The 72,089-nt window shown below is 35.4% G+C and overlaps 2 protein-coding genes, 2 long non-coding RNA genes and 1 pseudogene across 8 annotated transcripts; 3 read left to right on the plus strand and 2 right to left on the minus strand.

Moving 5' to 3' along the window:
* The first annotated feature begins 27,407 nt into the window (after nucleotides 1-27,407).
* LOC109158488 (putative low molecular weight protein-tyrosine-phosphatase slr0328) lies at nucleotides 27,408-30,467 on the plus strand. 2 transcript variants are annotated; one of them, XM_019306405.1, is made up of 5 exons: nucleotides 27,443-27,978; nucleotides 28,288-28,423; nucleotides 28,945-29,012; nucleotides 29,113-29,199; nucleotides 30,168-30,467. In XM_019306405.1, exons 1-5 carry the CDS (start codon nucleotides 27,595-27,597, stop codon nucleotides 30,237-30,239), a joined length of 747 nt encoding a protein of 248 aa, XP_019161950.1. In that variant the 5' UTR covers nucleotides 27,443-27,594; the 3' UTR covers nucleotides 30,240-30,467. The 2 variants fall into 2 exon arrangements, with proteins under 2 accessions (XP_019161951.1, XP_019161950.1); XM_019306406.1 differs by lacking the exons at nucleotides 28,945-29,012; nucleotides 29,113-29,199; nucleotides 30,168-30,467 and adding an exon at nucleotides 28,828-28,935 and having other exon boundaries at nucleotides 27,408-27,978.
* Nucleotides 30,468-31,065: 598 nt separating this feature from the next.
* On the minus strand, nucleotides 31,066-33,552 carry LOC109158534. Its single transcript, XR_002050408.1, has 3 exons — nucleotides 33,412-33,552; nucleotides 31,444-31,606; nucleotides 31,066-31,351 (listed from the first exon to the last, which is right to left on the minus strand). It is a non-coding gene; the product is annotated as an uncharacterized LOC109158534 (long non-coding RNA).
* A 26,528-nt stretch (nucleotides 33,553-60,080) lies between these two features.
* On the plus strand, nucleotides 60,081-60,761 carry LOC109158499 (annotated as a pseudogene).
* An 832-nt stretch (nucleotides 60,762-61,593) lies between these two features.
* On the minus strand, nucleotides 61,594-67,581 carry LOC109158533. Of its 4 annotated transcripts, XM_019306447.1 has the most exons (9): nucleotides 67,191-67,581; nucleotides 65,994-66,113; nucleotides 65,761-65,888; nucleotides 65,547-65,661; nucleotides 62,627-64,787; nucleotides 62,373-62,546; nucleotides 62,161-62,265; nucleotides 61,854-61,952; nucleotides 61,594-61,761 (listed from the first exon to the last, which is right to left on the minus strand). In XM_019306447.1, the coding sequence occupies exon 5, from the start codon at nucleotides 63,971-63,973 to the stop codon at nucleotides 62,978-62,980; it is 996 nt and encodes a 331-aa protein (XP_019161992.1). In that variant the 5' UTR covers nucleotides 63,974-64,787; nucleotides 65,547-65,661; nucleotides 65,761-65,888; nucleotides 65,994-66,113; nucleotides 67,191-67,581; the 3' UTR covers nucleotides 61,594-61,761; nucleotides 61,854-61,952; nucleotides 62,161-62,265; nucleotides 62,373-62,546; nucleotides 62,627-62,977. The 4 variants fall into 4 exon arrangements, 3 of the variants coding, with proteins under 3 accessions (XP_019161992.1, XP_019161993.1, XP_019161994.1); XM_019306448.1 differs by lacking the exon at nucleotides 62,161-62,265; XR_002050407.1 differs by lacking the exon at nucleotides 62,627-64,787 and having other exon boundaries at nucleotides 61,595-61,761; nucleotides 67,191-67,568.
* A 1,958-nt stretch (nucleotides 67,582-69,539) lies between these two features.
* On the plus strand, nucleotides 69,540-71,326 carry LOC109158535. The gene is made up of 2 exons (XR_002050409.1): nucleotides 69,540-70,345; nucleotides 71,194-71,326. It is a non-coding gene; the product is annotated as an uncharacterized LOC109158535 (long non-coding RNA).
* Nucleotides 71,327-72,089: the final 763 nt, after the last annotated feature.

A 72,089-nucleotide genomic window follows, 5' to 3' on the forward strand; every position in this document is an offset into this window, starting at 1 on the left:
ATGTTCGAACCTCATCCCAATCAAAATTGACATAATTAGTACTCTATTTTACTCTCATTAAATTAAATAATAATTTAGTAGCTACAACAAAAAATAATACATATGGATTTCTTTAATTTAGAATTATGTGTCTACAATATCTTTATTCAAAAAAAATTATTCATTATCAATAAATTAAATAAGAGAAATAATTTCATTAGTTATATTGTATTTATTTTTCTCCAATATAAATATTCTTTACATTCAAATTCATCAATTGATTATATTTGATACATTGTCTCTACAATGTCTTTATTAAAAAAAATTATTCATTATCTACTATACTAATAAGAGCCCAAGAGAGTTAGGCCTATAATGGGTAGAAAAAATGGCGGTCAAATTTTTTAATCAAATGAACGGCTCAGATTGATCAGATTTTAATTTTTTCTTAAGATTTCCTAATTTATCCTTAATGAATATGATTATCTGTTAACTTTTTCGTTAAATATTATCTTTTCCGTTAATTTCTGTTAGTTCACCGTTAACTTACTCATTGATTTTAATAAGAAAGGTCTTATGTTCGAACCTCATCCCAATCAAAATTGACATAATTAGTACTCTATTTTACTCTCATTAAATTAAATAATAATTTAGTAGCTACAACAAAAAATAATACATATGGATTTCTTTAATTTAGAATTATGTGTCTACAATATCTTTATTCAAAAAAATTTATTCATTATCAATAAATTAAATAAGAGAAATAATTTCATTAGTTATATTGTATTTATTTTTCTCCAATATAAAAATTCTTTACATTCAAATTCATCAATTGATTATATTTGATACATTGTCTCTACAATGTCTTTATTAAAAAAAAAATTATTCATTATTAATAAATTAATTAAGAGAAATAATTTTATTAGTTATATTGTCTTTATATTTCTCCAATGTAAAAATTCTTTACATTCAAATTCATCAATTGATCATATTCACTACATTGTCTATTATCTTTTTTGTGCATTATTTTTTAATTAAATATCAAAGTTATAATACAAAATAATGCTATATATTTATTTACCAAGTATTTTATTAATACCATGAAAAAATTAAAAAATATAATTAATAAAGCCAATCATATTAACTACTTGAGGAATTTGTTGACAAAGAGAGTATTCAAATCACACAACAAATTGGAGTAAGAATTACCTCGCAATGTCCTTGTTTGACAATCAGCAGTTAGCGGATTATATTAGCAAATTTGACCAGCGAATTATATCAACGGTTGGTAAAAAGATATTTGAAAAAATTAGCTGTTTAGATTAACATGTAAAATGATTTAAGGGTATAATAATAGTAATAATAATAATAATAATAATAATAATAATAATAATAATAATAATAATAATAATAATAATAATAATAATAATAATAATTGTTTTTAAAAAAATAAAAAAATATAATTAAGCCAATCATATTAACTACTTGGGCATTAACTAATTAAGCCAAGAATATTCAAATCACACAATAAATTGAAGTGGAAAACTATCTCGCAATGTCCTTGTTTGGCAATCAGCCATTAGCTCTTCAATATTAGTATATATTTAATATTTTAAGCCTTAAGTTTTATTTGCTCTCCCTTATGTCCCGTATTTGGTTTCAACCATACCTATACAATTATTTTATTTATAATATTATAATCAATCTTGACTATATTATCTTACATTTGTAAACTTAGAATTACCTATTTAAATACGCAAATTTAACATTCAATTATCTATGCATGAACAATTCCAATATAATCTTGCCTTGATATACTTTAAAGTACTTATTTAAAAAAAAAACATTGGGCATTATCCCAATCGCACAATGCGCGTACAAAACTAGTATATATATATATATATATATATATATATATATATATATATATATATATATATATATATATATATATATATATATATATATATATATATATATATAGGCGCACTCTCATGAGAATGGCCGCCCAGAAAAGAATTGAGAACCATTCAGCGTGTGCCACGTGTCCTTTGGTGTATGTAAATGTGTTATATGTGCAAGTAGTTGGTGCACCTTTGCAAGTAAAAAGTATGTGCAGGTAAAATCACTTATAAGTGCACCTACTTTCACCTACAAGTGCATGTAATTTTGCTTTGTTAACATTCAATTATCTGAGTTCGTTCTGTTTGGCATCGCTTTTGTTCATGCAGAGGAGTTCAGCGGTAGTTAGTACTCGTGAAAACCACCCGCAAACATTCATGCACCTAGGTGCACCCTACTTATAACTATAGGTGCACCTAGATCTGGACACGTGGCGCGTGCTGGATGGTTTTCAGTTCTCTCCTGAGCGGATAGTTCGCACTTGAACGCGACCATATAGGAGGGTTCCAATGCGAACACTTGCTTAGGTGAGAACGTGAGAACAAATCGTGTGCATCCATCTAATATTATTTTTGTTCTAGATCAATCGCATTCGCACACACCTAATCGCGTTCGCACACATTTAATCGCATTCGCACGCACTTACTCTTGATCAATCTAGACCATTAAATTTATTACATTAATGCACAAGATTTGATCTCACAATGTCACCTAGACCAATCTAGATCAATCGCATTTGCACACACTTAATTGCGTTTGCACACATTTAATCCGCGTTCACACAGACATAATCTAGACCATTAAAATTAATTAGATTGATGCACAAGATTTGTTCTCATTCTCTCACCTAAGCAAGTGTTCTCATATATATGATCCTATATATATCAGGGTTGTAAAAATCGGTCTAGGCGCCCGCCTAGGTTACCGGCCGCCTAGGCGTCCGCCTAGCGTCTAACTCGGCCGATTTGGCCGCCTAGCGTCTAAGTTAGTCGAGTTAACTCGTCCATTTCGGTCGAGTTAACCCGATTGGCTCGGCCTATTTTTTTTATTATATGTGTGTGTGTGTGTGTGCGCGCGCGCGCGCATACATATATATAATATGACATATATACACTCGTAGACTAGTTTGATACTTTGAATCTTTGGATGATTGAAGTATTTGAGTATTTTTAATTTTTAATATTGTTTTAATGTTTTTTTTTTTGAAAACCATTGTTTTGATGTTATGACTTATGAATTATCATTAATTCATTTATTTGGATGTGTTATTTGATTAAATATTGAAAACAACCTCATTAAAATTGTCAAACTGCAAATCTACCACTGTTTTTTTGGCGTCCGCCTAGCACCGCCTAGATTCCGCCTAGGCGCTGTCCGGGCGCCCGCCTAGCGCCTACCGCCTACTGCAACCATGATATATATATATATATATATATATATATATATATATATATATATATATATATATATATATATATATATATGTGGAAGGGATCAGGGTGCGGGTGGTGCTTCCCGTGCGGTTGTGCGGGTGGACTCACATTAAGCATTACACTGGCGCACATTAAGTACACAACACATGCACATTAAACACACAAACAAAATACATTCAAAACACAAACTCACGCACCTTAAGCACAAAAGTCACGCATCTTAAGCACAACCCTCACGCAGCTTAAGCACAAAACTCACGCACCTTAAGCACAAAAACACACGCATCTTAAATTTTAACAACTCACATTAAGTACACACTCACGCACATTAAGTACAAAACGCACGCACCTTAAGCACAAGACTCACGCACATTAAGCACAAAACGCACGCACATTAAGCACAAAACTCATGCACTTTAAAGTTTCAACAACAACTCACACTAAGTGCACACTCACGCACATTAAGCACAAAACTCACGCATCTTAGGCACAAGACTCACGCACCTTAAGTACAAAACTCACGCACATTAAGCATTACACACTCACGCACATTAAGCACAAATCTCACGCACCTTAAGGACAAGACTCATGCACATTAAGTACAAAAGTCACGCACATTAATCATCCGCACAACCGCACGGGAGACACTTACCCGCATGCGGTGATATTTAACTTGTTGATCAAATTTAGATCAACGGCTGAAATCAATAATTTTTTTTTAAAAAAGGCGTGTCCTGTGAAGAAAGAAGCAAAGTGTAAAAATGGCGCACATTAAGTGTTACAAAGATGCACCTTAAGTGTTAGAATGACGCACAAGTGTTAAAATGACGTACTTTAACGGGGCGTTTGGTTGGAGAGAGGGAATTAGGTGGGAAAAGAATTACAAATTCCATGAGAGAGGAATAATATAGGAATAAAGTGGTAATTTAAATTCCAGTGTTTAGTTTGCAGGAATAGAATTACTGGCATGGTAATTTCAAATCTAATGTTTAGTATACATGAAAATTGAAAAGGAATATGCAATATAAAGTCCAAAATTCCTATACTTGTTAATATTAATATTATTTTTATTTATTTATTTATTTATTTATTTATTTATTTATTTATTATTATTATTATTATTATTATTATTATTATTATTATTATTATTATTATTATTATTATTATTATTATTATTATTATTATTATTATTATTATTATTATTATTATTATTATTAATCCTAAATGACCAAATTCAAATTTTTCTTTTCAAATTTTATATAACACGCTGTAAATAAACCCTAGAGTTGCATAATAAAAGCAATGAAATAGATAAGAGAGTCCTGAGAAAACATATTTGATTGAGGTTGGATTACTAATTGACGTTTTGTGTTGAGATTAGAAAAAGAAGACACGCTATAATCGAAAGAGAGTAGTCAAACATCAATTTTATTTTAAAAAAGAGGGGTAATTTTGTCTCAAAGTTATTTTTTTATTCCTAAAATTCATGGAATTGAAATACCGGGGGGATGGGGGGGGGGGGGCGTGGGATTCTAATTCCTTGAAAATGAGGGAATTTTAATTCTGCGGAATTGCAATTTTCTCCAACCAAATGAATGAATTTCTTGCCTTATGTGGGAATTAGGTGGAAATGAAATTGTAATTCCCTTCAACCAAATGCCCTGTAAGTGTTAAAACGAAGCATCTTCAGTGTTAAAAATGGCGTACCTTAAGTGTTATAAAGACGCACCTTAAGTGGTAAAATCATATACCTTAAGTGTTAAAATGACGCACCTTAAGTAGAGAACTTATGCACCTTAAGTGGTAAAATCATGCATCTTAAATGTTTAAATGACGCACCTTAAGTATTAAAAGCACGCACCTTAAGCTTTCAACAATAACACTATTAGGACTCTATGTATTCGAGTCAGTTTATAACTCCTTATCTCAATCATCATGTGACTATTCCTTGTATATATTCTCATTGTCTGTACTCTTGATCATCTCATTCAATACAATTCATTCAATTCTCATTTGGTATCAGATAGCTAGGGTTTTAATTTTAATTTTCTTCGGAAAATTCTTCATCCGAACGTCCACAAGGCAATAATATCTTTGTTCTCCATTAAAAGCAATTGTTGGGGATCCTCATTTAGAATACTGCCATCCAATAATAAACCAATATCATGTTGGAAAAAAATAGCTTAAAATGGCATAAAATGGCATGTTAAGTGGCTATTTTGTGGTACAATTATCAGTGGGGTCCACTTCCGATTTGGGTCGGGTCAAAGTGGATTCGGATTCTTCGTAGTGAGACGAAGAGATCGATATATTGTACGCTCAAAACGGATAATGGGTGAATGAGATATTGATTCTCAAAGTAGACCCATTTGAGTTGGAAAATGAAGGGAAAAAGTGTGCTTTTGTCCCACATTGCTTTGGAATGAAGATTTTCCCCCCTTATATACAAGAGCTCTTTTGAAGCTTGTAGAATTGTATAGCATAGAGGCTCTCTCGTGCGGGGGGGGGGGGGGGGGGGTGCAAATCAAATTCCAACTAGCAGAGATTGAAAAAGGCTTGATTCAAGCTCGTGTGCGCCGGCACCTGGGGGCACGAATGTCGTCCGGAAATTGGCTGGCCTTGCGGGCTAAGTTATGCCAAACTTCGGTATCATTTTCCAACTGGTACTGGTATAGCCACTTGGTTCGGGTTCGGCCACAACAGAACCGAGAGCACACCTACTCTCGTGCTACAAGAGAGCACGAGAGGTTGTGGTGTGCAAGGGCCGAAACTGGATGAGGTCGAAAGTTGAGACCGAACCCTGTACGCTAACGGTCAGGAACCCGAAAGTTCTGACTGTTGAGGGGATTGAATTCATCTGTTACAGAATTAATTGTCTATTAATTCCAATTTTGAATTCTGAATTCAATTCCCAGGTAGTGGCCTGCTGTTATAGCTGTTGGAAGGCAGCTTTAATGTCATTTTTAATTGCCATAATAAAGGCTATTGGCTCCTTCAACCCTATATAAGAGAGGGTAGAGGCAGTAGAGTTTTACACACAGAAAATATAGAACACAAAAGTTCATCTTTTAGCCTCAAAACCTCTCTGCTTCTACTCTTTCTTTAAGCCATACTGTGTTCATAGCCTTTGTCTTGCTCGCCGGATCCTTTGTTTGAATGCTCAAACATTGGATCATAGCAAGTTTTATCCTGGGAAGCCTAGGCCAAAACTTGAGTGTATTGGAGACTAGCTAAGAATATGGAGACTAAGTAAAATGCACAAGTCTCACAAAAGCCATGCACCATATGGAAAAACACACCAAGTATGGTGAACCAAGCTAGAAATTCGAAACAGAGCATCTCACCATGAACAACTGTGAAGTTTTTACAGAGGTTCCAGTATATTATTTTACAAGGATCATGAAGGAGAAAATATCTGATATATTTTCATCTGAACATCAAGTTTTTACGGTGGAACCAGAGACGCTCGAAGAAGGCTGATTCGCGGAGAAATTATTTATACTCAAGCAAGAATCAGCAGATAAATTATTTGATCAACTTGACATGTCAGAACATTTTTGAAGGACAAAGAACATCAAGCTTGCCGCGCCGAACTTATTCAAATTTTGGAGGCTACAAAATTCAAGACACGGCAACGGGCAAATTATTCAAATCATCTGACAAAAGGAGAAATGACATCTACCTAATATTTCAGATCAAGTTGACAATATCTTTTGATCAACTACAATTCAAAATGGACGATCGAGATCGGAAGTTGATCAACGGGCAAATAGCTTTTACTAGCTATAAATTGTCCAAGCAGACTTGAAGACAAAAAGAGAAGCGATTGAGCAGTTCAACAACTTGAACAACGGCTAAGACATACAAGCAAAAGATACAGTTTTTTTTAATTAGCCGAAAAGGGGGAAACAGAGCTTCATAGAATTAAATTCAAGTCTGAAGTGAGAGAGAAATTTTATTTCTTTGTAATATTCTCTACTGAGTGTAGAAAGAGGGCGGAGTAACTAGAGAGAGTGAAAAACCCTGGTTGAGTGTAGCTTTGTGCGTAGCACTCATTGTAAAGGGCAGAGTAACAAGAGGAGCTTGTGAAAACCCTGTGAGGACGTAGCTTTGTGCGTAGTTCTCGTGGTGTAGGAGTACAGCTTGGTGCGAAGTACTCGGGAAAACGGAGTAACAAGAGGAGCTTGCGAAAAACCTTGGAGGAGTGTAGCTTTGTGCGAAACACTCGGAGAAGTGTCGGTGGACACTTATTCACTATTGTATCTGGGTGATCGAAGAATAGTGAATTTCCTCCTTGAAGTGAAAGGAGAAGAGTGGACTAGGAGGATTACACCACCTCTGAACCACTATAAATCTCTCTCTCTATTTACTTACTGCTCATATATTTTGTGCATGCTTATTCTAACTGCGAACTAACCCGATTACGATTTATCGCTTATCTTTATCTGTCTGGGTTTGATAGTTCCCACGTATGCATGCTAGCCAAACTTTACGTACATCATCTTTGAATCATATCAAGTGTTTCTAACGTGTTGCATGTTTAGAATATCTCTTTGAGCACCGCACTATTAAGCATAACACTTTACCGCTACTTATTCCGCTGCACACTCTAAGTTGTTTATCTTGTTGATGCCTGTTACTTAGAGTTGAAATTACCAAAGTGTTATTTGCCTTGTGTGTTTTCGAAGAAAGTTGAAAAAGTTAGAGAAGTCTATTTACCCCCTCCCCCCCCCCCCCCCTCTAGACTTCTCGCCACCCTTTCGGGACCAACAAGTGGTATCAGAGCGGTTGTCTATTTGAGTCAATTTTGACTGCTAGATAGATCTCGAAAACTTCAAAATGAAGAGAGATATGGCTCTTGCTCAAAATTTGCTTTTCTTACTTGATAAATTTGATGATTGGAAAATACGTATGCAGGTGCACTTATCTGCTTTAAATGATGAAATGTGGGAAGTCATCACCACTGGTCCTATCCAAATCATGGAAGCTAATACTGCTACTCCACGAGATCCAAATGCTCCACGATATATTCCAAAGCCAAAAATGGAGTGGACAAAGGAAGATAGAGGGCGAAATAACTTGGACAATATTGCCAAGGATATTTTGTTCAAAACGGTTGATGACATAATATTCCCAAAGATTCGAAAGTGCACCACAGCAAAAGAAATATGGGATACTCTCATTAGTATCGGTGAAGGCGATGAACAAGAAAAAGACAACAAACTAACCATTGCCATGAAAAGGTTCGAAGATTTCAAAATGCTACCGAACGAAAGCATCACCGACATGGAAGCTCGATTGATCAAAATTCTTGGAGAAATCACGGATCTGGGAAAGACAATTACCCAGAAGGAAATATCGCTCAAAGTGTTACGCGGACTACCTACAAATTGGGATATGAAGGTGACCGCAATGCGCGATCATAGAGATCTAAGGACATTATCTACGGATAAACTCTTTAGTGATCTTAAGGCGTATGAGTTCGAAATGAAGACACGAGTCGAAGAAGAACGCGATGAACGAACATCCGCATTGATGGCCGAACAACCTTCAACATCAAGAAGATCAAGAAGGGAACCGGTCGAAGATAACACAAACGTGTGTTACAATTGTAGAAAGCCTGGACATTTTATGGCCGAATGTCCACACCCCAAGGCGGACAAAAATTCGAATACTTCTCCACAGGTTGAATACAAATCCAAAGAGAAGAAATTCAAAAAGGGCAAACGGAAGGCACTAATAAGCGATCCGTTAGAAGCAAGTGAATCCGAAGAATCATCTAGTGACGAGAGTGATTCATCAAAAGAAGATACGGCGCTACTATGTCTAATGGGCAAGACATCCGAACATGAGGAATGCTATATGGCGCGTGAAATCGACGAAGAGGTATCTTCTAGCTCTTTTAGCTCTTTTAGTTCCGTTGACACTTCTTTCCAGACTCAAGAATCATTTCAAAGTCTTATGGAAGATTGTCAAAAAGTCATGGCCACTCATACTCAAATCAAAGAGCGCAATAATACGTTAATTCTTGAAAAGGAAGAAATGTCACAAAAATTGCAAAATGCTCTAAATGAAATGAGTAATTTGAAAGCCAAAAATGTTCGACTTCAAGAAGAGTACAAAGCTAGAGAGGTTCAAGAACATAACCTTCGGGAAGTAATCGCATCATTTACAAATTCATCCAAAATAATGGATAAAATGGTAAACATGCAGAAACCCGCTGGAGATAAAGCCGGACTAGGCTACGATCCATCATGTTCTCAAACCCCTGTGAAACTGACTAATTCTACTACTACTTTAATTAATAAAGTCCCAGTGGTAAAATTTGTGAAAAGTCAGTATAGCACAATGAGACAAGGAGTTGGTAATCAAATAAATGCCAAGAAAAATGTTGCAAAGCCGAATCAAAAATTTAATATCTCGGATAGGCAACAAATTTTTAAAAGGCAAAAATTTGTATCTCCAAAGAGAACCAACGAGTCTAGTGCAACAAAACCTCATAGGAATATGGGAAGAATTCCGAGAATTGGGGCTGGGAGATTATATCCCTTAGAACAAGATTGGTCGCTTGATGACAAACCATGGACCAAGTCCAGATTTGCTCTTTTTCATAGAATCAAGCAACTATCTGCTTCCCAACCCGCACCAAAGCATTATTCGCAAGTGCGTTATGATTATAGAGTCTTTAATGGTTACAAATCACCTACTCTTGGATCAGTGGGATCTAGGTGGATTTGGATGCCAAAAATTACTAACACAAAAGGACCCAATCAAGCATGGGTACCTAAAAATAATTAATCTTTCTTGCAGGAAGTTTGGTGTTTCGATAGCGGTTGCTCTCGACATATGACCGGCAATAAAGCTAGTCTAGTTGAGTTCAAAAGTATCGAATGACCAAAAGTAGTTTTCGGTGGAAACGATCGATATGGAATGACAAAAGGAACCGGCGCAATTGTGAAAAATGTCTACGAATTGATGACGTATCTTATGTCGAAGGATTAAAATTTAACTTGTTTAGTACAAGTCAATTTTGCGACAAAGGATATCTTGTAGAATTTTACAAAGGCAAATGTCAAGTCAAGGACGAATCTACGAATGAAGTCGTACTCGTCGGATCAAGAAAGAAAAACATGTATGTTGTAGATTGGAGTACAACGAAGGAATCCGTATGCTTGATGGCCAATAATTCGAATGAAGCTTGTTGGGAATGGCACAGAAGGCTAAATCATTTGAATTTCAAAACCATCAACAAGCTTGCAAGAAATAATATAGTCGAAGGACTACCCAACATTGTGTTCAAGAAAAATCAAATTTGTGATGCATGCCAGAAAGGAAAACAAATCAAAGCATCATTCAAAGTCAAAGCTCAAGAGTCAACATCAAGACCCTTAAGTCTACTGCACATGGATTTATTTGGTCCAGTAGACCCAGTAAGTATAAGTGGTAAGAAATATACTTTGGTTGTTGTTGATGATTTTTCTAGGTACACATGGACAATATTCATCAAGAAAAAGGATGAAGTCTTATCAAAGTTGCCAGAGCTATTGAAGCTACTGCAAGTCGAAAAAGACATGAAGATTGCAACAATACGAACTGATCGAGGAACAGAGTTCGTGAACAGAGTGATTCAATCTTACTGCAATTCACAAGGAATTTTACATCAATTATCTGCCGCACGAACGCCGCAACAAAATGGTGTAGCTGAAAGAAGAAATCGAACACTCAAGGAAGCCGCACGAGTTATGATAACGGCCGCCGGACTACCAAAAAGATTTTGGGCAGAAGCAATTAACACGGCGTGCTATACTCAAAATCGCAGTCTAATCCACAAGTCTTATAACAAAACACCATATGAATTATGGAAAGGGAGAAAACCCAATCTCACCTATTTTCATACATTTGGTTGTAAATGTTTTGTACTTGTTAATGGAAAGTCTCAATTAAAGACTTTTGACGAGCGAGCGGACGAAGGAATATTCTTAGGATATTCATCCACCAGCAAGGCATATAGAATATTCAACAAATCAACAATGGTGGTAGAAGAATCGATTCACGTTGTGTTCGACGAAAATCACTACAATAATGGCAAAAATGGTGAAGGTAATCGTGATTTAATTATTTCTAATGACAATTTTGAAGATAATGTGTTGCAGGAAGTAGAAGAATCAAGTGATATGGGTGTTCACCAAATTGAGGCAATATCCAATGTGATACCCGAAATATCACGAACAACCGAAATTGCACCCAGAATTCAAGTAGAAGAAATTCCTGTAGTTGAACCCGAAGATGCACCCGTCATTAATACACAACAAGTGGAATCACATCAAGAAGGAAACTCTGAGAATCCAACAAATTTCCAACCGAATCGAAAATGGTTAAGAAGTCACACACATGACTTAGTCATTGGAAATCCAAGTGACGGAGTAAAGACGCGATCATCTACTAGGAATCAACAACAAGATGCTATGTTCTCATGTTTTCTATCACAACTAGAGCCAAAAGAAATTGATGAAGCTCTAACCGATCCAAGTTGGATAGATGCCATGCAAGAAGAATTAGATCAATTCAAGCGCAACGACGTATGGAAACTTGTTCCAAGACCAACGCACCAAAATGTAATTGGCACTAAATGGGTCTTTAGGAACAAAGCAAACGAAGACGGCGTCATTGTTAGGAATAAAGCAAGATTAGTCGCGAAGGGATATTCACAAGAAGGCATTAATTTTGATGAGACATTCGCCCCCGTCGCACGACTCGAAGCAATCCGGATATTCCTAGCATATGCAGCGCACAAAAATTTCGTTGTATATCAAATGGACGTAAAGAGCGCATTTCTTAATGGCTTACTTGAAGAAGAAGTTTACGTCGAACGACCACCCGGTTTTGAGGTAAAAGACGTTGGTGATCAAGTCTACAAATTAAAGAAGGCATTGTATGGGTTAAAACAAGCTCCGCGAGCTTGGTATGACACCTTGTCGATGTTCTTAATTAGTTGTGGATTCACCAAAGGTCTAGTCGATAAAACCCTCTTTAGAATTCAAGAAAATAATCACATTTTATTAGTACAAATTTATGTTGATGATATTATCTTTGGAAGTACTGATAAATCTTTATGTGAGAAATTTTCTAAGCTCATGCAGAACAGGTTCGAGATGAGTATGATGGGAGAATTAAATTACTTTTTGGGACTGCAAGTCAAGCAACTTGAGGAAGGAATTTTCATAAATCAAGCCAAGTACACAAGAGATCTTATCAAGAAATTTGGCGTAGATGGAAAATCCTCAGTCAAAATTCCCATGAGTACATCTCAAAAATTGGATAAAGATGATGAAGGAAAAGACGTCGATCAAACGATGTATCGATGGATGATTGGATCGTTACTATACTTAACCGCAAGCAGACCAGACATATCCTACTCGGTTGGCGTATGTGCAAGATTCCAATCAAAGCCCAAAGAAAGTCATCTGATTGCAACCAAGAAGATAATTCGATATCTCAAAGGAACAATCAATGTGGGATTATGGTATCCCAAAGAAGGAGATTTTACACTAACTGGTTATTCAGATGCAGATTTTGCAGGTTGTAAAATAGACCGAAAAAGTACCTCAGGGACATGCCAGTTCTTAGGGGGAAGATTGGTCTCTTGGTTCAGCAAAAAGCAAAACTCCATAGCTACGAGCACTACCGAAGCCGAATATATTGCAGCTGGGAGTTGTTGTGCACAAATCTTGTGGATGAAGCAACAATTATTGGACTATGGGATTAAGTGCGAAAATGTTAGCATTTTATGCGATAATACAAGTGCAATCGCCATAACCCAAAATCCGGTGCTTCATTCGCGAACCAAGCATATCGACGTTCGACACCATTTTATCCGAGACCACGTCGAAAAGAAAGATTTAAAAATCGATCATGTTCCCACGGAAAATCAAATTGCCGACATTCTCACAAAGCCGTTGTGTGAATCTCGTTTTGCAACACTAAGGCATGAAATGGGAATGATCGAAATGAGCTAAGCAATTTCTAAACTCTTAATTGTTGTTAATTTTTGATACGTACTGTGTGTATTGCATGTAATCTATGTGACCTATGTGTTTTAATTTGAATTGGTATGTACGTATGATATATGTTTAATTGTGTACATGTTTTCGTAAAATTTGTATGTACCTAAATGTGTTATAATTTTATCTTACGAAAACTGCGTACCTAAATTTGCGATTTATTTATGTGATACGTATGTCTATTTAATTTGTCACGTTTTAGCATAATTGATTTGTGTAATTTGTTTGCTAAATGTGTTTAATTAAATTAATTTGAGCTTAGTATGCAATTAAGGGGGAACAAATCCTTGTTAAGTTATTTTTATAGATGAAGCATATATTTAGGGGGAATATAGCTATTTGGGTTTGCATGTTAAGGAAGATGTATTCTGATGAATGCTTGCCCATTTTGGAGATTCAAGAGTCAAATAAGTTAGGCCCAATTTTAGAAAGTCAAAAGATTTAATTGTTTTGGGAACTTGAAATTCTTTACAGATATTAGGTATCTGTCTGATCAATTTATTTTTATCAGGTTTCTTTTCAGATAATATCAGCTTTATTGAAATATGAAATTGAAATAATAATATTTATCTGGAGTATATTTATTGGTCTAACAGATTATTTTCAAGATTTTTTTTATCTGATTTGCTCCAGGTTGGCGGTTATTTGAAGCACAATTTTTGGCGCCATGTACTCACAAATGGAGTATATAAATCTGAGCTGGCAAATTTAAATCATGTGGAAGGTCGAATTTATCCTCATGGAGATCATTACTCTCTCTCTACCCACTAGAGGGCAAAGGAGTAATTTCGCACCCCTTCTCCCTCAATCCAACAGGTAGAAAGTGGAATTAAAGAAGAACACAAAATCTTCTTCTTCCCTCTCTCTCGCCGGCCGGAAACATAGCACAAGAAGAATCCAAAAATCTCTCAATGCTCAAACACCCATTCTAATTTCTCTACACAAAAATCTTCTACACACTAAAACCCATCACCCAAACCCAAAATCCTACCCAAATAACCTCACAATCCAAAAACCCATTCCTTCTATCCTATTTCGGACCTCACTGCCGAATCACTCAATCTTGCACCAAAAAATTCCTAAATTCTATTTCTACTCAAATGGAGATTAATCAAGTGGAGATGGAGTCATTCACAACCAGAGGAACAAGGAAGTCTAGCCGTGTACTAAGCGGGATGATCCTTGATGTCACCGATTTCAACAAGCAAGTGTAGGACAAATCTATTGGGATAAAAATTATCAACTCTCTAGAATCTTGTGGGTTGTTAAATTTTTGCACTTTTAGATATGTTGGTTTCTATAAAGATGATGTGACCGAATTTTACATGAATGGTAGAATAGAAAATGGCTCAATTATTTCTATGATCAAAGGTGTTGATGTAGAAATTAATCTCGATGATTTTCGGAGGATGTTTAATCTTGTTGAATCAAGTTTGAGGGTAGAAAATCATGTGCATGATGTCAATGTCATTTGGGCCGAGGTACGCGATGCAAACGCACCGCTATCTCCGAAGGTTAATGGTAACAAAAGAGATTTGAAGAAGGATTATGGATTGTTGTTGGATATTGTTCATAAATGTGTAGAATCCTGGTATCATTGCCGTGACAAGTTGTCAAAAGAAAAATTGTTGATTATGGACATTATTTTGAACAATGTTTGTGTGGAGTGGGGTGCCTTTATGTTTGGAAGGTTGTGTGAGTCTATTAGGAAGGCCAAGCCTTTGGTGGATGGATGGTTTCAACAGGAGATCGGTTACGGGTTTGCCGTTGGTGAGATTTTGAGAACCAAAAATGTCACCCTTACCAAAGCCAAGCATATTACAAACCATAGCTACCTCTTTCGGCCACCCAACTCCAATGAACCTAAAAATCCTACCTTACCCATAAGCCTACCAAAACCCACCCGAAAAAGAAAATTGCCCAACCCTTTTCCAAAACCTTAAACAATATATCCGAGAACCAAGCCATGAAGGATCAAACACCCATGCCGTTCGATCCAACGAAGAACAATCAAGCCACCCAATCTCAAGACCCTTAACCACTCAAAACCCGAACCCAATTATCCTTGAGAGCCACGGGTTTGTTGAGGAAAATAGAGTTGAAGTGGATGTTATTGTGAATGATCAAGTAGAAGTTGGAAGTGATGATGAAATATCATCAATTGGGGCGGATAGTGCACTTTTGGAGGAGTTTAAAAGAGCACTTGAATGGAGAGCATGGAGATTAGGAGACCACAACATGTTGGCCGAATCAATAGGGCCGAATACCTTGGAAAGGGAAGAAATGGTGTTGAATTGGTTGGGAACACGTGATCTTGCTAGAGCTACCCGGCTTTCGGTGATTAATTCTTGCTTCTTGACCATGCTTGCTAAGAAGAAGAGAACCGAAAAGGGAGTGATGGTTGAAGCCACAACCGAAGAGCCTTTAGGAGAGTTTGATCCAAACGATATTCGCCGTGCCACCGCTATGTCTTTGGAAGATACCCGAAGAGGACACGGAGAAGGATCTTTGGCAAGGAATGATGATATAGGGCTCCCGGAGATTGATCCGTATCCTGCAAATGTTGGGGATGAAAATTTGAGTTATGAGTCTTGTTTTCCACATCCCGTAACGGAGGTTACGGAGTCTATTCGTGAAGAAGGAAATGCACCAAGTCAAGGGGTTTCTTTAAATTTGGATGAGACAAGGAATTTGCCTACTTTGCCACCTTCCTATGAGTTTTATGACCAAGATCATCCAAGAAATAGATCAACATTGCTTCTTTGCTACAACACCGAGGAAGCCGAACCCAACCTTGTTGACACAATGATCACCACACCAAGAGATGATTTTGCACACCCATTGCCGATTCCACATCAACCCGTTCAAAGTGAACAATTGTTCAATGCACAAGCCTTGAGAGAAGAAATTGTTGGGGATGTTAGGGGTATTGTACAAGGATCTACGGGTGAATTGAACACAAAGATGGATGCAATGGACACAAAGCTTGATGGTTATCACAAGGATATGGTGGACCGTGCTCAACAATTGTTTAATAGGCAAGGCCTATTAAAGACCGAAATTGACACGGCAAAGCAAGAATTGAAGAATGATGTGATGAAATTGTTCAATGAAATGGGAAGACATGGTTCCGATACAACCGCAAGGCTTAAACTTTTGGAACAACAAGTGCAAGGTTTACTTCAACAATCCCGTATCAACTAGGATTTACTTGAAGGAGTTCGTGACAAGCAAAATTCTTCCACCGATAGCTTTCAAAGATTCATTAATGCTGCCGAAAAGGGGGAAGGATTGGCAAGTCATTTTGTACCACAAGCTTACGCTTATGCGTCATCCCAACCGAGGGCTCCACGACCAAGAGGACCACTTGTGGAACTTGTCCGACCAACAACTACACCTAGAAGCCGAGGGAGCATGATGGAATACTTTAAAGAAACTCGTCCTAGCTCGAGCTCAACTTCTCATGATGTGTTGCCACCAAGGCCGATTGCTCCAATGCCACAAATGCCGAAGCCAATTGCAACGAGGATACAAAAATTGCAAGAGCTTCAAACAGAGTTCGGACACCGAAGTGAGCAAATGAGTGATGGCCGAACACTTGACGAATGCATCTTTTGGCATGAAGCTGGAGTGTTGAAAGGGGAGAATATAAGAGAAACTTATGGCAACTACATCACCGGACAAGTAGCCGCACCTTATCAACACAAGGGCCTCGAGAAGGATTTCAAGAAGCTAAGAGAGTTCATCAATGCCAAGTTGAAAGGGAGGTAACAAGTTTGATTGACAAATCAATTTTTGGTGTATAATTTATTTTAGCTAGCACATTTCTTTTGTCATCTTATATATGCTAAGCTAAAATGGGTCCAAATTGCATGATGAAAATATTTCGTACCATACTAAGTGAGTCTTAGTTAATCTATTTATTTTGTGTTTATATCAGTAGATTTTAAAATTGGACTTAGTAATTGCATGTGATGCGTATAATTGAGAAAATAAAATTGAAAGGGGGAAGAAAAATTAAAAGATAAAAATCAATACGCAACCCCGCTTTATAGTCTCAATATACGTTTAGGACCGTCCAAAATTAAAATCTCTAGGTCTTAAATTTGTTAAACCCGTCAATTGGCTAGTCGAAATAAAAGCGATTAAAAAGAAATTATTTTTCAAAATTGACAAAGCCAAAATGACTTGGGTATAAGTTTCGGCATCATCAAAAAGGGGGAAATTGTTAGAAATATATTATAAATTTTGATGAGCCGAATGTATTTTTGAAAAATCAAGTAGTCCCCATTTTTGTTCTATTTGAGTCAGTTAGAGTCTACGGAGTATGGTGCACCCATATCATGCAACCCATGTACAAGTCTGGAAGATCATGATTTATTTGAAGAAGTTAAGCGGGATTATAGCTTAACATAATTATGATGCGGAGAAGTTGCCAAGAACCATGCTAGAGGAGTTGGAAGAAATGCGTGTGAGCTATGCTAAATGATCCTAAGTTCGAATCTCAAGTGGAGCATTTTTAACTTGCTTGGGAGATTAGCTTCACCGTATGAGAGACTAGCTTACTGTATGAGAGACTAGCTTGGACAGTATAACCGTATGGCAGACTAGCTCAAGGTCAAGTATACTAGCCAATACTGTATGAGAGACTAGCTTGGACAGTATAACCGTATGGGAGACTAGCTCAAGGTCAAGTATATTGGACCGTATACCGTATGGGAGACTAGCTCAAAGTATACCAAACCGTATTGGAGACTAGCTAAGAATATGGAGACTAAGTAAAATGCACAAGTCTCAAAAAAGTCATGCACCATATGGAAAAAAAAACCAAGTATGGTGAACCAAGCTAGAAATTCGAAACAGAGCATCTCACCATGAACAACTGTGAAGTTTTTACAGAGGTTCCAGTATATTATTTTACAAGGATCATGAAGGAGAAAATATCTGATATATTTTCATCTGAACATCAAGTTTTTACGGTGGAACCAGAGACGCTCGAAGAAGGCTGATTCGCGGAGAAATTATTTATACTCAAGCAAGAATCAGCAGATAAATTATTTGATCAACTTGACATGTCAGAACATTTTTGAAGGACAAAGAACATCAAGCTTGCCGCGCCGAACTTATTCAAATTTTGGAGGCTACAAAATTCAAGACACGGCAACGGGCAAATTATTCAAATCATCTGACAAAAGGAGAAATGACATCTACCTAATATTTCAGATCAAGTTGACAATATCTTTTGATCAACTACAATTCAAAATGGACGATCGAGATCGGAAGTTGATCAACGGGCAAATAGCTTTTACTAGCTATAAATTGTCCAAGCAGACTTGAAGACAAAAAGAGAAGCGATTGAGCAGTTCAACAACTTGAACAACGGCTAAGACATACAAGCAAAAGATACAAATTTTTTTTAATTAGCCGAAAAGGGGGAAACAGAGCTTCATAGAATTAAATTCAAGTCTGAAGTGAGAGAGAAATTTTATTTCTTTGTAATATTCTCTACTGAGTGTAGAAAGAGGGCGGAGTAACTAGAGAGAGTGAAAAACCCTGGTTGAGTGTAGCTTTGTGCGTAGCACTCATTGTAAAGGGCAGAGTAACAAGAGGAGCTTGTGAAAACCCTGTGAGGACGTAGCTTTGTGCGTAGTTCTCGTGGTGTAGGAGTACAGCTTGGTGCGAAGTACTCGGGAAGACGGAGTAACAAGAGGAGCTTGCGAAAAACCTTGGAGGAGTGTAGCTTTGTGCGAAACACTCGGAGAAGTGTCGGTGGACACTTATTCACTATTGTATCTGGGTGATCGAAGAATAGTGAATTTCCTCCTTGAAGTGAAAGGAGAAGAGTGGACTAGGAGGATTACACCACCTCTGAACCACTATAAATCTCTCTCTCTATTTACTTACTGCTCATATATTTTGTGCATGCTTATTCTAACTGCGAACTAACCCGATTACGATTTATCGCTTATCTTTATCTGTCTGGGTTTGATAGTTCCCACGTATGCATGCTAGCCAAACTTTACGTACATCATCTTTGAATCATATCAAGTGTTTCTAACGTGTTGCATGTTTAGAATATCTCTTTGAGCACCGCACTATTAAGCATAACACTTTACCGCTACTTATTCCGCTGCACACTCTAAGTTGTTTATCTTGTTGATGCCTGTTACTTAGAGTTGAAATTACCAAAGTGTTATTTGCCTTGTGTGTTTTCGAAGAAAGTTGAAAAAGTTAGAGAAGTCTATTTACCCCCTCCCCCTCCCCCCCCCCCCCCCCCCCTCTAGACTTCTCGCCACCCTTTCGGGACCAACAGATATATTGCATGTTCCTGGTCTGTCTATCTCTTTATTATCTGTTCAACGTTTTGCTACAAATAACAATGTGTTTTTTGAGTCTCACCCTTATTTTTTCCTTGTGAAAGATATTACCACCAAAGAAATCTTCTTACGGGGGAGTAGTTCAGGTGGTCTATACATTTTTCCTGTTCCATATTCGTCTCCCTCTACGTTCTTCTCCGCTCGTGCTTCCGCTTCAATTTGGCATAATCGTCTGGGTCATCCTAATCAGCGTGTCCTGAGTCAAATTCTTCCGTCATGTTCAGTTAGTGGGTCAAGTCGTAGTATTCGTTGCAATTCTATTTTATGTTCAACATGTCAATTGGGTAAATTTGCACGTTTCTCTTTGGCACGTGTTGAGTCTAGTACTTCGGACATTTTTGATTTGATATACACCGATATTTGGGGATCAGCTCATTTGCTATCTTCTAATGGTTGTCGTTATTTTGTCATCTTTGTTGATGATTATTCTCGTTACACTTGGTACTTTTCTATGAAGCAGAAATCTGATCTTTATGTCATATTTGATCAATTTCGTGCTTTAGTTGAGCGTTCATTTAATCGTAAAATCAAGTCTATCCAATCTGATCTAGGAGCTGAATATAAGAAATTACATTCCTCGTTTGTGCAACTAGGCATTAATCATAGACAGTTATGTGCATATACTCATGAACAAAATGGGCGTGTTGAACGGAAACACGGGCACATTGTTGAAACTGGGCTCACTCTTATGGCTCATGCCCTACTCCGTATCGTTTTTGAGATTTTACTTTTGAAACTGCTGTTTATTTGATTAATAAAATGCCTTCCAGTGTCCTAAACAATTCTAGTCCTCATCATGTGTTGCACAAGTCTCCTCCTTCCTATTCTTTTCTTCGTGTCTTTGGATGTCTGTGTTATCCTCACTTAAGACCATACAATCGTCACAAAATGTTATACAGGTCTTCTCCTTGTGTCTTCCTAGGTTATCCTGAGTCCTTTAGGGGGTATAGGTGCATGGACTTACATACTAATAAGATTTACACATACAGGCATGTCAGATTTGATGAAGAAGTATTTCCTTTTGCTACTAAACCTTCCTTGCAGGCTACACCAACTACTTAGACTGCTCTATGGACATAATCTATTCTCCACCATGATGTCAGCAATGCTGCATCAAATTCCGTGCATCCAAATTCGTCGCAAGAGCCCGTCTTGCCAGACGAGCCCATGCAAGTTGATTCCGTGCAGTCTACATGTAACACCCCTAATTTTTAAAACATTTAAAAGCTTATATAAATCAAGGTAAGTCTATTATTAATCATCCAAACAGAGCATAAACTAATCATAAGAGTCGGGGTGCTATGCCACACCTAGGTTTGAGAACCTAGATGCACAGGCTACAACTAACTAATCTAAGCATAATCCACAATTAATATTCAAATACAATTCCAGGCACACAGGTCATAGAAACTATGACTAGAACTAACTAATGCTAAATCTGCGGGTCTGTCTAGCGCACTCTGTAGCTATTGGTCAGTACCTGAAAAACATGCGGTGTAACAACCGTCAGCGGATAATGCTGGTAACCCACTCCAACGCGTTAAGTACAATATAGGTAGATATAAGAAAATCATTTTGAAACTGGAATACATATATATCCTAAGCAACTCTAGCTTTAAACCAAGATCAAGACACAAGACATAACAATAGACTTGTCACTATAGAACGATCATAAAGACTAGCATGCATCCTAAGAACACAATACAAGACATAATAGACAGATAAGCTCATAAATAACAAATAGAGACAACAATGCGATTCAAAGACAATCAATTAGCAAGTAATCATTAAGGCACACAATCCATCTTCCAACCTTATACCAAGTTCCAACCATGTGGCTCCCCTCCGTCCTTATATCAGTTCCAACCTATACCTCCAGGCCACCCTTATATCGCCTCCCTTATTCCTCCGGGCAACTACATGCCCCCACCGAAAAACCACCTTTCAACCACCAACATATCGAGATAGCGCCGCAGTGTCATTCGCATGATCCGTACCTCTAGTACCAATACCAAGGGGTCAGTGCATAAAGCCCCGACATGACACCGCAGCACTTATAACCTGACCCATGCTCAACGGCAAGCTAGTCGAAGGTGGATTTGTGCCTTTAGCACAGTAACTGCTAGGCATGTACCTTTAGTACAATGATCGGGCACTCGTTGTGCCAACCGCCAACAATTCATTTCCACCAATCACAATCTCAACATCATTATCATTTGTCACACTGGCCATTGCGCAATGACCACGATACTCATCATCATTCAATCAACACATAATCAATCAATAACAATCAAGACATAAAAACAACGACACGTACTACACATAAATTCCTAGAACGGTATTCATAACATCAAATGAGACTCATACACGACAAACGAGGTACAACGGGACACAACGGGACACGGGGAAACATCAAATGGGGAAAAACATCACGATGCACCACACGATACTAGCGAGTGGGTGGTGGGTGGAGGACCACCCGCCGGCGGGCAGCCACCATTCCAGAGGGTGGCTGGCGGGTAGCCCTCTGCCCGCCGGCTGCCCGGTGGACAACGGCGAGCCGGGTAGCGGGTAAGTAGCGGGTACCCGTGCCCCCACCTACCCCCCACTGATACTCCGGTAACTTTTCGGTCCCGGGATCTCTCCTGGAACCCAAACCATGTCCAGACACATTCAAACACGTAATGACAACACCACGGATTCGATTAACGGAATTAAATCAAGAATCATACCAAATACGTTCTAACACGATTCCTAAACATGCCAAGACTCAACATTAATTCATATAACGGTTCAGGTGCATCCGGAACCTCAAGAACATCAAGAGATCTATATGTAAAGTCCTAAAGACAAATCCTAGGCTAGACTCAACACCCGATCATGCTTAAACCCACCCAAATATACCAAGAACATCATAACAACGAGATTCACGATATAAACCCTAGGGACAAGCTCTAGACATAATTAAAATACAACATCACACATATAATCAATCCACAACATCAAGATCATTAAGATTATTAAATAAACACAATATAAATACTAGGCAAGGGCTCTATCAAGACTCAATCACAGAATCATACATATGATTATCAAATGAGCCAATAAATAAGATATAGCAAGGAAAATAGGTTTTGTAAGATATGGGTTACCTCTTAGCCTTAATTAATCCTCCCTTGGCTATTAAGGTTCTTCTCTAAGATTTCCATCCGATTGATCTCCCTATGCTTGGTGGTGGGGAGTCTCTTGGGAATAATTTCGTGTAATATAACTATGGGTGGTAAGGGTTCTAATTGCTTTCTAAGCCCCTATTTATAGAGTTATGAATCCTAATCAAAGTCTAAATAGTAAAGACCTACTTTCTATTCCTAACAGGTATATAGGTCTAGGATTCCTAATTAGAATCTGAGTAGTAAAGGCCCACTTTCTTTATTCCTAATAGACTTAAAGTCCTTATTATAAACAAGGGTCCACGGTCCTTCGTGGACCACATTAATTAATTAAGGGATACTGGCCAGATTAAATCATTTTTAACTATTCTTTAACGGAATTAATTAAATAATTAATATGAGATTAAAGGGCGTAACACGGGGTGTTACACTACTTCATCCTCGGCCGAACCTGTAGAGGTTGCACACCGTCCGCGTGGTAAGTCGACGAGGCCAACCGTCCGCACCCACTCCATGGCGACTCGCAGTAAGTCTCAAGCTCCTTGTAACACCCCACTTTTCTTAAACTTAATTACAGTTCTAAATCTAAATCAAGATAAACTAAGCAGCGGATAAACAAATTAAATAATAAACTAGTGGGAATGTCACCGCCACAACCACCTCTCCACGGTGATTGCACAGGCTAAGGATGGAACTAAATCATTAAACCAAACTAACATTCAAATTGCTTAATTTAAAAGTCATAAGGGGAAAAACACCCCGGTGTCTATCACCAAACATAAACATCATAAGTCTACAATCCATCAAATAAACATCATAATAATAATAAGAGTTTAGACTACTAGATCTACTAAGCTAGTCTAACTCGATCATCTCTCAAACGCTGGGCCCACCTGAAAGGAGTTTTGCAAAACAACACATAGACAAGTAGGAAAACACCCGTTAGCACGAAGCTAAGTATAACCACACTCAACCATGTAAAGTACTACAGTATATACTTTGGAAAAATATTTGTTCACAAACTCAATCAAACAATCTCAACACTTAGACAACTTTAGATACATCAAAGATTTTCTATATGCTCGCAACCTATAATATCAACAGGCATGCTTCAAATTTAAATAACTCATCAATATGAATATTCCAACACATATTTCTCATAACAAAACTCATCATAACGAACTCATGTCATCAAGCAATTGCATGCTATCAATCAATACGAAATTATCTTCATGCTCTCAAGTTCTCATCATGCAAACTAGATATATAAGGCATCAAAATACAACTAAAGCAATCATGCTCAATATACAATCTCGGTTAATCATTCTCCTTATGCAATCTAGTGCAAGCATTCTCGTTATGCAATCTCATGCAATACTATACTCAAATGCAATATCGTGCAAAGATTATTATTATGCAATCTCGTGCAATACTATAAGTATACTCAAACACTCGTTTGTAAAATAGAATACTTTTCTGTGGAGGTTTCTTAGAGCCACCAGGACTCGCTTGCTTTCTTTTCTTAGAGTCGCAATGACTTGCTTTCTTTCTTTCTTTTCTTAGAGTCGCAATGACTCGCTTTCTTTACAAATGGATGAGGTAGGAACTTCACCGTATCGTGAACGAACCTATACAAAGTTTGAGCCACAATATCATGCTTGGTTTGTAACATATCAAACTCTGTATATTTCTACCATCAAAATAGACTTCGAAATCCATTAAACATACAACACATTCTACTCATGCTTTTCTAACAATTCTTATTCACAAAGTGTTCATGTTTCTCTATTCAATACACAATTAGCATCAGGAGGATAAAACAAAGCAGGTCCCAAAACAGTGAACTCAAATATCATTACTGTTAAGCATTTCAACACAAATTCTACCATAACATACTCATTTCTAATCCAAATTCAACGAAATCAAAGCCCAAACGTGCGTCAAGACGGCCCCGAGGTACTGAGCCACAAGGGCCAGTGACACCTGGTCCGAAACGACACGTAGCTGAGCCACAAGGGCCCGCTACTGCACAGGAGCAACTCACGGTCCATGGGGCGGGGCTCATCAAGGCCCGCCCTCTCAAGCCGCTGACTTGCCGACCCTAGGCAACGGCCCTCTCCTAAGGCCGTTCCCTAGGCCCGGCTGGCCACGGCTCTAGCCAACGGTCCCCTTGTTGTGCCGTTGGCTGGGGCCGTTGCCTTATCTGGTGCACACTGTCTGTGCACCAGATGATCTCTTTTCATCTGTAAATCAACCTCAGACAAATCCAACACCTCCAAAACATTAACAACACATCATAGTCAAGTAATAGATCACTTAATAGCTCAAACACTTCAAGAATCTAGCATTTCTACTCCATGGGTTTTACACTTTATAGATCAAAAAATTCTTAAGTTAAACCTTTCTAGGGATACATAGTATTTCCCAAAATATATGGTATTAATAGCTAAGTAATTTTAGGAAAAAGATATAATAAGTTTCAAGTATCTACATGATCAAATATATACACTTATGCCTCATACATAATTATATATGTACATATTCTCAAAATTTAGTATAACCCCATTTATCAAAACATATATGCTCATAAGTATATAATTCTAGAAATAGAGCTTTCTTTTTTGTAGTTTAAACCCTTTTCAAACATATTTATAATTTTTTATAAAAATACTTTTAAATATAGATAATCCTTCAAGCCTAAGTAATATAATATATACTCCAAGATAGTTTCTCAAAGGTTGAAGTAGCTTAAGTAGAAGAGGTTTTAAATATTAAACAAGAGATTAGGTGTTCAAATCCCACCTTAAACAATTTTCCAAATCAAAACCACCAAAACTAGAACTAATAAGGGATTAGGGATTTACAACCCTAGGAATCAATCACAGGCAAACACAATACACACTAGCCAATTCTCTAACCAGTGTGCTATAGCAGAGTTTGGTAATAGATCTCGCTCCGTTGGGATTTCTGCTATCTCTCTGCTTTCCTTCTCTTAACAACTCAGACCAGATACTCAAACCCCATCCTCAATTCGCAGCATCCGTCGCGCAATTGGAAAATAAACCCAATTCTTTTCCTTTCAGAAAATTGGCGCAATTGGCCCCACCCTCAACAATCACCAAATTCTCTTGTGCGACCTACTTGTTACTTTTTCGCCGGAAAGTCGTCGGAGTTCTGCCTATAAATTATTAACTTGCTATTGCAGGTCACTATTAGGGTTTTGGGCCTTTATGCACTAAATTCATATGTTAATGTATCTAATTGCAACTTTCAAATGTTTGAGGGTCTAATTGACTTCTTACCTAAAGTTAGAGGGTGTATTTGACCCTTTTCTAGTTTTCCCTAAACAATTAAAGGATTATATTTGCTCAAATCAATTGACAGGGGCTAAATTTCTAGAAGTAAAATAATTGAGGGGCCAAAAATGTCGTTTTCCCTTATTTAAAAGTACACGATTTTTTATATATTATCAAATAATATACAAATAATATATTTTTAGTATATTAAAAATGTATATTGCATTCATGATTCACACAACTATGTGGACCATGATCCACACAATAATTTGCCCATAAAATGTGACAGAAAAAATACATCTTTGTTAATTATGGGGCATGATAGTCCTTATACACATAATTTATTGAATCAATATTGTCACAAACCAAACCATAGAATTATTAGGCAACTTATATCGTGCACCGCGGTGCATAATCGATTATGCATCGAGCTTCAAAACGACGTCGTTTTGTTTAATGAAAAGAAACGGCACCCATTTCGCGCCGTTCCGCAAAAAATAACTCTGTTATTCAATTTCATTTTGTATATACTGCAGTTTCAGTTCAACACAACTACAGTTTCATTTCGATATAACTGCAGTTCCATTCGACATTTATACACTCAAATATGTGAAAATGTTATTTTATTTTATTTTATATACACTATAGTTTCATTAAAACGCAATTACATAATCATTTCGATATAACTACAACTTCATTGCACAATATACACTCAAATATGTAAAATGTTATTCAGTTTCATTTTATATAAACTGCAGTTTCATTTCACCACAACTATAATATCATTTTGAGACAGTGTCAGTTTAGATATACTGTAGTGTCAGTTTAGATACACTGTAGTTTCAGTTGGTAATTAATACACCAAAAAATGTGCGCTCCGTTAAGAGTAATGGCGCACTATTTCTTTACTTAAAGAAACAGCCAAACAGCGCCGTTTTGATCCCGGTGTATGTGCACCGCGGTCCACGATATAATGACTTGAATTATTATTATTAGTACTTTTTTTTTCACGAAATTTAAACTAAGTTCTTCAAAATTGAGAAATTAAAACATGCAAATTTCTGGGAGAAGTTTACAAAGATGTACTTGAGTTGGGCCTCAGACATTATACACTTTTCTGGATCGAAATTCCTATTCTCCATTTGTGCTTCTCACTCTCTGCAGGCCAATCTTCTTCTATTATATTGTTTCAATCTTGTTGAATGCTACTGGCCCAGACATCATCATTCTTATCAATCTAGGTACCATTGTACCAAGAATCCTCAACCAATCACAGTTTTTCTTTAGCATATACCCAGAAAGAAAAATAAAAAATCCCATTTTTTTTTTTGGAGTACAATATTGCTTTTTGATTGTTTGATCTTTGAAACCCAGCCATGAGGGCCTTGTATACTAAAGCCTCCATATCTGTGCCCAAATCCTTTAAACAACCAAAGTACTGCCACCACTCTCCCTCTCCTCTCAGACCACCATTTCTGAGCTCTCTCCTCACTCCAAGATTCCCATCTCTGCAAATTTCACTCCCACCACCGCAGACCCAGAGAGGATCCTTAACCAGAGCGTCAATGGCGTCTTCTCAGTCATCGGGGACAGGCCAAGGGGCCGAAGAGCCCACCAAGTCATTCTCAGTTCTCTTTGTTTGCCTGGGCAACATCTGCAGAAGCCCGGCTGCTGAGGGCGTGTTCACGGATTTGGTCAACAAAAAAGGCCTTCATTCTAACTTCATCATTGATTCTGCCGGCACTATCAATTACCACGAGGTATATATATATATATGCTTATCCTCGTACAGGCTAAATTCCCTCGTCCCGGCCTAGGCTCCATTGACGGGATAGTAGAGGGGTAAATCTTTGTCCCGGGCTCATTAGGCTGGAGATGCTCACAAGAAGCTTACCACATTTAGTGTGGCTGCTGGGCCTCGATATTGTCCACAATCTTCCAGTTAGGAACCAATTCTGCTACCCGTGCAATATATATATATATATATATATATATATATATATAGCCTGTTTATATGTGTGTGTATTTTATGATGATTGGTTATGAGTGTTGTTTGGTTCTTCTTCAAGGGTAATCAAGCAGACCCAAGAATGAGGGCTGCTGCTAAGAAACGTGGGATTGAAATAACTTCCATTTCCAGGCCGATTAGACCGTCTGATTTCAAAGACTTTGATCTCATCCTTGCAATGGATGAACAAAATAAAGGTGAGTTCTTTGAGGGTAATCCTGCTTCCCCCCTCAATTATTATGCTTGTATGATTTTCCTTAAGATCTGAAACTAGATGGTGTTAAGCATATAATGCATAGAATATAAAATTGCAATCTCACTATCAGAAAAACTTTTAGTTGAAACAATACACGGTATTCAGTTTGATATTAAAGCCATAGGAAAGGTCTTGGTTCAAAGTCTCACAATCATGTTAAGTTTGTAATTGAAATGGAACACATTCTTGCCCACAAAAGGCGAAATACCCTTGCCCTAGACTCCATCACTCTGGCCTGATAGGATAGTAGAGGGGTAAATCACGGTGACTAAACAGCTCGTTAAGTGTGAAGTTAGTGCTTGGTGCCCTAGCCCATCACATTTGGGTGTAACTCTCACCCTTCGGCTGTTAGCGCTCGCCCCTGCATCCTTGTCCACAATCTATCACCCAGGAACCAATTGAGGTTCCCGTGTGGACCAAATGGAACACATTCTTCAATTGATAGGTTGTAATGCTTAACAGATGATATACTAAGGGCTTTCGAGAAGTGGAGCAGAAGAGAGGCATTACCAGCCGATGCACATGAGAAGGTACAAAAGAACTGTTTTGTGGGATTATTGGATTAAGACTCAAGAGTGAGCTTGAAATTTTGTCTGCAATATCTTGTTGGTTTATCTGTGTGTTACGCAGGTTCGTTTAATGTGTTCATACTGTAAAAAGCATGACGAGACTGAGGTGCCCGACCCTTACTATGGTGGACCTCAAGGCTTTGAGAAGGTAATGCTTCACACTTGAGAGGTTTCTTCGCTTAATTAGACTCTAGAATCAAGTTTGATTATATACTGTGGGTGTTGGGGCAAGTACTATGAAGTAAAATAGATAACGTGAACCTTAAACTTATCTTCGAGGGTTATTGGTTATTCACAATCCATAATCATAAGCTTTGCCAAATGAGACCAGTAACTATTTCAGCGGTTATATTAATGAACAAAAAGTAGTTCAATTGGCTATGTCAAGAGAAACTCGTGAACAAAAAGTACGCAATTCTTTGCCAGTTTGAACCTAATTATTGTGTAGCAAGCTTAACTGAAAATGTAGTTCAATCTGGAAAAGTGTATTCTTTATGTAAAGTTGCGGGAGAAATTAAATCCTTCCTAACAGAAGGTAGAACATAATAAGAAGCCAAAATAATGAGAAGAGTGAGACAAGTAATGAGCAGCTTAGGATATGCGGTTTCCACTTTGGATATAACCCGTGTTGGTTTCGTTTAATGGACTTTCAACTTGTTATATGGGAATAGTGTTAGTGGAAATACTATATGTTTATCAGAATACTATACACCGGAAAGAAGAGTGAGCTCTCGAATGGCCTCAGATATGGATGCTTTAAATATCAATCATTAAAAAAACGTTAACAATCAAATTATGTGTTGATTCCATTTTCTTGTGAAATTTCCATCATGACGATTTGGACTTAAACCCTATAGTATGATCTTTTCCTTTTTGCTTGATTGTTTTTGTAGCATTCATGTGTAGAAATGCCTCGTGTTCATAAATCTGTTTGCGATTTTAGTCGGTTGGACCTCTACTAGCCAAAAATACTCTGTTTTCTTCACTTTCTTGAGCAATGAACATTGGCAAATGGCCAAGGCTTTCTTCTTATTAGACAACATTTGTTCTTGACAGTGTTTCTTCATAGGCCATGACAATGTTGTCCTACTATAATAGACTTGCTTTTGTTTACAGGTTCTAGATTTACTCGAAGACGCTTGTGATTCGCTATTGGACAACATTCAGGCACACAAGGGTCAGAAGTGAGATTCCATGGCAAAAAATCAGGAATATGATGTTATTCTTAGTTATTCATGGCAACATGTGTAACAAAGTCAGATAATAAATGGCCCTCTCCAGATTTAAGATTGCAGTTTGGTCAAAAACAGCATATACAAGATGATAGTATTTGAATCTCCATCACAGTTAGCTGTTTGCTGTTTGCAATTTGGCATTAGACAGACCTTAGAATAAAAATTATGACTTATTCTCCTTGTTCTTTGACTTACAAAAGTTGCCATATCAGCTCAACTAAGAAGACCAATGGTCAACTTTATAGTTACCAAGCCAAATGTCCGACAAACTTAATTCAATTAGTTGGTTCTTTGATTTTCTTAGTTCACATATAAAACAATCTCTGTAAATCACTCCTAATTCTTCAAGTATAACATCCATGTTGTCTTGCCCCCTTCTACGATGCACAAAAACTCAAAACTAAGCATCCTCATTAGTTGAGAATTTTATAAGGGTTTTTATCATATCTATGTAGGAGAGAGAGGGGAGGAGAGAGGAAAGCAAGGAAAAAAAAAAAAAAAAAAAAAACCTAACAATCAACATGTGTGCAAAATGTGAACCTGCAAGGTTAATTTTCCCATTTCTTCTCAAAGCCTAAAGCCCACAAAAAACTACATTTGCAAGAATAAAACCCCCCAAAAAATCATCTCCCATTAATCAAAAAATTATAGGTTGGTTTTTTCTTCCTCAAACTGAACAAAACCCCCTATTGAGGATGCTCTAATATAAACATATTGATCTTTTAACACGATAAGCTATGCCTATATTGTAAAACTATTTGTTTCTGATATAAAGGATATAAGAAAAATTAAAGTTTATTGAAAATGAATAGAAAGCAAAAGTATACAGACTGAAACTAGAAAGAAGCAAATGCATCAAAAGTGAGTTTGTCCCATACATTCGCATGCAATGTTATGTTTGTATGTCTGCAACCGGGCATTTATTTGCCAGAAAATGCTTCAATAATTCTAAAAGTAAACCAGATCAAGCATCTGTCTATTTGAAATATAGCAGAAATTTTGGCCATATTTGAGCGTTCATTCCTTCTTTCCAATACCATTTGACATATTGTAGATCCCTCTGCCCTGAAACATCATTTGGCAAGAAAAGTATATCAGTTGAGACTCATTCTAGAGGGAAAAGGTGAAGAAATAAAAAGAATTAGGTTGGAACTCACAATCATATACAACGATGAAGCAGCCAACGCAAGTGGGATGGCAACAGAGGTGACCTTATCAAGAGGACCCTTCAAATAGGTGTGCCTGTGAATGCTCTGGAAATACCTCTGCTTCTCGAGAAGCTTCTGTCTAGGCCTGAAGGGTGTTTCAGTAACCGACATGCTGCAACATTTGATGCATTGAACCCTTAGAATATCACGAGATAAAAGCACTTGTCTGATCAAAATGCATAGTCATGCTAAGTGCACTTTCATGAATCCATGTATAAGCAATAGCTCCACTGACCAGTTGAACTTGTCCATTTTAGGGGAAGGTAAGACATCAAATTCTAATTTACAGGCCAAATAAATTCAATGTGAGGATACGTATACTTTATCTCTCCTACAAGAATGAACTACTTGTTACCCTGATTGCAACATTATGTCACTTCTATTGACAAGTGCTAAAATTGAGGAATGCTCTTCCCATGCACCAAGAATGCCTGTATACATTAAAAAGAAATGTATTTTCCTCTTTACCCTAGAAAAAACTTTCTTAGAAGCTGGTGGAAGTCTAGGGATATAATGGGAAATGAAAATTTATTACAGACCAAGATGAAATCCAAACAAAAGTTCAGTGGATTCAGGTGTAATTTCCAATACAGGAGGATCAATGTGGTATAAGGCCTATTCCTTAGGTGGTCCAAGTGAAAGTATCGCTGATCTTAAAAAAAATCAACAATTTAATACTATCTTTCAGGCTAATTACCATTCATATGTTTCCAATACTATTCAAACAAATAGTCTGATGGATGATTTCAAATAAATCAAAAGAATAATTCAACTCTCTGAATCTCAAGCGAAACAAAGACAGTAATATCATCACATATTCACTAATTCTCCACATAACTGTGTATCATTCAAATATCAATGGAGTTCACCAAAACTGTATAAATCCAAAACATAAAGTCAGCCCACACTGTACTCCTAAGGCATTTCATATTCCAGAAAGTTGCACCTATGGTTAAGCTACAGACTAGTCCCAGTTAAGATTTTACTTGTAAAGTACTCCATTCACATTGAAAATTCATTTTTAAATCAACAAAGATAACGGGGTAAAAACTTTCACATCATCCATTGAAGAGTCACTATTCCTTTTCTTTGGATCAGCAAAGACAATAAACAATTTAATCTAAAATGAAGCAACAGACCTACTTTCACAATGTAAGCTTGTTGCAGACAGCACAAGGATCCCATTAGACAAAAGAATACAAGTCAAATGAGTACCTTCAAGCCATGAGCTCAGCATATATATTAGATGAAACATAACAGAACAATTATAATCTAAACCCTGACCAACTAGAAATTACACTATTCTCATCATCAGGCGTGCTTTCACTGATTTGCACCTTACACACAGTTAGAAACTCACAAAATGGAATGGTCGAGAAAACACCCTAGCTACCTTCTTCCAAACTGGAACAACTAAAAAATAATGCAAAATTTCCAGCATTATAGCACATCTAATTAAGCAGAAAGTGCTTAAATGCCCACCAAATACCCGCACACTAAACTCGTATAATGCAAATCATTATCTGATCCGCCATTTACGTCCTACACAGCTAAACCAAACACCTCTATTTAACAGTTGTATTTACTCGAAACAAGAGATTAATCCGTATAAGAATGTATCCAGACCTAGAACTAGCACTACCACTACCACTACCACATAACGCGCATGGTGACGATACCTACGCATACAAGAATATCAATCGCACAACAGAATTTAAATCCTATTAACTGATTCAATAATTAAAAAAAAGTCGGAATTTCGAGCTAAAAATACTGAGACGCAGAATCCTGATCGGTGAATCCGCATGGATAAACAAACACAAACAGCAAAAAGCATAATCGCGGAATAAAACCGAAAATCTAGATCTGGAAGGAAGGGATTAAGAATTCGAAATTGCGCTAGAGAAACGAGCTTACTTTTGAGATAGAAAGACGACGGCGACGCGACGGCTGCGGCTAGGGGTAGAGAGATGCAGAGTCAATAGGAGATTGAGATGTGTATACGCAGGCTTGATTGATAGAGAAAATGGAGTTATTGTTGAGGAAGCTCTACTAGGGCGCCAGAGAGGCGGAGATTAGCGATGACCGATTGGGGTAAGATCCAGTAAATGCGGAACACAGTTTGGTATGTACGCCACTATCCACTAATTCGTTATTGGGAAAATTGAAACATTCCATAGCTTAATTATCAACTAGTAGTTGCACCCGTGCGATGCACAGTCCTATTATTATGTTGAAATATCATCAAAATTGTTTTATTCATTATATAGGTTGAATAAGGTTATAGAAGTGAGAAATACAGAAAATATAATATTTTATTGATAAGTAAACTAAACAATTACAAATTATTAAAGATTTCTTTATAAACTACATTTTGGGTCTTGTTTATAAGACCTCTAGATTCCCCACAAATTAAGACCTTAAGACCATCCGGATTACTGACTCGAGATACTGCAACATATAATTGGCCATGATTAAAAACAGGTTTTTTCAATATCAAACCCACATGTGAAAGCGTCTGACCTTGACTTTTGTTGATTGTCATTGCATATGATAACATAAGCGGGAATTGCTTTCTTTGAAACTTGAAAGGAAGTCTTGGGTCCGAAGGAGTCAAAGATAGTTTGGGTATCAGAACCTTTGTACCTGCGTTATTGCCAGCTATGATTTTCCCCTCAATAACATGATTTCCCAATTGTGTTACTATTAACCGAGTACATATGGGTTACATTTGCCACATTAAATACACTAAATTATAGAAAAAGTAGAATTTTTTTTTTATAATTGCCCAAATTCAAATACTCCAAACATAACACTCTAATCATTTACTATAAATTAAGCATATTAAATATATTAAACAGTAAAACATATCCAATAATGAGAACAATTGACAATATTTAAAGATATATAATGATTCATACCATTGTATCCGTTGAAAGATTGTCCTGAAAGAGTTCTGTAGTGTGTACCAGTTAGACGGCTATTATTTTGAGGTGTTACATTGACACACGTAATCTGAGATGTACCACTTGACATTTCTATTGTAATTGAATTGTCTAAAATAAAAAAATCCAAAATGTTAACATTATTATAGTACACTATATATAGCACCGACATTGCAATATAGAAAGAAATTAATTACCAGAAATCGCAACTCGTTTTGGCGTGTTGAATGTTCCATATTCCGCACCATCATTTTCTAACATACAAACCAGAAAATACTTATAAACCAATAATTAAATAAGTAGTAATATGATCATCTTAGTAGATATAGTTAAAATGTACATGCTTATTTAACAAAATTGATTTAACAAACAATTGTATTTAACAATAAATTAAATGAAATACTATGTTTTATTTAAATATAATAAACACAGTAAATAAACCAAATTTAACAAATATGAATATCGTACTATAAAAAAAACATATGTACATATAAGCATACTAAAATAGTATATTTCACTACCAAATATAGAATTTAACCATAACTTAAAACTCTACCTCTCTTTCTCACTATATATATATATATATAAAGGTATATATATATATATATATATATATATATATATATATATATATATATATATATATATATATATATTTATTTATTTATATATATATATATATATACCTTTAAATACAGCAAATCATTCCCATATACGGAGTATATACCAAAAAGGAGTATATACCAATACTCCTTTTTGGTATATACTCCGTATATGGGAATGATTTGCTGTATTTAAAGGTATATATATATATATATATAAATAAATAAATATATATATATATATATATATATATATATATATATATATATATATATATATATATATATATATAAACGAATGAGTCAACTGTGGAAGGGTCCAGAAATATGCTTTCTGGACACCCTTCGTCACCACGGTCACCGTTTCCTGTCTTCTACGTCTCGCTCTGTCCATTTCTCCCAAACTCTATCTATCTATTGTATAAATCCAGATTCGATAGACGCTAATGGCGTCGAAAGCTTGAATATGATAATGTTCGCAATTTTCTTCTTGATTAGAGATCCGACGCAATTGTGTTGGGGTTCGATTGATAGCTACAGAATTGGGCGAAACCCTATATCTACGGTGAGGCTTAGTCGTTTCTACGAATTCAATCTACAGAAACCCTCAATGAGTCTGAGTGAGCTATGGATGAACGCAGTCGTTGACATTTGCAATTGCGTCCATGTTGAAATTAGGGTTTTCAAATCATGGAGGTAAATCATCGAAGGACTGTAAGTAACCTTCGTACTCACGCTGACCTAATCTCTACTATTTTTGCCCCAAAAATTTAGATGTAAATAGAATTTCAATTCGATTTATGTATGGTAAACTGCATGCGTGTATTGTTAGGGTATTGAAGTAAGAAAACTTGCATATTATTATTATCTGTTGCACTTGATTGTTTGAAATTTCAGGCTCTAAATTTTAGCTCTCCTAAAATTGATGATGAATAATTAGTACAAAATTAACCGTACTGTATGCTTAACCTTGTTCTACAGATTTTAATTCACCACTTTAAATAAACACAAATTGATAACAGGATACACAGTATGAAATTGCATGATAAGTTTTGATGAAACCGTGACAGTAATATAAGTTTTGATGAATTCTTATCAGTAACGTACCTTTATTTGAAATTGTATCCTTCCTTTTGGTGCCGATTACAGTTGATTTTGTTAACTTCTTCATTGATTTGAACTGCTCAGTGCTTTGTGAATTCTTTTTTGACAGTAGTGAGTTTATTTGAAAAGAAAGGTGTAATTGAAAAAGAATGGTGTACTTTGCATTTAAATGTGAATATCTGACTATATGTGAGTGGAAACCATTAAAGGAAAATGAAATTCCCTAGAATTTGCTATTACTTTATTAATTAATGATTACATCTATTGGGAAGCAGAAAAGACACAAATTTAAAAGATTGGATTTATTCCCAGATTTATCCTGCAATATATTATGTTGAAGTTTTGATTACAATTCCAAAACATTAATAGATGTGTATTTTGTTTTCCAATTTGGTTAGCCAACTTTTATTTTTGCTGCTCAGTATAATTTTCTCTTTATTTTCTGTTTTTGAATAGACTTCAAAACTGTTATAACTCATTTACTCAATTTCTAACACTTGTTTGCAAGCACCTGGCACATGATGATAGTAATATCTGATGCACTTAGATTTCAGAGTTCCCATGATTCTATGGCATACTATTAAGCCTTTTGGAGCATGAAACAGTAGCACATTGAATTAAAGTTACAAATGTCAGTACAATACCTTTTTTTAATCTCAGTTTATTTCTCTTATTATCTTCTGTTTTTGAATAGACTTAAATTCTGATATAAAAAATTTCCTCATGATCTAACATTTGTTTTCAAGCAAATGGCAAATGATGATATGAATTTCTGATGCCATTAGATTTCAGAGTTCAAATCTTGCCCTAGGAGGACTATTAAACCTTTTGGAGCATCAAACAGTAGCAAATTGAATTTCCTTACTGCGAAAGACTACAAATGAAGGAGTTACGTTGTGCAGACTTAATTAGCTAACCTTGTTGTCCAGATGTGTAAATGTTGATCTATTTTCTGTAATTTATTAGTTAGTGTCCTCTTTGAATGAAATGAAGGTTGCACACTTTCGAATACAATAACAGTTATAGTTGGAGATAATTAGTCATTAGAGGAAAACAATTCATGTGTACCTCCATGATTTGATTCTATTTGTTTAGTGTTATAGTTCCGATAACTATACATTTTTTGTTAAAATTTCAGTGTACTGCTTTATTCAAGGTTTTATAATAGTAGTTGACTATGAATTAAAACTTCACTACATGAAAAGAGTTTACATATTTGCTTCTATTCTGTTTAATTGGTCTATTATTCAACTATTTGATTGAGCACTAAACTCTTTTCCAATATCTGATAAGAGTTTACTTGAAGTTAAGTAAATCCAGCTTACCTTTATTTAGCAAGGACAACTTGACTTTGAAATATAATTTTAGTCCTTATTTGTGATATTAGAATGAATTGTACTTGCATTTATAGTCCTATGAATATTGTGTAATGTCCTGAAAAGCCACTAAAGCTCAAATGGATTGATTGGAGTCAAATATGTGTATAAGGTATGACATGGTTATTTACGTTTTTTTATTCATTCAAATAAAAGAAAATCAATTCAGAGATACAGTATTGGAACTGATATAAGTACAATTCATTTCTTTCAGGTGGACTGAAAGTTCAAGGAACAAAAGGGGACAACTACTATTGCTAAAAGCTAAGTACATTATTTTGATCCACTGCCAGTAGCCTTCATTATCATACTGTTTCTTGTGCATGCTAACTGATCTCTGCCTATTCATACCTGAAATGATTTAGGAAAATAGACAAAGCATAGAATAAAGCATAATAAAGTCACTTATAACAGTATCATAAGAAAGCACTTATACAAAGTGCCTATTTTCTATGGCATACCTGCAATGATTTAAGAGAATAGAGAATCCATCAAATAAAGCATACAAATTTAGAAATAAACAGTAGCATAAAAAAACACTTATAAAAAGTGCTTAATGTCTAGGGCCAAGCAGCATGAATATGTACTTGGAGTACATATTATAAGAATCCTGTTTAGAAAACACCACCAATTAGAAAATAATATGTACTTAGGAGTACATATTATAAAAATCCTGATTACAACACCATAGTGCCTGCAAATCACCAAATTCCAATAATCTTTGTCCATCATTTGATCACAGAACAGTACATTAACTCTTCTCCTGTTTAACAAAAGCATTCTTTGTTTTCTTTGCATCTCTACTGGATGAAAATTGATCCAGTAAATTCCTCTTGGATGACACTGACTCCAGTAGCTCTCCTTGTTCCTCCAACTTTTGTTTCTTACCCAGAGTAGGATTTGGACTGCTTGCCTCATCACCCGATTCAGATTCCTGTTATAAATAACAACCATTAGTGAGTTAGACTCTTAAGAATCCAGTTTTTTTCAATCAAGGGACCATAACCAAAATACTTACATCAGACCCTGCATCTTGATCATCTTCATTTAGCATTCTAGATAGCTGATCTTGATCATCACTTAAACACGGGCAGTAATGATCAACTAAGTCTGAATCATGCGCTATTGCAACCACAGGTATAGCTATTGCTCTATTCTTGAAGTGATCATTCTTAACAGAAATCTTGAAGACCATAGCCTTATTACGGACCTCTTCCATACCAGTTGGCAGAGGAGACCCATCCTGGCAAAAAAAAAAAAAAAACAAAGTGTTGAAATAGAAACACTGTATTGTGTAGTCCTTTATTTTTTGTTGTGTTAAAACATACCGCCGAGTATTTGCTCCTTAAATCAAAAGCCGTCTTTCCCACAATTTCAGAGCACTCCTTGTCCCACAACAGAAAAGGAGCATCAGTGGTCTTATCTCCTACCCTCACAATCAGCCTGTACCTTAGGTTTCCCTCCTGCCATGTTGTACCACAGCTTAGGCATTGTAGAGCCCCATTCTTCAAATGCAACTTTCTAAAGCATCCCTCACTCCGGCATGAATGGTAATACCAATTTGTAGTACTCTCCACAGAAACAATCCTTCCAGGAATCCAGTAGTAGCCTTCCTGTTAGTAGAGAATAATTAAAATTGAAGTTGAAGATTTAGGAATAAAAAGAAAAAAATAGAAGGTTAAGATTTTGAGAATTTAAATTGTACCTCGGCTCTTTCATACAGATCTTTGATAGTTGTTACTATCATAGGAGATTTGGAACTTTCAGCAGGATTGCCATAGGAAATGTGAGACACAGTTTGCACACTTAGAGGTGGCCTGGTATCCACTTTCAAACTGCATATTAAAGAAAAAAAATATTCAACTTGTTGATCTAGATTACATGTTTCAAAATCAGTATTGTGTGTAATTACCTGTCTTTAAATTCATGGAATTCTCTGCAAGGATGATTAAACCATAACTGGGTTGCATTGTAGGAGGATGAAATTCTGAACTCATCTACAAATTGAGAAAAAGATAAGTGTTAAAAAATATTGAATTAGATGTTAATGAATAAGATATCATGCACTTACTATCCACTTTTTTTGCTCTACAGAGTTGGAGTAAAACAATCAAAGGCCCTTCCACGTGTGTCTTGAAATAATGCATGGCTGTAGCAACATGTTGATCCCAAACAGTACACTTAAGACGATTGCCCCTAAAAGTGAGATGAACAGATTGTAAGTAGATCAAATATATTGTACTCTCTAAATTTATAATGAGTTGATGGCTTAATGATAGTTTGCTTATAGAATATAATCACTTACTGCAGGTGTAACTACCCTACAACTAAAGGTGGTCTAATTGATTCTATTAAACAGTAGACTGCTCTGAATCTGTCCTACTGGGATAATATAGTGAAAAACCACCAATTTCAGTTTTGACTTTCAAAAAGCACAAGACTTGCATTGTGAAAAAGATAAGTATCTTTTGCAAAAGATAGTCAAATTACTTGATATCCAATTATTAGTTTAATAACATTTACTTATACGATTTTCTTCTACAATGACAGATTTTAATACATATTATCAGTATGGTATTTTCAAATAGCAGAAGACTATCAATGTGAAAAAGATAAGTATATTTTGAATTATAGCCATTTTATTAAAATTGCTTGATATACAATTATGATTTGACTAACATTTTCTTATAGGATTTTAGTCTACTATCACAGATTTTAATACATAGAATGATTATGCAATTTTAGTTTTATAAAATTTCAGTGAAATACAGGTTTAATTAAAACACTGATCAAAGTGAAAGAGTGAAGGCACTAAACAGTGGCCTGGATTCAATTCTCAGTTTTATAGATCTGTACAGAAAAGTATAAGAAAAAAACACTTACTGCCCATCTTCTATGAGAAAATCCACCAACTTAGAAGGAAATCCAGCTATAACAATCTCTTTGGGAGTGTAGTACTCGACCACTCTACCAATGACATCTAAAAGTGAAAATGAGTTAAAATTGAAAACAGTATAAAGACATAATAGGATATAGAATATAGGATATATATTATAGAGAAAAGAAGTAATAGACCATACCAATGAGATGCTTTTCAGACACCTTGCCCTCCATTAAGTCAGTAAAAGACTTAAGCCTAAACATTAGTAAGGGAAAACCCTTGCGTCTATGTCTCTCCACAATAGTCTCATGAGTAAATCTTATCATGTAGTTGTGATCAGTAGTTTTGTATTGGTAGTAGTGTGATATAACAGCAAAATCTTTGATGGCATACACCTTCTCTTCTGTTAAAAGCTTAGAATACTTTTCCACACATTCTTTCAGAATGTTACCATGAATGTATGTACCCTATCAACCAAGAACATATATATTGACTAACAAATTATACATTACTTTTTTGTAGTTTAAATTAAAAGAGAACTTACCTCAGAGTCATGGAAGACACATTCCTGGCTCTTGATGCTATCCAAACTATTGCGGCCTTCAGGTACCGTATAGGTACGAATCAATCGTAGCCTTATAGCTTTCTTGTAAGTGGATAGTTTGATGTCTTTGCCTAGAACATAAACAGGAGCCATTGGCATGTATTTGCAGATTTAATTGGTTCCTTCTAAGCAACCAAGAAAGATGAACGAAACAAAATGGTAGGCAATAATGAAGTTCCCTCTAAGTATTTATACATGGTGGCTGAGAAATTTGAAATCAGCATTGATCTCTTGGATGCCTCCCAATTAAACCTGCACATCGGAAGAACAAACGACACATGATCTCTCGGATGCCTCCAAATTATGATTATGATTTAATATATATATATATATATATATATATATATATATATATATATATATATATATATATATATATATATATATATATATATTGTGTCCGTTGTATATAGATAGAAATTGTATGTATTTGTATTTCTATTGTATTGTATTTCTCATTATTGGAGAGTTTATTAGAGTCCCAATTCAATATTTGTCAGCCGCATTAATATCATTGGCGACTGACCAGTTTCCCATAGAATTGGGACTCGAAAAAACTGCTGCTAATCAAATTTGTATTTTTTCAATTCTTTCATTTCAAAGACCAACACCATTGATTTCATTTTTTCCTTTTTTTTATTTCGATTAATCGAGAATGATAACCAAAACGACGTAGTATATATTGGGCGGGAAAATGGAGCCATTTCATTGGCTGAATTCTTATGGCTTTAATATGTAGGAAGATGTCATTTTTAAATTATTAACGGTGTGGATATCTGTTTTTTAATTTTTATTTTGAAAAGAGGAACTTAATGCATTAAATCATAATAAAGACAGTTCATAAGGAAACTAGGAGGGACATCAAACCACTCCCCACAACTTGACTCAGAACAAGCCTCACAACTGTATGGGCAGTAATATTCGCAGATCGTTTAACAAAACGGAATTGAACATCATCAATCATTTATGTCAAATCCTTTACATCATCAACTAGTAGTCCAAAGGAAGAGTAAAAAGAAGGAGATGAAAGTGCATAAAAAAACTGTTTGTGAGTCCATCTCTACATCAACATACCCCATGCCCTCCTTTACATCATCAACTAGTAATCCAAAGGAAGAGTAAAAAGAAGGAGATGAAAGTGCATAAAAAACTAAGTGAGTCCATCTCTACATAAACACACCCCATGCTCGTGTCCTTGAAACACAAAGAACCATTAACGCCTCCACTGAGGCTCAAACTCACAACCTTCTAAATGAAAATCCAACCCGGGTACCATTAGACCACGGTGTCCTTCAGCCAGCTTAATGCTTCTCGTACACAAATTACCTCTGCTTCATTAACAATGTAGATGCCATTCAACCAGATATTCTTTGCTGCCAAAAACACGCCCCGGTGATCCCTCAGAATCCAGCCTAGACCCATTGAGATTGTTGTAGTGTTTAGGGATGCATCCGTATTCAGCTTCAAACGCCCCAGAGGTGGCGGCCTCCATTGCTCACACAACCCAGCCGTGTGCCCTGCATGGTCTTTGAGATTAACAGAGATCCAATTATTCCAGAAACTAATTGCACGACGCAGCATCATATTAGCATCAAATATAACCCCCTTCCAAACACCGTCATTCCGACTTTGCCACAACCCCCAGCATGCCATAACAAACTTGTGTAAAACATCCCCACTCAAAGAAGTAATGAATGCAAAAAATCAGGCAATGACATTACCATGAGCCACCCCCATCGTTGGCAGTCCAATCTGTCCCCAGACATTAACAACTTCTATACATTGGACAAACAGGTGGTAAGCACTCTCAGACTCCCTCCTGCACATGTGACAAATTAAATTGCAATGAATATTTTTCACTTGTAACGCATCTCTAGTTGGCAGATAGGAAGAAGCTAGTTGCCAACAGAATTGTTTAACTTTTGGAGGTACATTTAGATTCCAAATTCGTGCCCATGGTCGGGTATCATTGAACTCACCTTTCAGCCGACGGTAACACGATTTAACAGTGTAGTCCCCTTTCGGTTCCCACACCCAGTACCACAAGTCCTGCGGCTTTTTTACCGAAATAGGAATGTCCATAATTAAAGCGGCATCCCGAGCATAAAAAATACTCCGAACTCGATCCTCATCCCAACCTGTTCCACCTTTGCTAAACAACGTAGCAACACACGACTCAGAAACTGCTTGACACACTGCAGTTTCAATATAAGGCTCATCAACCGAGGGCAGCCGGACATCCCCCCTATTACCGTGTCTAGACCATTGCCAATTAAGGATGGCAATTCTACCCGCACTCAACGGGTTACCCGCATCCCCGCCCCAATAGATAATAAAATATCCGCATAATTTGGGTAATGGGTGCAGGTATGGGGGAAAAGTTTTAAACCCGCACGTATGGGGCGGGTGCGGGGAGAGGTATCCCCGCCCCGCACCCGCCCCCTCATATATATATATATATATATATATATATATATATATATATATATATATATATATATATATATATATATATATAGTGTTATGCATTGTGTTATTATGTTTAAATCAATATCAAAGTATTATGTTATTTACTTAATCTGTTAGATTTTTGGATAGTAAGGGAATGTCTTAACTCACTAATATTATAGCTTGTAATTATTTTTTGGTGCTAGCGGCTAAGATTTTATACACTAATGTTGAAGTTGGAAGCAAATGTAATATTCAAGTTGGTAGTTATTTGGTGAAGACTTTGATGCATTAATATTATAAATTGTAGTAATAAAAATTTTATTAGATGTAAGTTTCATATTATTAATGTTAAATGCAAAATTCCACGAGTATTCCCCGCACCCGCAAAATTCCCATGGGGGCGGGTGGAATTTCATTACCCGCGCGGGTGCGGGTGCGGGTATGGGGAGTGGGTTGCGCCCCGCCCCGCCCCATTGCCATCCCTATTGCCAATACAACGCCTACAGCCTTCTCGTATGACATTCTGAACTTCTAGCAAGCCCCTCCAAATAAAGGACATGTTACTTCCTGCTTGTGCATCAAAATAGGAACTGTTTGGATAGTAGCGAGCTTTGTAGATTTGGGCAACTAACGACATAGAATTTTTTATTAACCTCCATGCCTGTTTGCCTAATAAAGCCAGATTCATCTCCCACAAGGACCGGAAACCCATATATTATTCCTCTCGTAGTGCAAATATTGTCACTCAATTTTTTCTCCAATACGGTACAGAAAAGCCAATATATGTACCGTTTTATAAATTAAGGGACAACATTTACCTCACTAATAATTCAAGAATGACATTAATAATTGACATATTATGGAGCGACATAAATTACAATTTTTCCTCCATTATTTACGCACTGATGCATTTTGTTTTTTTATTTTTATTTTTTATTTTTTATTTTTTTGGAAAGATACTCTTCTTTGTTAGATTCACACAATATATTTTAAAATAAACAGATTTCTAATAGTTGTTATTTGGAATAACACTTAAACTTTGGTGGGAGGAGAAAATTATAGGAAAAAAGAATTGTAATTCAATGGAACTGTCATTTGCATATTTTGTCTTTGTGAGCTTTTTCTACCATTTTCCTACCAAGAGAAGAGGATTGTGTTCGAATTAATTTACAATTCTAAAGAATAATCAATTTTGTATGCAACTATCTCTTAAGAAATCCCAAAATAACATGCAAACACTAGAGACAACCACAAACAGTGTTTTCAATTACCTAAGTCAATTTGTTGTCCAATATAGAAAGAACGTGAACTAAATTAACCTTACATACCTCATCCAAAGTAACTAAGTGAGTAGGCCATTGTGCGTGACTCCCAACAATATCTTCCAAAGTGTAATGCTGCAATGTTGGCACGGGGAGATTATATTGCTCTGCACCAACAAGCACGTCATTGACCATTACTTTGACATGGTTAGGTAAAAGTAGCGCATCGTTCACCATTGTCATCTCATCTGTAGTTGGGTAAACCGTACCCTTTGCAACCTCGAATGGCTTACCATCAAAACCACATATTGCAAGGGTAAACCGTACTCTTTGCAACCTCGAATGGCTTACCATCAAAACCACATATTGCAAGGCTACACTTTTTTCGGCTCTATTGTTAAAATTGTATATGTTAGGTTTACATTTAAAAGAAAATAATATGTTGATTATAAAATAATTTTTAATATTACCTTAATTGTGGTTACTGGATATACGTCAACAGAATGACAACTGCTTTTAGTCGGAGGTTGAAAACAAGGCGCATAAACACTTTGAGGAGTGCTAATCGAAACTCCTGGTGGACCTTGGTGTGTGGCTGACATGTTATTCAACAATATATTCAATTGCTGGGTGAGCATGTCAATCTTGGGTTACATCTCCAACAATGCATTTTGCTTGACCGTTTCCATCAGCACTTGGACTTCATCACTAGACATAAGCCCACTCTGTATGCCCTGTTTCTGCTCTAGTTTACCAAATACTTGTCGGATGCTGGAGTATGAACCAATTCCTCTTACTGAACCCGAACCCCGTTTATCCTCTGGTTTACTGAGAGCTGCAGACAATATGTTATGATGTCTGTGTGGTTGAAATGTCCCTTGACCAACTTCATCACATTTTTCTATCTGTTTCAATCAATTAGATAAAACCAAGTATTAGAATTTATATGAATATTATATGTTCTTATAACAATTTTTAAAAAATAGTACTTACAATTTTATGAAACACCTCCTGTGTTTTCTCATTCGGAATGTAATAATTTCCTTCTTCTGACTTCTTAACTCTTGCTCGTACCCAGTCAAAACTGCGATCATCTGATAGTAATGTTGAGCTAACAGAAGCACAAGAAGATTGTGAAGATAGAGGGTCTGACATCATCCATTCTGTTTTTTTGCCTACATATCCAGTAAAACCTAGGAAGTGTGGATGCACATTGCATGCCTGCCTTTGCTTTGCCTTTTCACTTTTCTCCTATAATTTCAATGATAAGTTAATATGAATAAAACAATTGAACTAAAACACTTAAACTGCTTATAATAATAAAATGAAATAAACATACCTTGAATTCCTCATTCTCGTGATTTGCAACAAATTCCAACCAACTCTCTTCACTCAAGAAATCATAGAGTTGTACGAGAGACTCATACTTTGGGTGCTTATTGACAATATGTTCCCGCTTCAATCTACTCTTGAAGTCTCTCCATCTCTTTGATGCAATTTTCAATACAAAAAATTTTTGTGCATCATCTTGAAGGCCAAATTGTGCCTGAATAACAACAACATAAACATAAGCAATAACAATAACATATATCAATAATTGACAATTAATATAAAGTTATTGGATTCCTTAACATCTGTCCAAATTGAATTTTTAATTGTTGCATCTACGTCGGGCCAAGTGCCGCTGTTGATATTTACTCTATCGCGAACCAAAGCCCCAATATAAGAGGCAAATTTCTTTTTATACTGGCCAACTGCCTATTAAACTCATCAAACTGAACTAATATTTCACCTTTTCCCTTTTTTTTTTCAAGTTTCTGCATGAATTGGGACCTCTTCTTTTAGGTACAGTACAAGTTTCTTTAGGGGTTGGACTAGAGGTTTCTCAAGTATGATCAGTCATGGTTGTCTATATATACCTGCACATGCAAAAATATATATCAATAAACATGTTATATTGTATTTCAAGTCTAATAAAATACAAAACAAAAGATATTGTTAACAATTCATAAATCTTACAGCAAAACACTATGATGGCCGATGGTCAACCCACAATCCTTCTTCATGATCACTACGCATGTAACTAATTTCAAGGTTATCATCCTCCACAGATAAAGACTGAATACCAATTGAAAATGGAGGAGTTTTATCAAAATGATCATACTCTTCTTCATCAACAACATCTCCAACACCAACAATACTTCTCTTGCCTTGTAAAACAATTGACCACTTTTTATCCACAGGATCAGAAACATAAAACACCTGTTTTGCTTGAGATGCAAGTATGAATGGTTCATCATGATAACCTAACTGATCAAAATCAACCAAAGTAAAACCCAATTCATCTATCTGAACGCCCGTTCTATTATCAACCCAATTACAACGGAATAGAGGAATTTGAAATACATTGTAATCAAGTTCCCAAATCTCTTCAATAACACCATAGTAAGGCATAACAGCATCCATCGGTTTAGTATCTTTAGCACTTGAATAATCTTTTGATGTTGCTACTAATGTAACCCCACTATTTTGCACCACACTCTTTTCATCTTGTCGCTTGGTGTAAAATGTATATCCATTTATGTCATAACCTTCATAACAATTCACAAGTAATTTAGGCCCATATGATAACCATTTGATGGTTTCACTGACATTATTTGTCACTTGAGATAGCTCTTTCATCACAATATCATTGAACCATCTCATGAAAGTGCGATTGTGTTCAATAGCCACCCATCTTTCACCCTTCGAAGGATTTTGTTGTCTTATCATAGACATGTGTTGCTCCAAGTATGGATAAACCTCAGTAAGGTGTTCCAATACGAGATGACGTGCCTTATCTCGTAAATTAGTAGGTGGAACAAAGTGTCTAAATCCAATAGTATCTTTCCCACTGAGTCTTCCTTCATGAATAGGCTTGGGATTACCAATAGACTCAACATTAGCTAAATAATCAGTACAAAACTCAACTGCCTCTTCAGGACCATAACCTTCAATTATACTTCCTTCAGGTCGATATCTATTCCTCACATATCCTTTCAATATTCTCATGTATCTTTCAAACGGATACATATATCTCATAAAAACCGGACCAGTCATCTTTATTTCCCTTACCAAGTGAACAATCAAGTGCACCATTATATCAAAAAAGGATGGGGAAAATACATTTCAAGTTGACACAAAGTAACAACCACTTTAGCCTGTAAAGCATCTAACACATCTGCATCAACAACTTTACTGCAAATAGCATTGAAAAAGAAACAAAGTTTTGTTATAGCTACCCTAACATGTTTGGGTAAAACATCTCGAATAACAATAGGTAACATTTGCTGCATTAATACATGACAATCATGAGACTTCATGCCAACCAATTTAAGGTCCTTCATTGACACAAGTTTTTTAATATTCGATGAATAACCGGAAGGGACCTTGACACCATTTAAACAAGCACAAAAACTTGTTTTCTCTTTTTTGGACAAAGTATGACAAGCTGGAGATAAGTATGTCCATTTTCCCGATTCTTCTGGTGCTAACTTCTCCCGTATTCCCATTTCAACCATATCCTTTCTAGCTTTAATACCATCTTTTGTCTTTCCCTGAATGTTCAACAGTGTTCCAATAATGCTGTCACAAACATTCTTCTCAATATGCATTACATCAAGACAATGTCTAACAGCTAAATGCTTCCAGTATGGTAGATCCCAAAATATAGACCTCTTCTTCCATAGAATGTTCTGAGCAGTCTTACACGTTTTTCCGAAAGCAACATTAACATTTTTAACACGGTCATAAACCGCTGAACCAGATAAAGGCAAACAAGCTACTCCAGTCTCTGATTTTCCATTGAAAGTTTTTTTCTTCTTTCGATAAGGATGATCAATTGGAAGAAATGTCCTATGACTCATGAACACATTCTTTTTACTGTTATTCAACCATAGATTGGCTGTTTCATCTTCACAGATAGGACATGTCTTAGCTCCTTTATTAGTATAACCTGATAGGTTACCATAGGCTGGAAAATCATTTATGGTGCAAAAGATCATTGCGCGTAAGGTAAAACTTTCTCGAGTATAAGCATCATACGCCGACACACCTTCATTCCACAACATTTTTAAATCTTCAATAAGTGGCGCTAGATATACATCTATGTCATTTCCTGGTTGTTTAGGCCCTGATATACGATAACATGATGTATTTTCGCTTCATACACAACCAAGGTGGAAGATTGTAGACTACTAAAAGGACAGGCCAAGTACTTTGTCGGCTACTCATGTTACCATGAGGATTCATTCCATCAGTATACAATCCAAGTCTAAGACTCCTGTTTTCAGTACCGAATTTAGGCCACCTCCTATCAATATTCCTCCATTGTGGTGAATCGGCTGGGTGTCTTAGTTTTCCATCGTCTTTTCTCCCAATAGCATGCCATTGCAAATTTTTTGCATCCCTTGGATTAGCAAACATGCGTTTAAATCTTGGTATTACAGGTAAATACCATAACACTTTGGCTGGTGGACCTTTCTTATTCTTTGGTTCATCACCAACAGTTTCCCTTTTGTAAAGCGATGACCCACACTTTGGACATACATGCAAGTCTTTGTATTCTTTCCAATACAATATACAATCATTTGGACATGCATGTATCCTCTCAATTTCCATACCCAACGGACACAACAACTTCTTTGCTTCATAAGTTGAATTTGGAAGTTGATTATCATTAGGAAGCATGTCTTTTATTAGTTCTAATAATCCCGTGAAACTCTTATCACTCCATCCATTCTTTGCTTTTAAATTATATAATTTAAGCACACCAGATAACTTAGTATATTTGACACACCCAGAAAACAAAGGTTTTTCAGCATTCTCAAACAAACATTTAAATTCAGGAGGCATTTCACTACAATCTCCCTGCATATCACGCATCATTTCATCTATTCGGTCTTTAATTCCATCATCCTCATCATTATCCTCGTTATCTGCCTGAGTTCGACTATTTGCTTCAGTTTCACTCTTTGCATGAGTTTGACTGTCTGCATGAGCTTCATTCTTACTAACACTTGTACTAGGAGGTAAGCTTTCACCATGCCATATCCATTGATCGTACCCTTCCTTAAAGCCACGGCGTATTAAATGGATTTTCACTTCTTCAGAACTACGATATCTTTTCAAATTCTATAAACTCTTGAACCCCTTGTATATATTTGAATGTAGTGCATTTTTCATACATCCAACTCCGATCCATATCTGTCAATTATAGTACTATGAAATACCATTTATTTCATATACTTAGAAATAATACTATTTTTATATTTGTGTCACTAATATTAAGATTTGACACCTTAAATTAACATTATTAGATCAAATAGAGAGGATTTAATATTATTGTTGTCAATGAGAGTGGTCATTAGCTATTGTATATACACTTAGAATACATATATGCTATTGTATAATATGTATGTAGAATACATAGAATATATAGAATATATCCCAGTTTCCCTATTGGTGCTAATGAAAGCTCCTTGTACATAAGACATTAGCAAAAAATGTAGAATAATTAGTTCTCCAAATCACCACTTAATATGGATTATTGCTGGTTTTAAATTGTGATACCTTCCCACCCAGGAGAAGGGTTCCCAGAAAAGAAAGAAAGAAATGGATGAATTGAAGCATGTTTTGAGGGATGTCGAAGCAAATTATTCGACAAGAGAGCAAGGGAGATGAGATGATAGTCATAAGATATTTTCTAGTGGTAATGAGAAGTGCAGTAAGTAAGGTACTCACTGGTTGTCATGGCTGATAAACATCAGGCAGTTGGAGACTCACACTTGCTGCGGATTTGCCCAGAACTTTCTTCATCTCATCAGACCTATCAACCGCGATATTGTAAGAAACTAGCAAGTCCTGAGGAAGAGCATATCGAAAATTAATATGAAAAGTAGCGTCATTGTCGTAAATATCAATGTTATCCCACACTACAAACATTACGTATCATGCGAAACAGGCAAGGAAAAATAGACTTGACAGAGAACTCCACAGTTTCTCAATATGTGCTTCATACAACAATGGGTAAGTTTGTCATCAAAAGTCAATTTCGCGTTTTGATTTCAAGAGACAGCTTCTTTTAAATCCCTATGGTGTAGGTAGTTCTTCCAAATCAAAGTGGGAAAATCAAGATATATATATATATATATATATATATATATATATATATATATATAAGATTCATTAATAGTCAGAAAGGCTAAAATCAGGGAATAAAAGTAGTTCATAAAAACCACAAATGCATTCCATCTCTCAGTTCTGAACCAGCCTTGTCATGGTTGGATATCAGGAAAGGATGCAATTAACAATTTCTATGCAGATTGCAGAATGAATTCTGGTATCTAAGATAGCACTGATCTTGATAAAACGTGATTGTAAATGAGTATATGTTCATTGCGTTTTCTACACACTCAAGAGGAAACCTCTACTCCTTCGGTTTACTTCTAATACAGATTCTCCCAACAATTAAGCCCATGCTTACACGCATTATTAACAGGAATAACAGCACCATGCTATAACTTATCCAAATTTTGATTCAAACTTGAAAGTGAATACAAATGAATATAAAATACGATTACAAAATTAAAAGCAAACTCACCTAAATGTGTATGGATATATAGAGCATGCATTAGTCATAGCGTTTCACTACTAAGAGGGATCAGAATCCACTAAAATAACATAAGAGAGGATTCTCATAGCAGATTTTTAGGGGAAAAACAGACTACAAGAAAGAAACAATACATATGCAACCCTCCAACTATTAGAATTTTAGTCTAACCTAAGCGTGATTGACCATAGGCATCCCTCTTGTTTGCATTTCGCCACACACCTTACTTTGTCATTTTTAAAGAATTTTAAATCCTTCCCATTGATAAAAGCATAATTTAATATGACCTCTTTAAAATCAACTTTAGTAACAAATGTTAGTCCAATACAAAATGAAGGGTATTTCATGTCATATGGCTTATATCTAACTCATCTGTTTGTGGACAAACATAATGACTGTGAAAACATCACATCACCCATTTTCATTCTGCTGTTACTTATAATGTTCTCATATCATATCTTTGGTTTGGAAATTGAATGCTTTATGCCCTGTGTTTTGTTTTTGGTCTATCCAAATGAAGACAATAATTTTTCCTTCAAGTAATTTATGAGACTTGAACGGCTCATATTTCCATTGTGACCAACTTTGAAAGTGAAGATAGCTTTTGATTTTCATGACTGACTCATTGCATTTTCTGTAATTATCTAGTACTTATTTGCTGATCCTTTTTTAAAAAAAAAAAAAAAAAAGAGCTAAACTATGGGTTGAGGAAAGATTAACTAGTAGTACATTTGTAGTAGCCTTAATACCTTATTAGTTCCTTCCTAATCTTTTCGCTTTCTTGAACCTCATTTTTTATTATCAAACTGATGCCAATTAAAATTCATGCCTTCCATCAGTGGGGTGGGGTTTGTGGAAATATTTCTAGTTTCTGCTCCCAACTTTATCCTAGATTCAAGTTAATTTTAGGAGGTCCAAATTAACTTTCACCTAAAAATTGAAAGGTCTAGAAAACACACAATTCATTCTCAAATAATTAAAATTCGAAATAAATTAAAAAAAAAAAAACAATACTTACCGTCGACGCTGCGGATGTAGCGGTTGGCGGCGAAGCAGCGAGGCGACGAGGGTTGCTGCTGTTGGCCGTCGCGGCTGTCTGCTGAGGGAGGCGAGGGGACGGAGGCGGCGAGATAGAGAGTCGGACGGAGGCCGTGGACGACAGAGAGCTTAGGCGATGGCGATGATAGCGAGTTAATTTTCAGATCTACTGTGGCTGTCCAAGGGTTTTTTTTTTTTTTTTTACTTAGGTAGTTTTTTTTTTTTACTTAGGTTTAAATTGCAGATGTGGGGTTATTTTTGGGTTGGAATCCGGGGCTCCGGTCTAGGCCGGTGCCTCGGATTCCAATATTATTATTATAATAATATTATATCCGCGGCAACCGCATAAGGGAGTGCCGCGGATTCACATATCATTATTATAATAATAAAATTTCCGAGGCACCTCTTTGTAATTGGTGCCTCGGAAAGTTCTCCCTTTTTTCTATCCAAGACACCTTCACCTTGAAGGTGTAGTGCAAAGTACTACTTATATTTCCAATTCTGTACTAGTGATTTTTTTTTTTTAAAGCAAAGCACTACATATATTAAGTGGGCAAAACTGCCAAAAAGTCAGGAGGTATAGTCTCCTAACACATAGAATTTGCCTGAAGCTAAAGAGTGAGCTAAAGTATTTGAATTGCGAGTTAAATAAACAATAGAACAGGAAATAAAAGAATGCAATAAGTCCCTGCATGCTGAAACAGCTAAACCATCATAAGAGCGAAAATCGATCGCTGACGAAGAGAGATACTGGGTAAGCTTTAAGCAATCCGTGCGGAGCCGAATAGACATTATATTTCGTTTCCGTAACCATACTAGCGCATCTTTACATGCCGAAGCCTCGGCCATAAATGAACTAGCGCAAGTCGGTAGTCTTCCATTCTTAGCCGCCACAAATCCGCCACCTGCATCCTGTAGAATAAGTCCGAACGTAGCAGCACCAGACACGGGATCAAACCCCGCGTCAAAAGAGCAACTGGGCAAATCGGATGAAGATATATGGCTGGAGGGCTGACTGCTGCGTAACTGATGGTCGTGTGGTATTCGCTGCCTGCCATGCCTCAAGTGTCGTGCGAGCCGAGAGCCAAACACTCCTAGGGAGGACCAACTTTAACTCCCACACTGCATTGTTACATTGCTGCCAGGTAGCGTAGAGGACGACCACCATGCGAAGCACAGCTGTCTCATCCATCTCATGCAAAACCGCGTCGAACCAAGCCCCAAAGTCGTGCCCATCCGTATGCTGCTGCAACAGTGTGGAAAAATGCCAAATCTGCTTAGAATACTCACACAATAATAATGAATGCATGATAGTCTCATGTTGTAGTCCACACATAGAGCATGCTAAATCAACCTCTACCCTTCTAGTATTTAAGTCACCAAACACCTTGTTAAATGCACACAAAACTATAATTTCGCCATTCAATCTAGAAAACTATAATTAGGTTCTTGAATAATCAAATATTATATATACAATTAAATCAAAATTAAAATATTTGTTTGTTACGGTTAACAGTAATTCACTACAGGAATATGGAAAAGGAATTTTAGTGTGCTTGAAATATAGAGTCCTAATACGCCCCCTCAAGCTTAAGGTTCTCTAGGTGAATATTGTGCTTGTCCTTTAGATCATTTAACCTTGTTGTGGTCAGTGGCTTAGTGAAGATGTTTGTCAGTTGGTCTGTTTGTATATATGTACTTTACTTGTAGATCATTTGGTGCTACTTTGTCACGAATAAAATGATAGTTGTTGACTTGATCAATTGTCACAGGTTCTTTAGTGGTCAATGAGGAGATCAGGGCGTTGTACTCAGGGCATAGGCCTTTGAACACATAGAGATTTTGTTTATCCAAATTAATTGGTCAGTAAGCTTCTGCAAGAAGTCTAATTAAAACCTTGACTTTGCCAAAGATACTCACTCATAGTGGAATCCCCTTAGGGCAAAGACTGCAGCCAACTATGGAGACTCAGATATCGTGTCTGAGAAGACCAAAGGTGACTTTAATAATATGCCATAGGGCCTAGGATATGGCATGTCCCACTACAACATACAAAAATTCATCGAACAGAGACGAGATGAGCATGGACAAAATAAAAGAATTCTGACGACAGACCAAATTTTCGGTCACAGGGTCGGTCACAGCGCAACACTCATCCAGTGCCTTTAATAAACTAAGCCGAACACCGTAACATGTCACCAACGTATCCACTGAGATTTTGACCGTGGAGAAAGGGAACAAGTTGATGAGTCTTCTATGATAGATAGTTTTAGGAAGTAAGTTTAATGGAGATAAAGTGATGTGCTCTTTTGTAGGGTATTTATCGAGGTTGTGGTTGGATAGGCAATATCGAAGATCATGCATGCGAGAAGAGGGGGTGGTGTCGCCGGTAAGTAGCGGGGGGTTGGTGGTGGCAACGATGGTATTTTTTTTTCTTGGTAGGGTTTGTAGTCATGCATCGTTTGGTCTATTGATACCATATGAGAACAATATATAGTTCTAGACTTCTAGAAATGATCTTATTATTGATCAATCCATTGTATTTAAAGTAAATGAAGTTATGTATTTATAAGGGTACAAATAGTCTCAGTTAGGATATGAAGGGTAAATGATATATTCTCAATAAAAAAATTCTAATGTGTCTAGAATATGCCCTAATAGTATTAGCTATCGAAGTTGCGGCCGTAGTGCTTCTATTCACCGCTACCTCACGCCAATTTTGTATTGTTTTTTTACTAACCTACATATTGTTACCGCATACCTCATGCTACCTTCAAACAACGACACTCTATTTATTGCTATTAGGACTCTAGTAGTAGTATTAGACTAGATCTTTATTATATTAGTAGTATTAGACTAGATCTCTATTTCATGTCGTTATATACTTTGTATCCGCTGCTCTTGATCAATATACAGAAAATATATTCTCATATGGTATCAGCTAGGTTTTCTCTCATGGAAAACGTCAGTGTTAATGGCGGCTCTGTTCTTGGTTCTACTGAACGGACCGTTACCAAGATTCCTACGATGTCTGCGAGTGGTAGCCTGTCATCGGCTCATCACATATATATATATATATATATATATATATATATATATATATATATATATATATAACACAAAGAATAATTAAAACAAATTACAATATAAACACTTGTATAATTGAGACACCAAAAAAATTATTTGACAGATTTATACGTACCTAATACTTATAAGTACAACGTTTATCATAAGAGGAAAAGTCATTGCTTTCAAATTAATTATATAATTAGTTATCTTTAACCTATATATACCTTAAGATTCTTTTCTCATTTGCATAACAAAGTGTAACAACAATCTATTTTAGTATTTGATTCTTCATAGATAAAACTTCTCCATTTGTGAAGAAATAGACAAAAATCGTTGGAAACATCAATTGCATTGTTGTTTGTGGGAAGGGGGCAGCATGACAATATTTTCACTGTTAGTAATTATCCAAGAATGCTTCACTTTCATGGAGACAGATCTGGGGAGGAGATGCGGAAAGTTTATTTATTTTTTTAAAATTATTTAATTATTTTTCACGACCGTTCTAAGTGGAACGGTTGCAAAAAGTGAATTTTTTCTTTTTAATTCTGTAATTTCTGCCACCGTTTTAATTAGAACAGTCGTGGAAATTATCCGCATTTTTTTTTCTTCTTCAAACTACGACTATTTTACATAGAAACAGTCTTGTTCAAATATTTACAATTTTGTCATCGCGAGTTTTGTTTAAAAGAATACATCACCATTCTTTTTAGAATAGTTGCGTAAAGTTAGTCTCCTTTGTTCATTTTTAATTTGTATGAGTGTGAGGACATTATACTAATTTAATTCATATAATTTAAAATATAATCCTTAACCAAACAATGTGATACTATAAAACATACAAGTTAATTTTACATTCCTCATATCTCATATTACATTTCAAAAGGTAATCCTATTACATAAGTTGCATTGATTTCTCATACCATGAATCAAACATGACTTAAAAGTGTAATGAAATTAAAATAGACATGAAATAGTTATATTGTGATCAAATTTTAAAACTTTCACATGAAAGCGGATCCACTTTTGTGCATTAGGCCGCAAATCACTAAACTAACAAGGTGTTGATAAGAATTAAACTCAAACTATAATTATCAGATCAAAATCATATTCTATCCACTATGATTATATTCCTTCCCATGCATGATAGAAAGAGCTCATTTTTGAGCTAATTTTGTTTTTTTTTTTGTTTTTTTTTTTTTCTAACCTTAGCTTATTAATCGGCAACTCCGAAAGACAGTATAATGCAGGGCCGGATTTTGAGCTGTGCAAGCAGCCTAACAGCATAGGGCCCCAAAATTTTAGAAGGTTCAAAATTTATTTTTACTTAACTAGTTATGAAGTAAAATATAAAAAAATTGCAATTAATTTCAAATGTTTTTGCATGTAGAGGTGGTAGAAACGCGTTTTCAAAGTGTTTCATATCCAAGACATCCATGGTTCAAATCTTGATTGCTTTAGCTGTGTATACATTTCCCTTCTTTAAAACTTTATTATTATTATTATTATTGTAATTTATTTATTCCATAATATGTCTGAAAAAATATTTTCCTTGCGCACCTTCCATTTTATCTTGTTATTATTATTATTATTATTATTATTATTATTATTATTATTATTATTATTGTTGTTGTTGTTGTCGTTGTTATAATTGTAATTTATTCCATAATATATCTGTTGTCTTTCTTTTTGCGCACAACAATATTTTACCACTTTATTATTATTATTATTATTATTATTATTATTATTATTATAAATTAGGGTATTGGTTTTAAAAATTAGCCTTTTGATAGGGCCTCATTCATTTACAAGAACGGGGCCACCAAAATCTAAAAACCGGCCCTTGTATAATGGGTTTGGATGGATTCGAAATGTTATATCATACATGGTGTAATCATATCAAACGTAATACAATTTGGTACGTACGTACTCCATGTCAAATTAAAAGTGATTGTGCCAAACCTATATCATTTCTCAACTCCAATCAAGTTAGGTAAACACTTTTAATTATAACTACGAGTTCTATTGATTTTTTTGAATATTTTTCGAGTATTATTACTTTTGATGACAAATGTAATATTTATAAGAATAAGTGTAATACTAAATTACTAATTGAATAAATAGATTGAATGTTACTTACGTGAGAACGTGTAATACTTATAAAGAAAAGTGTGACACTTTCAAAAAAAATGTAATATTTTAAAATGAAAATGTACTCCGTGTAATATTTAGAGGTTGAAAAGTTACTTGTGAGAGAAAGTGTAATACTTATGAAGAATTCAATCACTTTCACGAATGATTTGTGAGATGGTCTCATATAGAAGTTTTCCATTAGAGCATCAACACTAGAGTTAAAGTGGAGTTATTTCTACAATAAATCACTCAAGCCAAAGATAATAATTGATGCGGGAATGAGTTATTTGGAAAAGAATGAGCCTGCAAAATGTGGTTTAGTGTCAAAAATTTAAAAAAATAAAAATGATGCAGTTGCGTCTCACTGCCCACCCAGCGGGTGCGTGTGCTACATGCACCCGCATGGGGCGGCCACTCTCAATTGAATACAATTCTAGCCGTTGCTGGCCGAGCAACGGCCAAAATTATATCTGTCGCCGGCAACGACCACATTTTCGGCCGTTGCGGGCAACGGTTACTTTTTTCTCTTTTTTTTTTCTTTTTTTTTTTTATTTAAATAAAAATAATATATATATATGTCTATAAATACCATTAGTCTTCACAAATTTTTTTCACATTTTATCCTACCTCAATTTTAATGTTAATGTATTCTTGCAATTTTAATGTTTATTTCTCAAAGCAGTGAGAAATTCCTCCCTCACTGGTTTTAGAAGTTGCCGTTGCAGCAACGGATAGTTGCTGCAACAGCTACCATATTATTTTTATTTTTTATTTTTCTTATTTATATATATATATATATATATATATATATATATATATATATATATATATATATATTGGTTCTCGTGCGGGTGAGGGCTTTAGGTGCGGTTGTGCGGTTTAATCTGAGCCATTTATCTCACTTTAATCAACGTCCAGGATTATCAAAGTTTAAGAGAAAACGCGGTGACAATTTTGTAATTTTTGCATCTAGGTCAAAATTAAGGTGAGCGGATATGTGATTAATGTGCGTGAGTTTTGTGCTTAATGTGCGTGTGTTTTGTTCTTAATGTGCGTGAGGTTTGTGCTTAATGCGCGTGGGGATGTGCTTAACGTGAATAGTTGTTAAAACTTAAAGTCTGTGAATGAATATTTAAAGTGCGTGAGTTTTGTGCTTAATGTGCGTGGGTTTTGTACTTAATGTGCGTGAGTTTTGTACTTAATGTCAGTAGTTGTTGAAACTTAAAGTTTGTGAGTTAATATTTAAAGTGCGTGGGTTTTGTGCTTAATGTGCGTGAGGTTGTGCTTAATGTGTGTTGGTTTTGTACTTAAAGTGCGTGAGTTTGTGATTAAGATCTAACACTTAAGGTGCACCTTAGCTTATATTTCTTTGTTCCAAGCACGCGTTTTTTTTTTTTTTTTTTTTTTTAAATTTTCATTGATTTGAGCCGTTGATCTAAATTTGATCAACTGCTCAGATTTAACCGCACAACCGCACGGGAAGCTATACCCGCACCTGAACCCTTCCATATATATATATATATATATATATATATATATATATATATATATATATATATATGTTAGCATGTACTCCGTAATACTTATTCATCAACAACGACAATTAATTTAATCACTTTGTATTTTAATTGTTATGTACTGTAATTTATTTTTAACTGCTTTGTAATTGATTAATATTAAATCGCATTGTAGTTTAATTTTTAAGTAATTAGTTTTAATTATCATTTTATTTTAATTTGTTTTATAATTACCGTATGAATTTGTATACTATCGCTAATTTTTATTATTTTCTTTTATTTTGTTTTACCATTCAATTTTGAATTCTCATTTTTACGCATATACAGTATGCGCATGCATGTTTCAATATTTATTATTAAAATTAAAATATAAATAAAATAGAAAAAGAAATAATTAAACATATTGAATTAAATGGTGGATCCACAAATAATTCATAAAAAATTTAAAGTTGAGTTTTGTTGTGATTGAGTGAGATAATGGAGGATGTGGCGAATGATGGGACCTATAAATAACTCATAAATAACCCTAACTGATAAGGTTGCTCTAACCCTATAGTATTATTAGTTGTTAATAATTATAATGGAGCAATCCCAATTAAGTTGATCAGATTGCTAATTTCCTATTGCTCTTCTCAGTTTGACATAGTCAGTTATAGACAACTTAAAGATGAGCTTCACCAAAATATACTTTCAGGTAATGGGTGCAATTTTTTTCTTGAATCAAATATTATAAAAATTAGTTGAATGGATAAAGGTATTAAATTGCTTTTTCTTTCTTTATTAAATTGCTAATTTTATTTTATTTGCTTTTATATATGAGCCCCGGAGTATATACTACACGCAGCTAGCTGAGCACTCCAATTGCCCCTCCATTTCCAGTTTTCCACCACCCAACCACCATATATACGCAGAGCTAGCTGAGCACTCCAAGCTCCTCCATTTCCACCACCAACCACCTCGATCAACATCACAGTACGTCCCCGCCACCCTCACCGGAATCCTCCATTCATGGCTCTTCGATGGCTAAGCTTAGTCGCCGCCATATGGCTCCAATCCGTGAGCGGAACCAACACCAACTTCCCCGTCGACTCCCCTCGCCTGAAGCAGCTCCTCTCCATTTCCCAGGTCCAGCTCAACAACCTCGCATTCGCCAATGACGCCGGAAAGTTATTCGGCTGGTTTTCCGGCATTGCGGCCCTCTACCTCCCCCTCTGGCTCGTCTTCCTCCTCGGCTCCTCCCTCGGTTTCATCGGCTAGGGAGTCCAGTACCTTTTCTGGAAAAATCGTCTCCCTCTCCTACTGGCAGGTCTTCATCCTAACTGCCCTCGCCGGAAACAGCATTTGTTGGGTTAACACGATCTGTTACATCGTCGCCATCCGGAATTTCCCGTCGGACCGCCAGGTCGCGGTGGGGATTTCCACGAGCTATGTCGGGTTAAGCGCTATGATTTTCACGGATATGGTGGAAGCCATGAGCGCATCTTCCCCTACTGACACAGCCCACTCTTATCTCCTTCTTAATTCCGTCCTGCCGTTAATAGTCGCCGTAGTTGCTTCCCCAAATCTCCTCTCTTCACCAAATCTTTGGCGTCCATTTCTTCCACAACAACAGATGGTTCCCTCTTCAACATGGGAATAGAGGGTGGTGAATTAAGACTCCTTTTCGTATTTTCCTATTTTAGTGATAGTTATTAGTAATAATTAGTAAATTCCATTTATATTTTCATTTTTAGTGAATTAAGGATCCTTTTTTATTTTTATATTTTACTACAAATTTTTTTTACTGATTATTGTTAGTATTAATTAATCTGAATTTCGTTTCCTTTTCAATTTTTTGTGAATTATTATTATGATGATGACGACGATGATCACTAGTACAAAAAAAGCTTTTAGAGGCACCCATAAAACACTTTCCGAGTCACCTGTACAGGTGACTCGAATCTTGGAGACTGTGAAAGTCCTCCACTTTCCGAGTCACCTGTAATAAAGGGTGACTCGAAAAGTGGAGGATGTTTTTATTTTTTTATTTTTTAATACAGAGTATCCGATGCACCTGCTCCGCTACAGGTGCCTCGGATTCTCATTTTTTATTATTATAATATTGCTTTTCCACAGCACCTCTGACATGATGGGTGCCGCGAAAAAATATTTATATATTTTTTATTATTTCTTCCCGCGTCACCCTCTCGGGGTGACACAGTTTTATTTATTTTTTTATTATTTTATTTAAAAATTTAATATTACCTAATTTTATTGATTATATTCATCCTGTACAGTATTTTATAAATTCACCAAATGCACACAAAAACTTATCAAAAAAGAATAACAATTAATTAAACTATCTATAAATATTCAACAATAAATAAATTAAAATCAACTAATAATTAACACTAATAACTATAAATCCAAACACAACAATATATATAATTCACGAGTAATAATCAACACAATAAAATACCACAATACACTTATAATATCAACACAATATATAATAACAATCAACACTACATTCAAACATAAACTAAGCATAAGTTAACGTTTAAACTAAATTTACACGCACTCTTCTAGAAAATATTCTGCCCACAACTCTCGAACTTCATCTATGTCGTTCAAGGAGTAGGGTGCTTCATATCAAATATCTACATAATAATTTTAATTATTCAAATTAGTAAACATATTAATTAATAAATTATAATTCAAATATACATATAGTTGTATTTAAACTACTTACCCCATGTAGACAATCAACCTTTGAATACTTAGTAACGATCTCTAACATGTATCTTAGTACATAATATTCACATTCAGTGCCTCCCGGCTGTTGTGGACACTACAAAATACAAACAAAGGTTAATATCATATTAAAATTTTAACTTCATACTTTGCATTGCTTCCATTCAATCGCTTTAGTTCTTCCTCCAATTGTAGAAAGAGATCGAAATGCCCTATATTAGTAATAAACATTTATATCGATGTATAAATAACATATAATATCATTTAAAATATATACATAGTATTTGTGTTAAGATTTTACTTACATATTCAAATAAATTTTGACTTCAAAGTGCCTTGTATTATTCAAAGGATCAAACACATACACCGTTTTTGAAGATGCGCAAATCACAAGCAATATCCAATGATTACTACATTTACAAAATATATATATATATATATATTAAAATTCTAATATCAAAAACTTCAAATAAAGTTATTAAGTTATATAATTAAATTAGTTAAGTAAAATACTTACTTTTCATGATATGGTGCCAAAATGAAATGCCGATCCTTGTGTTCCTCCATGACTTTAATGAAATGTGATGTAACGGAAGAGGAATTTAAGTGAACCATATCTGCTGAAATTTGTGTTGGACATGCAAACCCGATAGATGTCACTCCAAGCTGCTTACCCCGCTTATTCAAAAACCTGAAAAACAACAACTAAGAAATTTCAATAAACTTACAAAAACAAATGTATGTAAAACACATGAACAATTTAAAACTTACAGCATAAACACTTGTATAAATGAGACATCGAGGCAAGCCAATGTCAACAAATCATGTATATCCTCTATCATCACATAAACAGCATTCGCGTTTGCATGATGGAAAACAGCAGAATCCAATTCCACATCAATATACTCTTTCTTAACAGAAAATGATGACAACGCTCGGACAAGTTCCTTGCAATATGTCCTCAAAAGCAAAAACACATTTTCACAAACAATTGGAGGTCGTATATAAGTAGCAGATTGGTCAGCACTTTGACTTGTCATTTGCTTTTCTGAGCTTTTTCTAACATTTTCCTACCAAGAGAAGAGGATTGTGTTCGAATTAATTTACAATTCTAAAGAATACTCAATTTCCCGATTCTTCTGATGCTAACTTCTCCCGTATTCCCATTTCAACCATATCCTTTCTAGCTTTAATACCATCTTTTATCTTTCCCTGAATGTTCAACAGTGTTCCAATAATGCTGTCACAAACATTCTTCTCAATATGCATTACATCAAGACAATGTCTAACAGCTAAATGCTTCCAGTATGGTAGATCCCAAAATATAGACCTCTTCTTCCATAGAGTCTTCTGAGTAGTCTTACACGTTTTGCCGAAAGCAACATTAACATTTTTAACACGGTCATAAACCACTAAACCAGATAAAGGCAAACGAGCTACTCCAGTCTCTGATTTTCCATTGAAAGCTTTTTTCTTCTTTCGATAAGGATGATCAATTGGAAGAAATGTCCTATGACTCATGAACACATTCTTTTTACTGTTATTCAACCATAGATTGGTTGTTTCATCTTCACAAATAGGACATGCCTTAGCTCCTTTATTAGTATAACCTGATAGGTTACCATAGGCTGGAAAATCATTTATGGTGCAAAAGATCATTGCACGTAAGGTAAAACTTTCTCGGGTATAAGCATCATACACCGACACACCTTCATTCCACAACAGTTTTAAATCTTCAATAAGTGGCGCTAGATATAAATCTATGTCATTTCCTGGTTGTTTAGGCCCTAATATTAACAAGGATAACATGATGTATTTTCGCTTCATACACAACCAAGGTGGAAGATTGTAGACTACTAAAAGGACAGGCCAAGTATTGTGTCGACTACTCATGTTACCATGAGGATTCATTCCATCAGTACACAATCCAAGTCTAAGACTCCTGTTTTCATTACCAAATTCAGGCCACCTCCTATCAATATTCCTCCATTGTGGTGAATCAGCTGGGTGTCTTAGTTTTCCATCGTCTTTTCTCCCAATAACATGCCATTGCAATTTTTTTGCATCCCTTGGATTAGCAAACATGCGTTTAATCTTGGTATTACAGGTAAATACCATAACACTTTGGCTGGTGGACCTTTCTTATTCTTTGGTTCATCACCAACATTTTTCCTTTTGTAACGCGATGACCCACACTTTGGACATACATGCAAGTCTTTGTATTCTTTCCAATACAATATACAATCATTTGGACATGCATGTATCCTCTCAATTTCCATACCCAACGGACACAACAACTTCTTTGCTTCATAAGTTGAATTTGGAAGTTGATTATCATTAGGAAGCATGTCTTTTATTAGTTCTAATAATCCCGTGAAACTCTTATCACTCCATCCATTCTTTGCTTTTAAATTATATAATTTAAGCACACCAGATAACTTAGTATATTTGGCACACCCAGAAAACAAAGGTTTTTCAGCATTCTCAAACAAACATTTAAATTCAGGAGGCATTTCACTACAATCTCCCTGCATATCACGCATCATTTCATCTATTCGGTCTTTAATCCCATCATCCTCATCATTCTCCTCGTTATCTGCCTGAGTTCGACTATTTGCTTCAGTTTCACTCTTTGCATGAGTTTGACTGTCTGCATGAGCTTCATTCTTACTAACACTTGTACTAGGCGGTAAGCTTTCACCATGCCATATCCATCGATCATACCCTTCTTTAAAGCCACGGCATATTAAATGAATTTTCACTTCTTCAGAACTACGATATCTTTTCAAATTTTTACAATCACAACACGGGCACGATATAAAATCTTCGGCCTTTTGACTTTTATTTTTTTCAGCACATTCTATAAACTCTTGAACCCCTTGTATATATTTGAATGTAGTGCGTTTTTCATACATCCAACTCCGATCCATATCTGTCAATTATAGTACTATGAAATACCATTTATTTCATATACGTATAAATAATACTATTTTTATATTTGTGTCACTAATATTAAGATTTGACACCTTAAATTAACATTATAAGATCAAATATAATAGAGAGGATTTAATATTATTATTGTCAATGAGAGTGGTCATATAAAAAATCATTGAATTAAATGTGACAATGTCAAAATAGTGTGAAATTAATGTAGAATTTGCCTCATTAAAAAGTAGTTTTTTTAGTATTTGAAATTGGTAAATAAATAAATAAATATATATTTATTTATTAAAAAGCTAAATTAAAATTTATATTAAACAATACAACATATATGTGGTCCCTATTAATAAAGCCAACATAGTACTACATATCACTTACATACTACTTTTCACTTCAAAAAAAAAATATAAAAAATGATCCCTATATTCCATATGATGCCAATACAGTACTAGTATTCACTTGCATAAATCCAACAACTTTTCAATTAAAAAAATATATTACTGCTTTTTCACTTCCCAAAACAACAAAAACATCACAAACAAATGGTCCCAACTCCCATATAATGCCAACACAGTACTAAACAAATGGTACCTTCATCATCTCTTAAATACACAAAGCCAACTGCTTTTCAATTAAAAAAAAAAACATCAATTAAATACACTTATCATTTTGACATTGTCACATTCTTGTCTCCAATAGCATCCATTGATCCAATTAATTAAATTAAAGGTAAGAAAATAAATATATGTACCTCGTGGTTAACTGGTTGGTGGAGTGGTGTGCCTGTGCGATGAGACTGCCTTTGCTCTACTGGAAATCATTGCTAGTTTCTTCACCGCAACCACATCCCCGTTCTTTAGTGTTCCCTGAATGTTTGTCATATATGGCTTTGATTATTAATTTTTCTGAAATTCCTGACAAATAGTAAGATGAGCAAGAAAGGATTGAAATATATTGTTGCTAACCTTGTATACATCACCAAAACCTCCTTGGCCGAGTTTATTTTCTTCACTGAAGCCTTTGGTTGCGGCTTTCAAATCTTTATATCTGTAGTTCTCTGGACCTCTCAACTGAGTTGCCCCCAGAATATTGCCTAAACAATTTTAACAAAACAGTAGGTGAAAGTTGTATCAATAAGATAGATTGGATATGATATTGACTGCAACTAAATTAAACTAACTAGCTTCAATTCGATCACCTCTTCTTGCTGCATTTGGCTTTTTTGATCTTCGATAAAGGAAAATGGCTGCTAATACCATTATGATTCCCACACCACCGACTACACCTGCAATAATAGCTTTCTTTTTTCCTGAACTCCCTGGAGAAGATGGATATGATGTTAGCAGGGTAAAAACGAGTGCTAGCTGCTTAAGAAACATTAAGAGATCAGAACAGTTTCTAGGAAGGGTGCTAGGTTAGTTGTTGGTTATTCATGAAATAAAACCACCTGAAGATCGACAATAACGTTTTAACACTAACATTTGTACATAGTGAATTAACTACATTTGTATGTAAGGTCATTTATCCATTTTGAGTTGCTAGTGTTAGGAGAGTAGGCTCTATGCAGAATCATTGAATTTTTTTTTGCATATATTATAGATACATCCAATCTGGGATAAGCTCCTAATCCTGTTTGAAGCTGAGCTCATTTTATTATTTGAAGTTATAAAAGCAGAGTTTATTTATTTATTTTGATTAATGGAATCTGTCATTATTTTTTGCTCTTATAATCTCTAGTAATTATTTATTTACATCCAAGTATCTTCTTTGCTCTTATAATCTCTAGTTATTTTGTTTACAGGTTCTCCTTTTTATCAAAGAGCTTGGGCACACAAAATTTAGATTAATGGAATCTGTCACACACTGATTTTTATTGTTTTTTATTTTTTTTGGGTACACAAGAAAGGAATTTGGATAGATCATGAGACCTCTTATATGGAGTCTCAGGCCTTTTGAATACTGAATTAGACAAAAGGAAACATGCTCCCTGTAGCCTTCTGATAGAAAAGATTTTTTTTTTTTCCAAATGTGAATATTATTTTAATTAATATAGGATTATCCACCTTTATTAACTACATTAACAAGAGGGTAGTGATGATTAAAATTATATTTCCAAAGTTAATTAAACAAACAGATCAGATGAACTAGGCTGTATCCAGTGTGTGTAGCTGGATGGGTACGGTCAAGGCCATTTTTTTCATTTTTGTTAAGCATTCATCGTTGTTAACCTAGCTCTGGATGTCATGAGACCTCTTATATGGAGTCTCAGGCCTTTCATTTTTTTCATGAACATCAAATTCAATGTTCAAGCTTCAAGGGAATCAAGACTAGAAATCATCTCAAAAATTAATGTTCAAGCTAGAAATCAAGGAGAGGAGATCGGAACAGTGAGTACCTTCGTCGTAGATCTGTGGTCCGTCGAGGAGCTACGGATGGCGGAGCAGGGCAGTAGGCGAGGCGGCGAGGCTGTGTTCCATTGGAGATTTGGAGGCTGTGTTCGTCGTGGATCTGTGGACCGTCGCGGCTGTCTGCTAAGGGAGGCCAGAGGACGGAGGCGGCGAGAGCCGGACGGACGACGGAGGTGGCGAGAGCCGGAGGCGTGATGATGGCGATCGAGTTAATTTTCAGATCTAGTCCAAGGGTTTTTTTTTTTTTTTTTTTTTTACTTAGGTAGATTTCGTTTTTTTACTAAAGGTTAAAGAGTTATTTTTAGGTGGGAATCCGAGGCTCCGGTCTAGGCAGGTGCCTCGGATTCCTATATTAATATAATAATAATAATATTTGAAGCCGCGTCACCTTTTCTGTGGATTCCAATATTATAATAATAATAATAATAATAATATTATATTCGCGGCAACCGCTTAGGGGGGTGCCGCGGATTCTAATATTATTATTATAATAATATTATATCCGCGGCACCCTTTTTAAGTGGGTGACGCGGATTCGCATATATTATTATATTAATAAAATTTCCGAGGCACCTCTTTGTAATTGGTGCATCGGAAAGTTCTCCCTTTTTCTATCCAAGACACCTTCACCTTGAAGGTGTAGTGCAAAGTACTACTTATATATCCAATTATGTAGTAGTGGATGATGATGATCATCATCATCATCTTAAAACTGTAAAAAAATACTTACGTTTTCATGAGTGCAACACCAAGATATGATTCCACAGAGAGAACGGGAAGAAGAGGGAAACAATGCAAAAGGAAAAATTATGATTTCCAAACTCACCAATCCATTGTATTTATAGGTAGAAAATATGAGAATTATAAACTTGTATAATTTTTCAAAAAGGAAAGGTGTAATTATATAATATTACCAATTAATAAATTTTAATTAATTTTCATTTTACATTTGCTTACCTAATAAGTTTTACTACAAAAGTTTGAGCGGGAAAATGAAATAGGAGGATTTTGTTTTTATATATATACTAGTATTATACCCGTGCGATGCACGGCATGAAAATTTTAAGCATAAATGTTATTGAATTGTCTCATATCAATCGTTAATTTAACTATAAAAACTTAATCAGTAATAATTAAAAAAATCAAAATTACAGATTATTAAAAACTTCTTTGTAAACCATATTAGTGGTTGAGTTACAACATGTTCCTAAATCACTACAGATTAAAACTTTTAAACCATTTGGATTGCTAACTCTTGAAGCAGCAACATACAGTTGACCGTCCTTATTTGCGTATCATATGCATGTATTAATGATGATGACCCATTTGTGTTGGTAATAGTAGACTGTACAACATTCTGATTTGAAATAATAAAGACGTAGGTAGACTATTGGAAGTCAAATAAATCAGAATATGCACATTTATAATTAATACTAACCATAAGTCAACACACTCAAAGGAGTCGATAGCGAGCCTTGGAATACACCATATACAATTAACGGACTTGATGAAATATTCTTCAATGTTGAAGAACAATTTTCTACCAACAAAAACAAACCGATGAAATATATTAGATAAAATCATCCTATATAAGAGCAACTTAAAAAACAAAAATTATTTACACAACCATATTATTTAACTATATTATTTAACACACAAACCATTATATATAACCTTTTCAAATGTTTAAAAAGTTTTTGACATACAAAACATTATGGGGGTGTTTGGCAAATGGCTGATAGCTGGTAGCTGATAGCTGATCGAATTAGATGATAGCTAATAGCTGATTGTGTTAGTTGGTTTGACCAACTGATTGTATTAGCTGGTTATAAAAAAGTGTTTGGTAAATTAGCTTATTACTATTAGCTTATTGCATGTAAAATGACATTTAAGGGTATGAGTGTATTGTATTATTTTAAATTATAAATATAACAAAATATATAAATTCTTATTGATAAATGATTATAAAATTTAAACCAACATCTATACTTTTTCTAGGGCATAAGTTAATTATTTTAGTTTATTTAACTATAATTAAATTATATTTGAAAAAATATTATTAAAGTATTTTTAATTTTAATAATTTAAAATTCAAAATAATTTTTTTTCTGTAATTATTATTATTATTATTATTATTATTATTATTATTATTATTAAATAGTCAGTACCCACAGTCCCACACCCACAACCGGTTAGCCGGTTATTATTATTATTACACCCACAACCGGTTATTATTATTATTATTATTATTATTATTATTATTATTATTATTATTATTATTATTATTATTATTGTTAAATTAAATACCCAAACCCACTTACCCACAAATACCCAAATCCACTTACCCACAACCCATTCCCAATCCCTACCCAACTTCCTCTGCGAACGATGCGAAGCAGCGAAAAGAAACGGCAATTTCGAAGCGAAGACGGCGAAGAAGAAGATGAGAAGCAGAGGATGAAGATCTGGTTATTGGAGATGGCAGAAGGCAAGAATCAGAGAAGCGAGAAGCGGTGGGCAAGAAATGCAAATCTGGTTTTTAATTTTTTTTTTTTGTGAATTAAAAAATATAGTTCGTATGTTGAGTTTTGAAGATGAAGATGATTTCTGTGATGGGTTAATAGTCAGTTTCATTATTTTTTTAATTTGTTTTTAATTTGTGAATTTTCTTCCATTCTGTTCTGTTCCATAGCTCCATGTGAGGGGAGGAGAAGAAGAGGCGGTAGTGTTTTCCATTATTTTGTTCCTTTACTGAATATCGGTGAGATTTTGGATGAAGATGAGATCAGGGATAATTTAGACTTTTTAGAAGAAATGGAGAAGAAATAGAATCAGCCAAGGGAGAAACGTTGCTCCCAGCAGCGTTTAGAAAATTACTCTTGCTGAGTAATTTGTGCGATTCATCAAATCGCAGATGGCTTTCATTTTTTTTTTTTTCAATTTAATCTTATATATTGAAAGGTATATCTGCGAATTCCTAAGATGACTAACATTCATTTATATTTTTCCATTATAACATATTGATTCGTATATTTCTTCATCGAAGTGATGCATGGAAGATCTGAGTACAGATCTGTGTTTTTAAAGTGCTCAGTAACCCTAATTTCGCATACGGCTCAAAGGGCAATAGATCTTCTAAAAGGTAAGTGTAGATTAGGGCTATTTCATTTGGGTAATTCTATTTCCAAAAGTACTATTAGTCCAATGACATTTAATTGTTTCTTTACCTTACGAATTTTACCTCTATTAATTTAAGCTTATATATTGTAAATTTTTTTCGAGGATCTAGAACTTTAAGAAGACATTCTTCTATGAAGGTTTATACAAAGTTAAAGATAAGTGTAATGTGAAGGGTTAATTATTATACTGTATTTGTATGAAGATTAAGCATACAATATTTGAAATATGCATTTGGATTTCATATTCATTAAATTGTAATAAAAAAAATAGAACATTTGTTTAGATTAAAGTAATATAAGGCAAACTGTTAACTAACCTTTGTTATGTGATGATAGTTTTCTCTTGTTTCCAATAACTGTTGAACCAGTTAGTTGCTTCATAGCTCAATACTCTGCTTTCTACTTCGCCCAGAAAACTGTTAGGATAGTATCATTACAAAACAGTGTTCTTATATGCTTATGAACATGTTTGTTTCTTGAATGCCATGTATATATAGCTATCAGCTTGTAGAGAATTCAAAACTCACAATTTAGGATTGCTATAGTGTACTCAATGTTGACCATCGATGATTACAGCAATTTGATGCTTTTTTTTTTTATTTTTTTGGGGTCTTCTAATCCCATTATTCTAACCTAAACATAATACATGTCAATATAATACAGTAATCCTCTGATTTCTTTCAAGTTCGAAATATCTTGTTGCATCTCAAATTTCTGATTCATGTTTCTACTGACTGCTCATGATATATTTGTTCTTTCTGGTCTGTTCCATTGGAAATACTACCTGCAATAATTAGTTTTCTTTCTACAGTATGTGGTCTTTGGACATAACATGCCTTAACCTATGGAGTATCAAGGATCACTCTTAGGCATTGATACACTTCTTGGTTGGCCTTTACACCTCCCTATCTCTAAGGTGAATTAATTCTATAGCATTTTATTTTGACTTTATCTTTCCCGTATAATTTCACTTAAAAAATTGGGATCTAACATATTTCTGTGCAAGTTTTGCCTCTCCCAGTTCAAGTTTCCCCAAAACAAATGAGCATCACTTTATAAATCTTAAAAAGGAAGAAGTTTTGTGAGATAGAGAGGAAAATATTACCTCCTGTTTCTTGATCTTTCTCTTGTGTTTCTGTACAGTGTAAATGTGAGGTTTCACTTTCTATTGTGTTTCATTGTAAATGTGGGTTTCACTATCTTTCTCTTGTGTTTCCGTGTAAATGTGGAGTTTCACTTTCTCTTGTGTTTCATTGTATTTATAGCTAGCATCTCACAAAAATTCAGTTTCAAAAATATGTAATAATTATATTTTAGCAGCTTGCTTGTGCATTGGTAATAAATGATACGGAGTAGTTATTAATTACTTGTCAATGCTGCCAGAACTTTATGTCAATCACTGCATACCTTTATCAGTTAAACAGTGCTCCCTAATAATTAGCTTTGAAAAATGAAAAAGGTGTAAATATTTTTTGGTAAGATATTGTAAAATCTTGGGCCGGTCAGTCATGCAATTTGTCAAAAAAAAATAATTCTAAATTAAATTCAAAAATTTTGGGCGGGACAATTGAGCCTAATCCGTTTGGCTTTTTTATATATAGGATATATAGATAGATTATAAGTCTAACTTCTTTTTGATTTAATAATTTGACGGACATTTTTCTACCTATTATAGGCCCAACTTCTTTTCGCTCTTATTAGTATAGT

Source organism: Ipomoea nil, unplaced genomic scaffold (genome assembly GCF_001879475.1).
Source record: "Ipomoea nil cultivar Tokyo-kokei standard unplaced genomic scaffold, Asagao_1.1 scaffold2821, whole genome shotgun sequence".
NCBI classification, from domain to species: domain Eukaryota; kingdom Viridiplantae; phylum Streptophyta; class Magnoliopsida; order Solanales; family Convolvulaceae; genus Ipomoea; species Ipomoea nil.

Coding starts and splice junctions, on each gene's coding strand:
- LOC109158533 (XM_019306448.1), bottom strand. CDS start 63,973: ATGGTATTTACCTGTAATACCAAGATTAAACGCATGTTTGCTAATCCA.
- LOC109158488 (XM_019306405.1), top strand. CDS start 27,595: ATGAGGGCCTTGTATACTAAAGCCTCCATATCTGTGCCCAAATCCTTT. Junction 27,979..28,287: donor GCACTATCAATTACCACGAG/GTATATATATAT, acceptor TTCTTCTTCAAG/GGTAATCAAGCAGACCCAAG. Junction 29,200..30,167: donor GACCTCAAGGCTTTGAGAAG/GTAATGCTTCAC, acceptor TTTTGTTTACAG/GTTCTAGATTTACTCGAAGA.